The following is a 72,089-nucleotide window of genomic DNA, read 5'->3' on the forward strand; positions in this document are numbered from 1 at the left end:
CTCCAGTCCCCGTCTACTGGCAGGGGGTTGGTGCTGGACCTGTAGCTCCAGCCGCCCCTCTACTGGCAGGACTTTGGTGCTAGACCTGTAGCTTCAGCCCCACTATACTGGCAGGGAGTTGGTGCTGGACTTGTAGCTCCAGCCCTTCCTCTAATGGCAGGGGGATGATGCTGGGCCTGCAGCTCCAGCCCCCTTTTACTGGCAAGGGGTTGGTGCTGGACCTGTAGCTCCAGCCCTCCCCCCTCTACTGGCAGGGGGTTGGTGCTGGACCTGTAGCTTCAGCCCCACTCTACTGGCAGGGGTTTGGTGCTGGACCTGTAGCTCCAGACCCCCTCTACTGGCAAAAGGTTTGTGCTGGACTTGTACCTCCACCCTCCCTCCCCTCTACTGGCAGGGGGATGGGGCTGGATATGTAGCTCCAGCCCCCCTTCTACTGGCAAGGGGTTGGTGTGGGTCCTGTAGCTCTAGCCCCCTCTACTGGCACGAGGGTTGTGCTGGACCTGTAGTTGCAGCCCCCCCCCCTCTACTGGCAGGGGGTTGGTGCTGGACTTGTAGCTCCAGCCCACCTCTACTGGCAGGGGGTTGGTGCTGGACCTGTAGCTCCAGCCCCCTTTACTGGCAGGGGTGTTGGTGCTGGACCTGTAGCTCCAGCTCCCTCCTCTACTGGCAGGGGGTTGGTGTGGGTCCTGTAGCTCCAGCCCCCCCTCTACTGGGAGGGGTTTGTGCTGAACCTGTAGCTCCAGCCCCCCCCCCCCTCTACTGGCAGGGGGTTGGTGCTGGACGTGTAGCTCCAGCCCCCCCCCCCTCTACTGGCAGGGGGAGTTGGTGCTGGACCAGTAGGTTCAGCCCCGCTCTACTGGCAGGGGGTTGGTGATGGACCTGTAGCTCCATCACCAGGTTGGTGGAGTGTCACCGGCTCTCTGTGCCTCTGTGAGGGGGGCCAGGATCCTGGGTTCAATAGAGAATCTGGTTGATACCTGGTTGATGGGGTTCTGGGAGTTCTTCTACTCCACAAGCCCGGCCCGAGGCCAGGCTTGACTTGTGAGAGTTTGGTCCACTAGGCTGTTGCTTGGAGCGGCCCACAGGCCCACATACCCCACCACAGCCCGGTTGGTCCGGCACTCCTTGGAGGAATAAATCTAGTTTCCTCTTGAAGATGTCCACAGTTGTTCCGGCAATATTTCTTATGCTCGCTGGGAGGACGTTGAACAACCGCGGACCTCTGATGTTTATACAGTGTTCTCTGATTGTGTCTATGGTACCTCTGCTCTTCACTGGTTCTATTCTGCATTTTCTTCCATGTCATTCACTTCAGTACGTTGTTATTTTACTGTGTAGATTTGGTACTTGGCCCTCCAGTATCTTCCAGGTGTATATTATTTGAAATCTCTCTCGTCTTCTTTCTAGTGAGTACATTTAGAGGGCTTTGAGACGATCTCAATAATTTAGCTGCTTTATTGCGTCTATGCGTGCCATATATGTTCTCTGTATTCCCTCTATTTCAGCAATCTCTCCTGCTCTGAAGGGGGAAGTGAGTACTGAGCAGTACTCTAGACGGGGCAACACAAGTGACTTGAAGAGTACAACCATTGTGATGGGATCCCTGGATTTGAAAGTTCTCGTAATCCATCCTATCATTTTCCTGGCTGTCGCAATATTTGCTTGGTTATGCTCCTTAAACGTTAGGTCATCAGACATTATTATTCCCAAATCCTTTACATGCTGTTTTCCTACTATGGGTACATTTGATTGTGTTTTGTACTCTGTATTATGTTTAAGGTCCTCATTTTTACCGTACCTGAGTACCTGGAATTTATCACTGTTAAACATCATGTTATTTTCTGATGCCCAGTCGAAAACTTTATTAATATCAGCTTGAAGTTTTTCAATGTCTTCAGCCGAGGTAATTTTCATACTGATTTTTGTCATCTGCAAAGGATGATATGAAGCCGCGACTTGTATTTTTATCTATATCTGATATGAGAATAAGGAAAAGCAGCGGTGCAAGGACTGTACCCTGAGGTACAGAGCTTTTAACTGCACTTGGACTAGATTTTATATGGTTGACCGTCACTCGCTGAGTCCTGTTTGACAGAAAACTGAATATCCAGCGTCCTACTTTACCGGTTATTCCCATTGACTTCATTTTGTGTGCTATCACGCCATGGTCACATTTATCGAAAGCCTTTGCGAAGTCCGTGTATATCACATCAGAATTCTGCTTTTCTTCTAATGCCTCAGTGACTTTGTCGTAGTGCTCAAGTAGCTGTGAGAGGCACGATCTTCCCGCTCGAAATCCATGTTGGCCTGGGTTGTGAAGGTCATTGGTCTCCATGAAATTGGTGACCTGACTCCTAATCACTCTCTCAAATACTTTTATGATGTGCGATGTTAGTGCAACTGGTCTATAATTCTTTGCCAATGCTTTGCTCCCTCCCTTGTGTAGAGGGGCTATGTCTGCTACTTTAAGTGCATCTGGTATCGTGTCCAAGCTCTTCCTCCACCCACACTATACTGAGTGCCTGTGCTACCGGCACTTTGCATTTCTTTATAAATATTGAATTCCATGAGTTTGGACCTGGGGCCGAGTGCATGGGCATGTTTTCAATTTCTCTTTCAAAATTTAGTGCGCTCGTGTTGATATCAGTTATATTTACAGGGGTTTGAATATCCCGCATAAAGAAATTGTCTGGATCTTCCACTTTCATGTTGTTTATTGGAGTGCTATACATGTCCTCATACTGCTTTTTTAGGATTTCACAAATTTCTTTGTCATCCTCCGTGTATGAACCTTCACTTGTACGAATAGGTCCAATAATGGCAGTGGTTTTTGCTTTTGATTTCGCATATGAGAAGAAATATTTTGAATTTTTCTTTATTTCCTGAATTGCTTTCTATTCTAACTGCCTTTCTTCAGTTTCATATGAGTGTTTCAATTTCCGCTCGATTTCTTCAATCTCCCTATTTAAATTATTCCTTCTTTGACGGGAAATTCGTGTCTGCATAAGCAGTTCCGTTATTTTTTTCCTGCGTTTATAGTGTCGTCTGCGTTCTCTTTCTACGTTTGATCTCTTTCTGGCTTTCCTCAAAGGAACATGTTTCAGACAGACTTGATACGCTTCCGAAGTCAGTTTTTCTATTCCTTCTGTAGGACTTGTATTACTTAGAACAGTTTCCCAAGGAATGCTTGTAAGTTCCCTGTTTATTATCTCCCAGTCTATCCTTTTATTATTAAAATTGAATTTACTGAATAGCCCCTCTCGCTTCATCAACGTTTTAGGTCTATTCTGAGTAGTGATGGTCGTTTGCACTTTAATGAGCTTGTGATCTGAGTATGTGGTATCTGATATCGTAATGTCTCTGATAATGTCTTCTGTTATGGTGCCTTCTCCTATTAATTTCGTTTGCCTGCTTTAAGAGTCATATCAGCTCTCCCTACTGATTCTCTGAGGTTCAGGGAGTCTATTGATATATGTGGCGACCAGACCGGCTGCCAGTTAAGGGAGAAAGTTACATTATAAGTTGTAAGTAAGGGGAAATTGGCGCCCTGATATAAAATGGAAGAGTATCCCCTAATGCAGATATGACGTTTTGGAAGGGACACTAGCCGATTGCGGATTGGCCGACTTAGGTCGCAGGCGACCAATCAGGGCCCGCCATGACGTCACCGAGTGCCCCGGGCGGCACCAACGTCAGAGTTGACCTGACCTTGGAAGCGAGAGGACGCACCTTGGTCAGCTCTCAAGGATTTGAGGCTCTACAAGCCTTTCTTAGTGGATTAGAGCTGGCTATCGCAGCCCATCTCACGTATTGGAGACCCCGCGCTTCTGGGAAGCAAAAAGGAACCAAGTTTATTGAGCAAAAGAGTGCCAAACTTGGAAAATATTCGGCGACGACGTTGGACGTTGAGAGCCTGGAAAGGTGTGGCGGGCAAGCCTAGCTGTGACCGGGTCACATCCACTGAGGGTTTTGGAAGGACGACACCGTTCCTAGGACAAGGAGCAACGACTTGTAGAAGGGGCGAGTGTGGGAAAATAGTGGTCAGCTCAGTGCCCATCGATGAACCAGGATTGGGGTAGCTGAATCTCAGGGATTGGAACGGCGACGACTCCACGACACCTGGAACGCTCCTGGATCGTCAAGGATCGACTCAGGAAGCGTGGGAACCTCACAAAATCGAGGGACAGGCGTCGTGAGCCAGGAATGTAAGGTAGATCATTTTCCCTCCCATTACCCCTTGTGTGAGTAGGCTAGTTAGGCCACAATATTTACTTATGTATGTGGCAATAGGACATTAATACTTTAGTAGTAGAACAGGCTGCATGGCAGCTTGTGTCCAGGACTGTCAGAGGGGACAGTGTGTATGGATGGCAGGACAGTGAAGGAGAGGCGCCAACGTGGTGAAGAGGCCCTCCTGTGAGAGAGTGTGGGACTCCTGTCTTTCTGCCCAGTTGAAGGAGTGTTGGAGGTCGTGGAAGAAGAGGCTGACGATCTCCAGACTTATTATCCATATTTTCATATTCATGTATTACTTGTGATTGTATGTGTGTTCATGTAATTTGCATCAGTAAATTCACACTTTTATCATTGTGTTTAAGTGTGTGCCTACATTTATAATATTTCTCTATGAGCATACACGAAGGTTATCATAGTACCACCTAGGGAACACTACGTTCTCTATAGAAGTTCTTATTGCCTGGAGAGTGGTAAAGACAGCGCGGACCTATATAAAACTGTACCCTTAGCCATCCGATCAGTATTAGTGCCTGAATGGTGGCAACTAGTAACATGGTGGCTAGAGAGAGGTAAAGCCACACAGACTTTCCTGGGAGAGTACCCTGGGCCGACAGTCTAGTAGCAGATCTATGGGAGTAGCAATCTTCTGGCTACAAACAATATATAATACACCCACTGAACTGCATTGCTGGGGTGCAGATATAATAACCCAGCTGGCGACCTTGTTAAGAAGAAGATAGAGAAGACAGGCGGGAAAGGAGTTCCTGCCACCTTTTTGTCTGGCAGGCAAGACTCAGGAAGGTTATGGTTATAAGGTAAGCCTGAGTCTTCCTTCACTCGTCTACGGGTCTAGGCCGGAACTGTTAACAGCAGTTTCCCCGTGTTTGACTGAAGGGCTTCCAGGGTGAATCAGTGGCACCCCTTTTGTGGTGGAAGCAAAGATCTGCTGAGGTGGGCATTGTTGGTCCTCTCCTGTGTGACCAAGGAGACTCCAGTGAATCCCGAGAGTCGGAGGGGCTGAGTATTCGGCCTTTTGAGCCCCTAGCAGCTGAGTGCTAGCAGAGCCCCGACCCAACTCCACGTGACAAGAACTGGCGACCTTGCCAGGATTCGAACCCCGGTAGCCAAGAACTGGGAACTTCGCCAGGAAGCGTGGATCAAGCTACAGTGTGGCACAAATTTCAAGACAAGTGTTGGCAGGGTACAAATACGGTGTGGCCAGTGAATTCAGTGGTACTGCTACTCAACCAGCTAAGGGACTGAAACGGTGAAATTAGTGCCTACTAACTTATCTGTGCTGTCGTGTATGCTCAATGATATAGAGATGGAGGAGGACAAAGTAAAGAAATTTATTGACACAAGGGACGAGAGAATTTTGGAAGAGTGTACCAAGGCCCAGCTCCAACAAGTGGCAAACCACTTTCGGATCAGGTTGAGGACGACTAAGGTAGCGGAGCGAAGGATAGAGATCATGGCACAGCTCACAGCTCGAGAGGAGGCGACGGGAGAGGAGCCGTCTCAAGAGGAGCCGTCCCGAGGAGAGCCGTCGCAAGGTGAACCGTTCCAACTAAAGCCACCCCAAGCGCCTACCAGTGTGGAGAGAATTCACAGTGAACATGGGAGCAGTGGAAGGTCTAGCTGTAGTAAGAGGAGCCTGCAACTGGAAATAATGAAGATGCAACTGGAAGCCCAGCTGCGTCGAGAGGAAAGAGAAGCGCAAATGCAGCGAGAGGAACGTGAGCGAGAAGCACGGCTGCAGCTGCAGCGAGAGGAATGTGCAGCTGAGCTGCAGCGAGAGGAACGTGCAGCTGAGCTGCAGCGAGAGGAGCGTGAGTGAGAAGCTCGGCTGTACCGAGAAGAAGGAGAGAGACAACTGCGACTGGAGGAGATAAAGGCAAAGAAAGAAGTCGAATTGCGTCGCGTTGAGCGTGGTCTGCCCTCACTACCTGCACGGCGGGATGACCTCAAGGTAAGGGAACGTGACTTACCTACGTTCGAACCACAAGAAACTGAGGCGTTCTTCGAACACTTTGAATGGATAGCAACTCTGAAGGAGTGGCCGGAAGATGATTGGGCTGCTCTGGTCCAGGGCAGGTTGACTGGTGAGGCCCGGGAAGCCTACAACATGCTGGACCTAGAGGAGTGTACTAGTTACGACGCGATTAAGAATGCGGTGCTCCACTCATTCCAGCTGACTCCGGAGATGTACCGGAAGCGGTTCAGAGAGTGTACAAGAGCGTCGGGGAAGTCTTACGCCGAGACTGCCAGGGATATGGAACGGAAATTCCTACGATGGTTGAAGGCGGAGGATGATATCAAACGACTGATGAGCTGACATGCTGGAGGAGGCACTACATCTCAGGAGGGAGGGGCCACCCAGACACTCGCCTTACCCCAGGTCGGGAGGGAACTTTAGGAGTTCAGGAGGGGCGAGGACGGGTGGGGACTCTCCCAAGAGTAGTGTACCCAATGAGGTAACCCAGTTCAAGAGCTCAAGAGACGCGGGGAGGAAGCCCCAAGCTGTGAGCAGTGGACCTAGCTCGGGAGCAAGTGCTGCAGTCCCGGACACGACGACAGGGAGTCCAAGGAGGACCCAGGGAACGTCTGCAAGTGGTACCGCCAGGGGGACTGGCGAGTGGCTGCCCAGGGGAGGCAGCCGATGCTTCTACTGTGGTGTGAGAGGACATTATGCCCGCGAGTGTGAGGAGCACCAAAGGAATATGGGACTAATGTTGGAAGAGGAGAGAGTGTTTGTTCACACCCCATAATATAGTGGACCCAACATGAATGGTTGGGAAATGAAGTTGGGTGAACATCCCTTCGTTTTCAGGGCCAACATGAAGTTTGGAAAGTCAGACCCAGTGGAGGTTGCCGTTCTTCGAGATACGGGTGCTGACATCAGTATGGTAACCAGGAGTATTCTCCCCAAGGAATTTAATGATTCACCTGTGGGAGTGGTGAGGATACGCAGTGTGGGGGAGGAATATAGGTTGCCACTTCACGAAGTACAGCTGATTGCCGACTGCGGAGTCGAGAAAGCTATAGTAGCTGTAGCCCCTAAGTTACCCCTAGAGCATGTACAGATGGTGCTGGGTAATGACCTCGGAAGAGGCAGGATACAACCCGATTGGGCCAGGAGTGCCTATGTTGCAAGCAGCGGTACAACCCTGCCAGGTGAGGTATCGGTCGTTCCAGATGGTAGTGAGGAAGCCGACTTCGCCAGGGGAAACGTCGCCAGAGACGACGACAACGAGGGCGAGAGTGCAGAGAGGTCGTCGGAGGTCGTGGAAAACCCCGACGAGGACCTCCGACTAAGCCTGATGGTGAGTGTGGAGGAGTGGTGAGGAGCAGCTGTACAAACGCCTGGGGCGGTAAAGAGGCTGCAGACCGCACTCCCTTCACACAGAAACGTGAATGAAGTAAGCTCAGTGGATGGGCGAATGGCAGTGAGGGGCAGAGTGGAGGAGCCACGACGCAGTGCACCCTATGCCGGCCAGATGAATAGTGGTAGGTGCAAGATGAACCACCGTGGTGAGGTGAGCCAAGGGGAGGTGGATGAGCCCAACCACGAACCGAAGAAGACGTCTGCAGGGAAGAGGATCTCATGGAGGAGTGAAGATGTTCATCGGGAACGAAGGAGCGAGTGGTATAGGAAAGGCAATACGAAGAAAGCAGGGAATAGGTACACCCAGGGTAGGCGCCAGCCTAACCAGAGGGGCATTGGGCCATCGCAAAAGACTAGTGTGGAAGAGGGGAAGCTGCTGGATGGAGTACAGGTGTCAAGTGCCTCTGTGAGGAGACAACGCACCTATGGGAGAAGAGAGAAGATTGGCGAAGAGGAGATCATGAGAGGAAACATGGAGTACCTGTAGGACGCAGTGGAAGTGCAAGACTATCTCGGAGTGCACGACGCGGTGGAGGCGCTGCATGCACTGAATCTTACAGTGGTAACGAGCCGTTGGAGTACACTCGTAGCCACGGAGAGAGGATTTCTTGTAGGTGTTCAGGGAACACCCATCACACCCGGTCCTATGAGAGGTGGAGATATAATGAGGCAAGTGAATGGCAAGGTGGTACGAGCCACGTCACAAACTGGAGGAGTGACACTTCAGGAATGGAGGGAGCAAGAGTATAGGTTGCCCTCTTGAGTGCTGCTCTTCCGATATGACTCTTATTTTAAGGGGAGGGGTATGTTACGGTGCCTTCTCCTATTTCTTTCGTTTGCCTGCTTTAAGAGTCATATCAGCTCTCCCTACTGATTCTCTGAGGTTCAGGGAGTCTATTGATATATGTGGCGACCAGACCGGCTGCCAGTTAAGGGAGAAAGTTACATTATAAGTTGTAAGTAAGGGGAAATTGGCGCCCTGATATAAAATGAAAGAGTATCCCCTAATGCAGATATGACTTTTGGAAGGGACACTAGCCGATCGCGGATTGGCCGACTTAGGTCGCAGGCGACCAATCAGGGCCCGCCATGACGTCACTGAGTGCCCCGGGCGGCACCAACGTCAGAGTTGACCTGACCTTGGAAGCGAGAGGACGCACCTTGGTCAGCTCTCAAGGATTTGAGGCTCTACAAGCCTTTCTTAGTGGATTAGAGCTGGCTATCGCAGCCCATCTCACGTATTGGAGACCCCGCGCTTCTGGGAAGCAAAAAGGAACCAAGTTTATTGAGCAAAAGAGTGCAAAACTTGGAAAATATTCGGCGACGACGCTGGACGTTGAGGGCCTGGAAAGGTGTGGCGGGCAAGCCTAGCTGTGACCGGGTCACATTCACTGAGGGTTTTGGAAGGACGACACCGTTCCTAGGACAAGGAGCAACGACTTGTAGAAGGGGCAAGTGTGGGAAAATAGTGGTCAGCTCAGTGCCCATCGATGAACCAGGATTGGGGTAGCTGAATCTCAGGGATTGGAACGGCGACGACGCGAAGGCTCCACGACACCTGAGGACCTGTGGAACGTTCCTGGATTGTCAAGGATCGACTCAGGAAGAGTGGGAATCTCACAAAATCGAGGGACAGGCGTCGTGAGCCAGGAATGTAAGGTAGATCATTTTCCCTCCCATTACCCCTTGTGTGAGTAGGCTAGTTAGGCCACAATATTTACTTATGTATGTGGCAATAGGACATTAATACTTTAGTAGAACAGGTTGCAAGGCAGCTAGTGTCCAGGACTGTCAGAAAGGACAGTGTGTATTAATGGCAGGACAGTGAAGGAGAGGCGCCGACGTGGTGAAGAGGCCCTCCTGTGAGAGAGTGTGGGACTCCTGTCTTTCTGCCCAGTTGAAGGAGTGTTGGAGGTCGTGGAAGAAGAGGCTGACGATCTCCAGACTTATTATCCTTATTTTCATATCCATGTATTACTTGTGATTGTATGTGTGTTCATGTAATTTGCATCAGTAAATTCACACATTTTATCATTGTGTTTAAGCCCGAAACGCTTTGCGTAATAGTGGCTTTAGGCATTGTATGTACTAGCTCTACCTATAAGTCAACCAATCTTTGTAAAAATTTATTGTATGTATGTACCTTACCTAAATAAACATTTTATTTTTTTTATTTTTTTAAGTGTGCCTCCATTCATATTATTTCTCTGAGCATACACGAAGGTTACCATAGTACCACCTAGGGAACACTAAGTTCTCTATAGGAGTTCTTATTGCCTGGAGAGTGGTAAAGACAGCACGGACCTATATAAAAGTGTACCCTTAGCCTTCCGATCAGTATCAGTGCCTGAATGGTGGCAACTAGTAACGTGGTGGCTAGAGAGAGGTAAAGCCACACAGACTTTCCTGGGAGAGTGCCGTGGGCCGACAGTCTAGTAGCAGATCTATGGGAGTAGCAATCTTCTGGCTACAAACAATATATAATACACCCACTGAACTGCATTGCTGGGGTGCAGATATAATAACCCAGCTGGCGACCTTGTTAAGAAGAAGATAGAGATGACAGGCGGGAAAGGAGTTCCTGCCATCTTTTTGTCTGGCAGGCAAGACTCAGGGAGGTTATGGTTATAAGGTAAGCCTGAGTCTTCCTTCACTCCTCTACGGGTCTAGGCCGGAACTGTTAACAGCAGTTTCCCCGTGTTTGACTGAAGGGCTTCCAGGGTGAATCAGTGGCACCCCTTTTGTGGTGGAAGCAAAGACCTGCGGAGGTGGGCATTGTTGGTCCTCTCCTGTGTGACGAAGGAGACTCCGGTGAATCCCGGGAGTCGGAGGGGCTGAGTATTCGGCCTTTTGAGCCCCTAGCAGCTGAGTGCTAGCAGAGCCCCGGCCCAACTCCACCTGTGACTAGGCAAGTTGAAGTCACCTAGGAAGATAATATCAGGTATCGGGTTCTCCAAATTATCAAGGCTATTCTCTATTTTGTTTATCTGTTCTGTGAATTCCTCAGCCGTTGCATCTGGCGGTTTGTATATTAGAATAATCACTAAATTTATTTTCTAAATTTTTAATCCCAGTACCTCTACCACCTCATTTGTAACGTTTAGGAGCTCCAAGCATACAAGGTCTTCCCTAATATACAGACCCACTCCTCCATGTGACCTAATTTTCCTATCACACCTGTATAGGTTATATCCTGGAATCCAGATCTCACTGTCCAACAATTCCCCTGCATGGGTTTCTGTGAAAGCTCCAAATACTGCATTTGACTCCGTGAGGAGGCAATTTATGAACTGTACTTTGTTGTTTGTTCTTGTTTTCAGTCCTTGTACGTTGGCAAAGATGAATGAGGTTACTCTATTAGTGATAGTTTGAATGGGAGACTTTTTCGGCAAGCCCATTATGCGTGGACATAATGAGTTTGTTCTGACCAGTACTGATTGTTGTAGGGCAGTTGCCTGTCGTAGTTGTAGTTCCCTTTCGGTTTGTAATTGTATCTGTAATTCTGGAATGCAAGTGGATCTGGCATCCAGTTCCATACACTCTCCATGCTGCTCCTTTTGAATTCTCTGTCGGTCTGGTATAAAAAATTTATAGTTTCCTCCAAATTCATTATCCTACTTGCCACTCTTTATGTAGCGTTCCGTGCCTTTCACGTGAAAGTGTGGGCAGCTGAGGTCATAGCATTTTCTGTCCTCCAGTGAGGTTTGGCACATGTCAGGATGGAAAAACCTACATACTGATCCAAATCGACACTCACCTTTCCTAAGCATATTTAAACATTTTTTGGGATGTTGGTAACTGCATTCTAATCCTTTCTTATTACCAGCATATCTATGTCTGCATATGCCCTTTGCATAAAATTTGCATAAGTCTGTCCTTCTGTTCTGAATTGCTCTATCGGGAACCGTCGTAGTGTCTGTACCTATCGAGCTGTCAGTGCTGTCTGGTACACTTTCTAGTTTACTGTCATCTACATCCTGGCCTACTGAGTCAGAGTTTACAACTTCCCGAGTTTCAGCCTCAGTTTCATCCCTGACTATAGCCTCCGCCCCTGGTATATTAGAATTGTTGTTGTTCCTTTCCCACTCCTTCTGGATGGCTGGTAGGCTTCCAATGAATGATGTTTTCCGATCATACGTCATGTTATCTAGAAGATTTTTAGGATATTCCAAGCTGGCAGGTCATTTTTACACACCCAGAGCAAGTGGCCAGCTCTCAGTGCCGTAGTGTTACTCACTCCTGTGCAAGCCGAATGGAATCTAGTCTTACAGATATAACATTCAATTCCCGTTACCTTCGTCTTTAAGGAGTAGTTACAGCAAGTTCAATCATCGCGCAGGACAGAAATTATTCCCATGTTTCCTTTCACCAGATTCCACTGTTCACCTAGCAGTAAATGTTTTTCCAGGAGTATGGCAACTATTGTGTATTGTATATTAAGTCAGTAGTTGTCCTTGGGGAACCTCGATAAGCCTAAGAACAGCTTCCTCTCCTCAAAATACAACTCAATATCTTGTGATATAAGAAAAAAACTTACTGTTAATTGCTTCTGGGGGATCTCTCCTGTGATTTCCTGAACTTTATTCATGATGCTGGAGGCTGAGTCTCCCAGGTGTACGGGGTCAGCTGTGGCACCTGTCTCTGTGGTCATCATCTCCAGGGCCTCCCTGATGGTCTCCTGCACCTGTCATTACCAACACAAACATTAATGGTGAAACCTGGACTATAATGAGGCATCAGGCTACGAGGAAAGTTACAGGAAAAATATCAAATAGTCAAAGCACTGGCTAAATATCTCCAGTCGACCAACAAATTGGACCACATTTATACCTGGAAGAAGAGTAATGTAACTGGACTATAATGAAGCATCAGGCACTGAGTAATGTAACTGGACTATAATGAAGCATCAGGCACTGAGTAAAGTAACTGGACTATAATGAAGCATCAGGCTCTGAGTAAAGTAACTGGACTATAATGAAGCATCAGGCACTGAGTAAAGTAACTGGACTATAATGAAGCATCAGGCTCTGAGTAAAGTAACTGGACTATAATGAAGCATCAGGCTCCTAGTAATGCAACTGGACTATAATGAAGAATCAGGCTCTGAGTAATGTAACTGGACTATAATGAAGCATCAGGCTCTGACTAATGTAACTGGACTATAATGAAGCATCAGGCACTGAGTAATGTAACTGGACTATAATGAAGCATCAGGCACTGAGTAAAGTAACTGGACTATAATGAAGCATCAGGCACTGAGTAAAGTAACTGGACTATAATATAAAGTAACATAAGCGACATCAACCTAGCAGTGCAATTTTTTCTTCAAAAAAACTCTTAGCCTTTATAACACCCACTGTCCTATGCTTACGAAACAAGTCACAACCAAAAGGCTTAACAATCCCTGGCTTACAAAGGGAATACTTAAATCCATTAATAAAAAACATGACCTTGAGAAGAAGTATAGGTTAGGAATTGTCTCCAAAGAATTCTCAAAGAATTACTCATTATTGCTATTTAAGATAATTAGACGAGCCAAAACTAAATACTACCAAGATAAATTTACCCAAATAAAGAGCAACATTAAAAAAACTTGGAGCACAATTTCACAAATATTGGGATCAAAGACTTTAAATAACAAACCAACACTCCTGTCCAATAACGATGGTCAGCTTTCAGCCTCTGATTCTGCTATTGAGTTCAATAGGTTCTTCTCTTCCATTGGGTCATCCCTTGCAAATGATATTCCATCTTCCACTACTGACGTTAAGGACTATCTTACAGGTAACTATCCACAGTCTCTGTACCTAAAGCATATTAATTCCACTGACGTCAATGAGATAATCATTTCCCTTAAAACCAAGTCTAGTGCCCTTGAGGAGATACCAACTTTAATTTACAAAAAAGCCTCCAGATCTTTAGCCCCTGCTATTGCATTGCTCTTCAACAAGTCACTTGTACTCCAAACCTTTCCAGATATTCTAAAAAAAGCGAGAGTAACGCCTGTCCACAAATGTGATGATCTCACAAATGTTAACAACTACAGACCTATATCAATCCTGCCAAACTTGTCAAAAATTTAAAAAAACTAATCTATAAGCAGCTTTACTCTTATCTAGCCAAACACAATATACTTAGCCCTTGCCAATATGGCTTCAGACCCAAAAAAAGCACTAACGATGCACTTATTAGTATGCTTAACTCGATTCATACAGCTCTTGATAAAAATGAGTTCCCTGCTGGGTTATTTCTGGACCTGCGTAAAGCTTTTAACACTGTCAACCACCAAAACCTTCTTCTTAAATTACATCATTATGGAGTCAGAGGACACTCCCTGCAATACCTCAAATCCTACCATACTGACAGGCTCCAGTATGTTTCTGTGAATAATTCAATTTCTCCCACCCTACCCATCAACATTGGTGTTCCTCAGGGCAGCATACTTGGCCCTCTCCTCTTTCTCATCTACATTAATGACCTTCCAAATGCCTCCCAACACCTCAAACCAATTCTATTTGCTGATGACACAACCTTCATTTACTCCAGTCTTGACCCCCTTGCTCTAAATGCCGCAGTAAATACTGAGCTAAATAAAGTCCATCTTTGGCTAACTGCCAACAAACTCACCCTTAACATTGACAAAACTTTCTATATTCTGTTTGGCAATAAATCCTCTAATCAAATAAATCTCAAAATAAACAATACCCAAATTTGTAACAAATTAGATGGCAAATTCCTTGGCATTCTCATTGACCACAAGCTGAATTTCCAGGGACACATTCTAAATATATCAAAAAAAGTTTCAAAAACTGTTGGCATTCTTTCTAAGATCAGATATTATGTACCCCGCCCTGCCCTGGTGACTCTCTATTACTCCCTTATCTATCCATATCTTAACTATGGTATTTGTGCTTGGGGCTCTACTACCCAAAATCATTTACATCCTCTAATTACTCAACACAAAGCTGCTATTAGGAAAATATCCAACTCTGGCCCCAGACATCACTCGGTACCCCTACTCAAATCTCTGAATATGTTAGACATTAAGTCACTGCACATTCTCTCATGTGTATTATACATATATAAAATGCTAAACTGGAATGCCAATCCTGACCTCAAAAGCTTCATAGAAGGTTGTAACAGAACCCATGAGCACCACACCAGAAATAAATACAGTTTTGATATTCCAAGAGTACGTCTTAATCAAACTAGAAATGCTCTACAAATCAAGGGACCCAGATTGTGGAATGACCTTCCCAACCATGTTAAAGACTGTACCTCTCTCAACCAGTTTAAGAAAAACAAAGCTATACCTCATAAATTCCCTGTAACCTACCTTACCCCTCTATTGTCAACCAATGTCTGTTTTTTTAAAGAGCGCTGTTTATCTACAGAATTGTATTTGTGCTGCTTTTTCAGCTATGTTTTCATTCCATGTTTTCATTTTACTCTTTATGCTCAATTAGTATTAAGCTTTAGTCATTTAAGTTTTTCATGCCCGAAACGCTTTGCGTAATAGTGGCTTTAGGCATTGTATGTACTAGCTCTATCTATAAATCCATCACTCATTGTAAAATCTCTTGTATGTATGTACCTTACCTAAATACACACTTGATTTGATTGATTTCATTTGATAATGAAGCATCAGGCTCTGAGTAAAGTAACTGGACTATAATGAAGCATCAGGCACTGAGTAAAGTAACTGGACTATAATGAAGCATCAGGCTCTGAGTAAAGTAACTGGACTATAATGAAGCATCAGGAAACTGAAACTACACCTGTAGTCAGTCTGTCACTATTATGACAGTTGACATGAGTGAAGTGAACAAAGTGCTGACCACAGTGTAGAGAAACACCAAGATGACAGTTGACTTTATTAACACTTTCGCGCTATCTGGACGCGCCGGCGCGTTCGGTTTCGTCTAACGTAAACGCATAGTGGACATAAAGTTATGTCAACTTTTAAAATATTTGTATAAAATTCAATTTTAATCCGATTTCATTGGGGTTTGTTTCAAACGACGCGCCATGAAGTTCTTTTTCTCACCACTAGGCCGCCTGGCGCGTCGGCCTACCCGGTCACGTGACGGGCCCATTGTTTTTGTGTCACGTGTCGTGAGTCGATCACGCTCCCCTCACGCGTCAAACTCGAGCATTTTTACCCGTTTCCGTGTGGATTATACCCAATTACTTCATCAAAAATGGATCAAGGTCAAGGCCCAAGCACTTCTACGCCCAAGGAAGCCTCCAGGTCATCGAGAGTGGACAAAATAACCCAAATTTTTAAGAAGTGGAGCGGAGTGAAGCTCACACCAACGAAAATTCCAGGCCTTGTGGAGGATTTATCAGAAGCTGAAGGTGATGTAGAGGTATTGGAGGAAGATTTTGGAATCCACAACGATTATAGTGTACCTAGAGCTAGAGGGAATGATACGGCAACGAGTGATGAGGAGACTGAGGCCCTCACCGAGGAAGAGGAGGCACCGCGACCCCCTCCTCCTCCTCCATCTCGGCGCACACGTGGTGCATCTAGGCTATCTAGAAAAGTTGGTACCAGACATGTTACTCGTCGTAGGAACACACAACAAATTGCGCCAAGTGATTCTGAAAGTATAAGTGATGAGGATTCATTCGAGCCTGCTGAAAGGCGTACACGTACAGTACGTACTCGGCAGGCTGGGGCTGGTGAGGGCTGGAGTCGTAGCAATACTTCTCCAGTTGTTGATGATTTTACTGGAAATCCTGGACTGAAAATTCCCAAGCCTACTAGTGCACTGGCTTATATTCAATTGTTCATCACGCGTGCCCTCCTTGAGTTCTTTACCGTTGAAACAAATTTGTACGCCTCACAGTTATTCCGGATGGCCAATGAAAATGTATCAGATATTTGGACCCCAGTGAAGGTGAGTGAAATGGCGCGATTCCTAGTTCTGTTCATACTGATGGGCATAATTAGGCTCCCAACTATGAGGATGTATTGGCAAACAGCAAAGCCATGGCATGCTCGTTTCTTCAGCTTGTTCATGACGTCCAGACGATTCCAGCATATAAACCAGTTTTTCCACACATTCAATACCAATGCAGTGCCCGTGAACAATCGTGATAAGTTGATAAAAGTGAGACCAGTGATGGATTACTTGAAAGAGAGGTTTGCTCAAGTTTACATCCCCAAGAAAGAGTTGTGTTTGGATGAGGGTACAATGGCATGGCGAGGCCGACTATCCTTCAAAGTGTACAATCCAAACAAACCAGACAAGTATGGTGTGAAACTTTATATGCTTGCTGAATCTGTCTCTGGGTACATATGTGACTTTGACGTATACTCAGGTATTGGTAAGACGATAGTGGATACAGTAACGGGGTTGATGCAGCCTTTAGTGAACCAGGGTTACCATTTGTACATGGATAATTACTACAACTCGGTTACCCTGACAGAAACATTGAGAGAACTTGGGGTGTACACATGTGGCACAATTAGAATGCTACGTGGCGCCCCAAAGGTATTGCAAGCTCTAGCCAAGGGTAAACTTCCACTGGATACCACAGTATACCGCCGCAAAGATAATACCTTCATTCTCCTGTGGAAAGACAAGCGAGTGGTTTCAATCATTACCAACATCCACAATGCAGATACTCAGCGAGTTCAGCGAAGGACGCGAATTCGCAACCGAGACAGAACAAGTGGAATACAACAGGTAACAGTGAACAAACCGACTACAATTTGCGAGTACAATAAGTTCATGAAAGGTGTGGACCACTTCGATCAAATGGTTAAATATTACCATTTTACCAGGAAAACTCACAAGTGGACCAAAAAGATTACCTTTTATTTCCTGCAAATGGCATTGCATAATGCCTATGTTTTGTACAAATACAACACAACTGATCGAAAAAAGCTAACATTGCTACAGTTCCACGAAGTGGCAATCTGGGCCCTATTGCACTGGAACACAGAGGAGTGGCCTAAAACATCATCATCATCTCAACACTTGCGGCACGCTCCAGACATAAATGATGACACAGCTCCTGCCAATGCTGACGCCATGCCAACTCCCGGACCATCTGGTGTGAGGCGGCCTTTGTTCACTACACCACCTCAAGATGAAGCAGACAACGAATGTGAACCCGACATGTCTGCCACACTGCCAGTTGACGAAACTGTTTTGTCAGATGAATCTGACTCTCCTGCAACTCCTGTTACACCTCCAGCGAGAGGACCTGGCCGCCCTATTGTTGATTCAGAAAATCACATGAACTACAAACTGAAACATGAAATTTACAGACTGCCCAAACGTCTCAAGTGTCATGCATGCGCACGGTCCGGTAAAAGGAAGGACACGAACTATGGATGCAAGACCTGTGGTGTTGCACTCTGTGTTGTTCCCTGCTACACCAATTACCACCGGAAACAGGTGGATTGGGTGGTGAAGAAGTAACCACCCGCAACAGCTTCACTCCACCTACAAACCATCTGTTGAGCAACTTCAGGAATGAAGAACCTGAAGAAGGTGGAGTGAAGAACAAATGCTCAACTTACTGTTCCACAACCAGCCTTCCCTTGGTAAGTACACCTATTTGGTCCAAGTTTGTGTAGTATAATTTAGCTCATAGAACATTCTATTGCGAAAACATTGCCACAAAAATGAATGACATACATATAATAATAATATCAGAACAGTGAAATAAGTATAAACTTTCAAAGCAACGTTACGCGCGTGTCTCGTCCGGTCACCGTTACAGGGTAACAGTGCACCCACTTCCCACACTCTTGCGGGTGGGCCGGGACCATTATTCTACGATTATATTCATATCACCGTGTTGGGAATTTTATTGGGAGTCCATTGATACCAAAATTAAGGCTGTAGGACAATTGTAGAGGTGATAATAATCCAAAGAGTAAAAACATTTTGTTGCTGTTGAGCACTCACGGCGACTCATCTTCGTAGTTATTTATTTCATGCTGGTATCTCTATAGCTTTCGTGACTTTTTTTACTGATATTCTTCTAGAGAATTTTATTGCGAACACGTTGACACCAAAATGAAATACGTAGCATGAAAACTAAGGTCAGAAACGTAAAAAGAGTATACACATTTTTGTTTTTACGCTTAAGCTATAAAAACGCTGCGCGCACATACGGTTGGCTGAGTGACCTTCGCCGAGAGCGCGAAAGTGTTAATAACAATGTTTCAGGTATTAGAGCAAAAAAACAGCGCTGAACGTAATGAAACGTCATTTTCTGGCCCTGGCCCAGAACCTGGCCCCCCTCGAAGAGGCGTGAGGAGCAATGGCCTATAGAAACCCCCGTGTGGTTGGGAGCATTCTATGTCTGCCATCGACCGGGTCTGGCACCCAGAAAGGTAGGCACCCTAAAACAAACCCTTATTCTGGTGAAAATATTGCTACCAAAAGCTGAACGAGTGGACAGAACTCAAACAAAAATTAGCAAACGAGCATGACGTCATTACGTTGCAGCGCCACTGTCTATGCAACCCTCCCCCCTCCCCGGGAGGGGGAAGGGAGAGCCCCAGACCCTCACGCCTGGGGCTCTAAACTCACTTGGATGTCAAAACTCACGAAAAACACCGCCGACTGGAGGGAGGGATGCCGGGGAGCCTTTGGGACTCTCCCAGAAAATAGCGATACCTGCTTGATGGGGTTCTGGGAGTTCTTCTACTCCCCAAGCCCGGCCTGAGGCCGGGCTTAGGGAGTAGAAGCTGCTGCTCACAAGTAGCAGCTTGTGAGAGTTTGGTCCACCAGGCTGTTGCTTGGAGCAGCCCACAGGCCCACATACCCAACACAGCCCGGTTGGTCCGGCACTCCTTGAAGAAAACAATCTAGTTTTCTCTTGAAGATGCCCACGGGTGTTCCGGCAATATTTCTGATGCTCACTGGTAGGACGTTGAACAACCCCGGACCTCTGATGTTTATTCAGTTTTCTCTGATTGTGCCTATGGCACCTCTGTTCTTCACTGGTTCTATTCTGTATTTTCTTCCATATCATTCACTCCAGTATTCATTACATTCGCAATGTAATACAGCGATTCATTACATTCAACGCTGGTTTTCTGGGGGGCACCCTGTCAGCTCCCAGGAGCTAACTACCCAAAGACAAGGAAAAACAGGGACTTACCCAGGCGGCGGTCAGTCCTCACTCCTCAACGCGAAGCTGAGACAACTGGCTGCATCTGCCGACCAATGCAGTACAGGCCCTACTAGGTCCAAGGACTTTGACCAGGTAGCGAGGGGCCAGAACCCTGGTTGATACCTGGTTGATGGGGTTCTGGGAGCTCTTCTACTCCCCAAGCCCGGCCCGAGGCCAGGCTCGACTTGTGTCCGACCACCAACAACCCAGTGTCCGAATATAAACCCAAGACATGTTACCAAAGACGGCAGCCAGTGCAACAAACTTACGAACGTCATGGGCACGAGGATAGAACGCAGGCTGGCTAGACTTAACCCAGCAGACGACCTGGGAGACCAGAGCCTGGGAACAGGAAAGAAGGGAAACTGGGTCCACCCTAAGCACATCCCCAGCCACCACAGCCTTGGCGCGCAAATAACGATGGAGAGCCACAACCGGACACAACACATGATGCAGCCCCGGCCTGACCATCCAAGCATCAATAACCCAAGGACCTCTTCGGAAAGCAGCAGACTCATTCTTCGCCAGAAAAAGACGGCTGCAACAGAACAAACCTACTACCAGGACCAAAGGAGCAGAAACCCCTGCGCTGGAGGAGAGCATGAAGCTCCCCAACCCGACCCCCCCAGAGGCCAATGCCTACAGGATAAGAGCCTTAGAAAAACAGCCCTGAACTGAAGGGGCCACAACAAATAGAGGAGAAGAGAGAAAAGAGAGCACCCGGTCCAAAGACCAGGACGGCTCAAGTGGCGCATGAGCAGGCCGGTGGTGAAACAACGTACGAGACAGCTTGCGAAACGGAGCAGACGTAACATCAACACCGAACGCAAGTTGGAACGACTCCGTCAGCGCAGCACAATATGAGGCGACAGTATTTGGCACAAGATGACGATCTTGAAACAACCACGAAAGGATGGACAAAAACAACCCTATTAGAGATCGAAATACACCTACGTAGTGAGAGGAAAAACCGGAAGGATCGCCAGGAAACTTCATACTGGTGCCTAGTCAAAGCACGCAGGTGGGAGACCAACAACAAAGCCACCTGCACACCATACAAGTTGTGATAGACTTGAGTCAGAAAATCCAGACGCAAAGACTCGAGAAGAACGAACTAACTTTATATCGGGCTGGACCAATCTGCTGAAAGAGGCAGAGCTGCAAAAGACCCTCGGGTTCAAACACTGAGCAAGCAGCACCTGAAATGTAAATCTGTGTATCTATGTATTTACGTATGTAGGTTGGCTTAGCATTTTAAAACCACCGAATCACCTTCTGTGGTTGAGTGTTCAATAAACCCTTGAACTCTATGTTTAACATTTCTCTAACCATGTCCATGGAGGACAGAAGAAAATGTATATATGCTGGTTAGCATTGTAAATGTGTGGCCACGTCTGTTGTAGAAAATAATAATAAAAAAAAAAAGCACCTCAAACCAAGGCTGGGCAGGCCACCAAGGAGTCAGGACAACTCAACCCAGGTAAGACTCCCAGCGAGCTAGGACCTGGAGCAACATCTGAATCGGGGGGAAGAGGTACAGGTAACCCCCACCTCGCCCAGTCCTGCTGAAAAGCATGAACGCCGACGGCTCACAGTCAAGGAAGGGCGCCACGCCGACGCGAAGAGGTCCACCACCGGAGGCTCGAATGTCCGGCAGAGCTAACTGAACGACTCTGTGTCGACTGTCCACTCCGTTGCAAGGGGAAGGAAGTGGGACAGGCCCGTCTGTCAGGACATTGGACTCCCCAAACGTGAACTGCCAGGAGAGCCAAACCCTAAGAACTCAGCAGATGAGTCACCCGAAGTGACCAGCCCCAAAGAGCCAAGGACCGCATCGAACTCCCGTGGTTCAGGCAATGAACCACTGGGAAACAGTCCAAATGGAGCCGGATCGTTGACTCGCCAGCGACCCGAATCCTCCAGAGTGACATCCACACAGCCGCAAACTCCCGCACTGTGCTTTGAGCCCGATGGAAGGACTGACCCCATCATCCTTGGCCAGCTTGGTCAGCACAGGTCACAAAACCCCTGCCAGGAGACGACGAGTCTGTGAACACATCGAGTGAGGGCTCGGGAAAAGCCAAGGCACTGAACCCCGAAAAACCCTTAGAGGAAGCTGGCAACACAGCAACTGAGGCAAAGCCTCAGGAGGCCGAACTCAGCGGTCGCAAGAGAGGTACAAGAGACGCCCCTGAAGAAACCAGAACAGCCGACGAAGCCAAACCCGACCCGGTGGGTAGACCATCATGGCAAAGTTCAGGCTACACCACACAAACCCTCGAGCAACCGCCGTGTGACCCTAGAGCCCCTCAGGAACAGACGAAGGCTGGAATGCAGACAAAGCAGATCCACCGGAGGAAGAGACAAGGAAGTGGTCACAACGTCCCACACAAGACCCAGCCAAGACCGAACCTTAGAGGGAACCAGATGGGACTTCCTCCAGTTCACCCAGAACCAGAACCCGGCAAGCTCGGATAGAAATAAATCCCTGGCGAGCTGACACGTGAACTGACATGCAGCCCAAACCAGCCAGTCATCAAGGTAGGCCAAAACCTGAACACCTAACAGATGCAGACGGGCCACCATGACCCGGGTAAGGCGTGCAAACACGTGAGGTGCCAGGTCAACCCGAACGATAGACAATGAAAGCAGTAACTCTTGCACCCCACAACAAAACTGAGCCAGTCCCAGAACCCCAGATAAATTGGGATGTGCAAATACATGTCCTTGAGGTCCAGGAACACCATCCAAGTGCCTGGCTCCAACAGAAGCCGGACCTGGGACAGAGTGATCATCTGAAATGAGGGGCAAGAAACCCAGGGGTTGAGAAGGGACAAATCCAGAATGAACCACAGGTTCGTACAGTCCCGTTTCTGAACTGGAAACAGTCGGGAAACCCACCTGAGAGACGTGGTCGTTTCGACCACGACCAAGTGCACCCACTCCAAGACAACCTAACAGAGCGCAAAAGAAGAGGCCTGCCCTGCCAGCCCCCGAACCCCCTGAAGAAGGAGGGGCGACCCAACGCTACCACACGCCGCAAGAAACAACCTGAAAATCCCACGAATCATGAGAAATCCCACGAATCATGAGACCAGGCATAAGCAAACAGAGCAAGCCTCCCCCCCCCCCATCGCCCCATCAATAGGGTGAACCGCGAAAGGGCTGATGCCCCTTACGAGAACTTGACCTGCCTGCAGAGCGAGCACCACGCCTACCAGGTGCAGCCGAGACCAAAGGCGGCACCAGCTCCGAAACCGGCAACTGTGGCCCACCCCAACGTGCAGAACCGCGAGCCCTGGCATGACCCCTCTGGGAAGAACTAACATGAGAACCCTGGAGAACCAACAAATCAGACATCGGGCGGCAACTGGAAGAAGCCACCAGCCTATACTGCTCCACTGCAAAGGCCGCAAACAACAAAGGACACAAGTGTGAAAACAATCTAAGAGCCAGGGCCCAAGCGGATTCCAAGGAGGAAGCGAGCACCACCTGTCGACAGGCGAGATGCGCAGCGAAAAACCGCGAAAGCGCATACCGCAGGATTGGCGCAAACAGCTTCAAAAGTGCAGACGATGCACGAGCAGCCGAGACCAAGGCACCAGACCCAGGAATGGCCCCAAGCGCCTCTACATCCTCCACAAAGCCAATCCGAAGACAGCTCCAGGAGGGGGAAAAGAAATGAAGGACCAAAGCCAGCAAGCTACACACGTGCAAGTCCTCAGCCACAAGCGCAGCCAACATGGAAGGGAGCGGCAAATGAAGCTGAACCGCGCCAACATCCTGCAGAAGGGCAGGAGCAAAAAGGCACTCATTAAGGTGCTCAAAATCGCTCCCCCCCCCCTTAGGTAAACCTGGACCACAGTCAACGCCTCGCGCCACTCAAGCCTGCGGGTACGACAGAAGGAGTCCCAAGCATCCAATGAGAACAAAGGGCAGTCCGCAAGCCAAGACGAGCCCGGAACCTCATAACGAACCCAGAATGGAGATGAAGAACCAGACCTGAAGAAAGATGGATCCTTTATGGAGGCATATTCTGGGTCGCGCAGGAGGTAAGCCGAAATGGCTGTCCACAGTAGGCGAGGCGCGGGAAGCCAAAAACCTCCGAAAGGACAGAACCGAAGGATCTGCGGTGGCGTTGTCTGCACGACTTATCATGTTGTTTACTGGTGACCACGATGGTCTGTCGGCACCATACCAGTTTACTTGTACAAGTATGGTGAATAAAACAGGTAGATATTTATATATAATGTGTGTGTATATAGCGTAATAACACCACAAACAGTATTGTTGTAGGAGAAATATTAGTGCGTCTGGCCTTGAGGGCGGCAGCCACCAGCTGACTGTGTGAGGTCCTACGTCTTTGTACTTTTACTCACCATACAAGCTTAGATGTACAGTTATGGTGAACAAAACATGTAAATACTTATATATAATGTCTGTATATAAAAGCAAAAACAGTATGGTGGGAGGAGAATGGTGGCAAGTCAGGTGAGGTGAGGGAGGGAGTGGCAGCCAGTGGCGGGCTGCCACTGCCACTGCCACTCAGCATATGAACTTAGTGGTTCGTTATGGTGAACACGAATGTAGATACTTATATATAGACGCTATATATAGTGAATAAAAGCAAAAACAGTATGGTGGGAGGAGAATGTGGGCGAGTGAGGTGTTGAGAGAGGGAGTGAGTGGCAGCAAGTGGCTGGCTGGAATGTGGCGGTCACTCCTCGTTACTTTTTGACTCATAATAGCAACTTAGTGGTTCGTTATGGTGAACAAAACATGCAGATACTTATATATAACCTGTGTATATAGTGTAATAACCGACAAAGTATTTGTTCACTGTTTGATGAACATAATTGAATCAACAATATGGACACCATATTTTTTAGTACAGCGATGATTCACTCATTTTATTATATAAATATATCACACTACACACTATTGAATAATATTACTGCAAAAAACTAAGAAAAATCAATTAGAGACATTGAAATAATTAGGTAATTATCTCTTTGTGGCAACTCTGGCCTGACAGCTGGCGAGCAACAGACCGCCTGGGACGCACGCTGAGTCAGCGCCTGTTTTTTGCCAGGCTTCCCCGCCCTATAGCGGGCAATATATGCCACTTACGATTTTTTTTAGTATTTTTCCCATTATCAGTGAACACAAATTAACAGGTTAGGAAGAAATTTTTTTTTTTTTTTTTGTATGCGCCTGTGGGTGTCAAATGGTATATAGCCATGCGCCATTTTAGGGTTATCCTATCCTGTAACGAGCGAGCCGCGTGAATCCGAATAATGTCATCATTAGATTGAGTGAATTGAGTCACAAGCATGCAACAAAGCTCGCAGGAGTCAGGGTCAAATGTGTCACCGACCCAACAGGCAACACGACGGAGGCAAAAACAATGAGCATCACCTTAAGACAAAGGGACAGAGCAAGCCTCAAACTTACACAAAGTGAGTGCGAACTCAAGGGTCTCATCCATTGGATCCCGAGTGCCCCAGCGGGGTTTCCCAGGGCCCCTAGACTGGGTCTGCTAAGGGTAATCCCAGGCAGGGTACTGCTAACCAGCGCCCAAGCTACCAGTCAGCACAACTAATGCTGAACCCCCGGGACGTGTCCACTCACGAGGGTGAACCCGGGGGTAACACCAAACAAAAACAACCCTAATATAAAGGAGGAGGCACACCAAGGCAGACCCCCCCCCACCAGGCTAAAAGAAAAAGAAAAACCTCGCAAGAGGACATCATACCAAGATAAAAAAGCGCCGGCCACTGTTATAGGTGAAAACTGGGAAGGACAAGGAGGGGCAGATGGAACCAAAGTCGAAGTGACTCCCACCCACAAGTCCGGGCCACTAAAACCAAAACGTTGCATCTGGGGAAGCAACTAACCTCACATTGCAGCAACCTAAACATAGCATGCAATGCAGCTGCTGCCTGCACCCTCATATCATGATCAGTAGCATGGGTGACCTTGAGAATGTACAAACAACAAACGTCACATGACTCTGGGTCAAAATAATCACTGACCCTACACGCAGCATGGTGGAGGCACAACTGGTGATTGTCACCCTTGTACAAGGAGACAGAGCAACTATCAACCTCACACAAAGCGAGAGGGAACTCAAGGGTCGCATCCATCGGACCTCGGAGCCCCAGCGTGGTTTCCCAGGGCCCTTAACCTTGGTAACAAGCTAAGGGAAGCCAGGCAGGGATCCTGCAAACCGGCACCCAAAACTACCAAGCAAACTTCTAAAAGCTGAACCCCCAGGACGTGTCCACTCACAGAGGGCCCAGCAGGGGATACCATAAAGAACACAGATATGTGTATATAGATACCCTGAATATATATAGGGGCAACCGATCAAAGGCAGACCCACCCACCAGGCAGGAAAACAAAAACAAAAGAAAAACCCTACAAAAGGACAACTTATCCAGGTGGAACAGAGCCGGCCGCTATAATAGGTGATAACTAGCCGTGCCGTACCCCACGCTACCAGTGGGGTACGTCATACAAGTGACGAAAACTACCTCCTACCCTGAGGCAAGCAAGGGCAACAAAAGCGCCAGTTGACTCCAAGGGTAGCCAAGTACCGAGCAGTAAAAGACAGCAGAGGTAGATCCGAAGGTGATTTTTGGAAGGTGGCCATAAGCCCCAAGGGCAGTACTTACAAAGCACCGAGGGAAGGCGACCCTAGGTGCATGCAGCCCAAATACTGAAGAATATTACTCCTGGCTTGCACACCACCCTTAGACACAGACCATGCCACAAGGCACAGAAACTGAGACAAATTCAGTAGCCAGAGGCATAAGATCTCGCCATTATCACATCAGCCAAGAACTGAAGGGTGGATTGCTGGTGTGAGGGTCTGGGACTCCCCCTTCCCCCTCCCAGGGAGGGGGGTGGTAAGGTAGCACAGACAGCAGTGCAGCAACATGATGACGTCATGCTCATTTCCTAATTTTCGTTTGGGGAGTTCTGTCCACTCGTTCAGATTTCGGTAGCAATATTTTCACCAGAATAGGGGTTTGTTTTGGGGCACCTACCTTTCTGGGTGCCTGTCCTGGTCGATGGCAGACATAGAATGCTCCCAACCACATGGGAGTTTCTATAGGCCATTGCTCCTTGTGCCTCTCTGAGGGAGCCAAGTTCTGGCATGTGGTCCCCGGTAGGCAAGAACTCTATGCACATCGACTGATTCCAAAAAGCTAATATAGTATATTCATATCAGCCTGGATAGCTTCAGGAAACCAACGGGGCTCCCCCAGAAAGTTTCCTATATATAAAGTCTACTCTCATCATGATGTGTCTCCATGTCAAAAGTGTTTATATAGAGGCAATACTACACTCAGTTGGGTGAGAACAATGTGACCTTCAGCAGCGTACCTTCACTGAGGTGTGGACAGTCTTGACATTAGGGAAGAGTTCCTGGCACTTCTGGAGCCAATCTTCTATCTTCATGCTGCACCCATCAGCTGTGTCTATGGTTGTGTCAAACTCCTGTGGAGTGTTGACTGCGTCGAGGCTCCCCAACATGGCCTGCAGCTGAGTCTTCCCTTCCTCTCGTTGTGTTGTCATATCCACCACACTGGTATCCTCCAGTTCCAAGAGCTTCATTGCTGACTTGTTCTGCTCTACCAGAGCATAGAGTCTGTCCTGGAGCTGGAGGTGGTGAGTCTTCCAGTCCCCCAGCTGGCCCCGATACTCCCCCAGCTGGGACAGTACCTCTTCACAGCTAGTAATGAGGATGCTGATGATGCTCTTCTGCTCCTGCACCAGGGAACGTAACTTCTTACTGATGCCTCTGGTGGGACCTTCATAAGGTTTTGCTGGCACTACTTCCTCAGTTGATGGCTGGATATTTTTGAGTTTCCTAACAAAAGCCTCCACAGCATAGTTAATTGGGAACTGAGTAGCGGCTGTGGCAGCGTGCTCGGCACGGCAGCTGGGGCAGGTCAGCTGACCATTCTTGATAGCATCGTCAACACACTGGGAGCAGAATGTGTGACCACACAGCAGTGTACGAGGTCGTAGTTGATTGTCGTCATAATCGTTAAAACACACTGAACATTCCTCTGGCTTGTTATCCTGTGGAAAAGAATATTTAGTTATGCTAGATGTATTTACAACAAAAACTAATATTACAGTACTTTATTTACTAATACAAATTACATAATATTTTTATACATTCTTTGCATTAGCTATTTCAGAGCAGGGTTAATATTACTGACAGATTAACACATTCACAGCAAGGCCAATATTTTTTATAAACATATCTCGGAGTATGGGATAATATATTTTGGTAACATATTGCAGCAGCAGGGCTGTTTGTAAGCCATACCTGAGAGTACAGACTAACAAAACCCGTCCTTACTTTATTATGAATAATGGAAGGAACTGTATGTATCGTATGGAGTAATGGGGGAAGGATCAAGTATTCTTAGTCTAAGTTGGACAATAAGTACACTGTGGGTTACATCTTAACACATGGGTTTTATTGAACAACTCTGGATTATTTTACACTTACTATGGGGACACACAATTACATTACAGGATTGTTGAGATTGAGTGATACTCTTCACCAAACATAACCATGATGGATAAATTGACTATTGGTCTCACACAAATCTGGGCTTAGTTGATTTGATGGTGATAAGACCACCAAATCTTATCTATTTGATTTATAAACTAAGTACAGTATATATATATATAAAATGTCGTACCAAAGAGCCAGAACACACTTTTCGGCTTACTATGCAAGTCCCGATTTGCCTAATAAGCCAAGTTTTCATGAATTTCAATTTTTTTATATTTTTTCTTATGAAACAATACAGCTATTCATTTAATTATGTATGAGCTAATTTTTTTAAATTTGAGTTAAAACTACCGTAGATATATGACCGAAGCTAACGAACCCTAACTAACCTAACCTAACCTATCTTAACCTAACCTATATTAACCTAACCTAAACTAACATAACTAAATCAATAATTTATGTTCTGAATATAATATAAAAATAATATTTAAAATAAACTAATAGGAAACAATTTATTGAGAATAAAGAAAATCACTTGGCCTATTAGGCAAATCGGTCCTTGCATAGTAAGCCGAGAAGTGCATTCTGGCTACTAGGTACGACATTATATATATATATATATATATATATATATATATATATATATATATATATATATATATATATATATATATATATATTATATATATATATATATATATATATATATATATATATTATATATATATATATATATATATATATATATATATATATATGTCGTACCTAGTAGCCAGAACGCACTTTTCAGCCTACTATGCAAGGCCCGATTTGCCTAATAAGCCAAGTTTTCATGAATTAATGTTTTCTCGAGTACCTAACCTACCAAACCTAACCTAACCTAACTTTTTCGGCTACCTAACCTAACCTAACCTATAAAGATAGGTTAGGTTAGGTTAGGTAGGGTTGGTTAGGTTCGGTCATATATCTACGTTAATTTTAACTCCAATAAAAAAAATTGACCTCATACATAATGAAATGGGTAGCTTTATCATTTCATAAGAAAAAAATTAGAGAAAATATATTAATTCAGGAAAACTTGCCTTATTAGGCAAATCGGGCCTTGAATAGTAGGCCGAGAAGTGCGTTCTGGCTACTAGGTACGACATATATATATATATATATATATATATATATATATATATATATATATATACAGTGGAACCTCTATTAACGAGTTTAATCCGTTCTGGCACCGAGCTCGTTACCTGGAAAACTCGTCTTTGGAAACAAATTTCCCCATTTAAAATAAAGGAAATAAATTTAATCCGTTCCACTCCCAAAAACATCCATACTTGTATGACTTTTTTTATGTAAATATAATATTGCACATGTAAATATAAATGTTTTGTTGTAGTGTTTTAATATTTACTTTACCTTATGAAGAGTAGTTGCTGGCTTGAGGGAGACGATGGGGAGGTGGGAAGGATGAGAGGGGTTATGGTGTGGAAGGGGAATCCACCTCTGAGTCAGGCAGACTCTCTCTTCTTGGGAATTTCACCCAAATTTCATTTCAAATGTCACACAAGGATGCGTTAGACCAGCACCAAATAAAAAACTACGTTGATTACACTCGTTGTGTCAACAATATAATAGTCTTACCACGAAGATACAATACAATGCCGTTTTCTCAAATAGGCAATGTGGTTATTAAAGAAAACGGAAATTTCATGGCAAACATGTATACAATCCCCAAGTCGATCGGATAAGAATTGGATTTTATTGAAATATTTGCTCAAATGACGCTTGAGCGCGGTGTTTGGGTGCATTCAAGAGAAAAAAAGTGTGTCACGTTCAAGTGACATATACCTGCGAAAGTGATAACACTTTCATAAAGTGTTATCACAAAGTGATAAATTAATTAAACATTTTCACACACCTGGTTGTCACTGCTTTATCAGGGCAGCTTTTCCACGAATGAGTTCACCTTTTCAAACATTCCAAACACTTCCCTGATCTCAGTGGAAGAGGCAGCATCCTCCCTTACCTCCTCATTCCCTTACTAATGGTGTAAATTGTTAATGAGGACCTGCCATACTCCCTTGTGAGATCAATCACACAGACACCACACTCATGCTTTGCTATAATTTCCTTCTTTAAATCCACAGTAATTGTGTCTTTCTTCCTCTTGACAACACTATCTTTAGCAAGCAGCTTCTTTGGAGACATCGTGTGTTACAAATTGTAGTCGCAAAGCCACTAAAAACCCAAAGAAAAGCTCAAATAAATCCAGAGGGATGCTTGTCGTGTGAGATACAACAACAACACTGGCGTCGGAGGCGTCCGAGAATTTGCGAGAACCCACGAGACGCTAGGAAGCGCCATGTGGTTTCACTCGTTAATAGAGGCGAGCTCGTCAATAGAGACAAATTTGCTGCGAGTGGCTTGCTCGTTACTGGAAAAACTCGTTAATAGAGCCACTCGTTAATAGAGGTTCCACTGTATATATATATATATATATTAGTATATTTTGGTAGCAGTCTTTCCTGTAGACATATATTATTAAATATGACCGAAAAAGTAAGATTAATAATTCTAACACGAGTTTTCTCGATCTTTCTTATGTTTCTTTTCACTGTTATGGTAATTGAAAAATCAATTCTCCAAAATTCATTTTTATTTCTAGTCTGACGCAACACTTGAACGCGTTTCGTAATAACTTATTACATTTTCAAAGACTTTTAGTTTACACACACACAACTATTACCTGCAAACACTAAACAGAGTTCTTACTTATGCTATGATTTAAACAGCTTTCATTTTTCATTTTATACCCGCATTTTGGGTGAGGTGATATGTTACAACAGTTTTGGATGAGGTGAACAAAACTTTCAATACAGGATAGAACACGAAACAATGGGTATTGAAGGTGAGAATGGAAGTAATTGCAGAGGGCCTATTGGCCCATATTTCTTGATGCTTCTATATTGGAGCGGAGTCTTGAAGTGAGTAGAATATAGTTGTTCATTAATTGGCTGTTGATTGCTGGTGTTGACTTCTTGATGTGTAGTGACTCGCAGATGTCAAGCCGCCTGCTATCGCTGTATCTATCGATGATTTCTGTGTTGTTTGCTAAGATTTCTCTGGTGATGGTTTGGTTGTGGGAAGAGATTATATGTTCCTTAGTGGAGCCCTGTTGCTTATGCATCGTTAATCGCCTGGAAAGAGATGTTGTTGTCTTGCCTATATACTGATTTTTTTGAGGCTTACAGTCCCCAAGAGGGCATTTAAAGGCATAGACGACGTTGGTCTCTTTTTAAAGCATTCTGCTTTGTGTCTAGAGAGTTTCTCATGAGTAGGCTGGCCGTTTTTTTGGTTTTATAGGCAACTACAATTTTATCGAGGCAACTACAGAAGCACCATACTGTCCCCTGAGCTCAAAGCGGCAGCTAAGAGCCTTCGTGAGAACAAGGAAATAGTTGTCAGGAGAGGTGACAAGTCGCCAATATACGTCATTCTTAAAAAAGACGAATATCTGGCGAAAATGAACCTCATACTCTCTGACCAAACTAAATTCCAAAGGGTAACGAAGGACACTACAGCCGAATTGAAAGCAAAGGTCAACAAATTGATCGAAACTGTGAACGCCAAGAAATCCGGACTCCACCTGCCAAAGATTATTGGGGAATATAAACCTGGATACGCGTATGGAAATGTCAAGACACATAAGCCTGGAAACCCACTTCGGCCAATCATCAGCCAGATACCCACACCCACGTACAGACTGGCGAAACGACTCAACGGTTTGCTGACTCCTAATGTCCCTTGCGCCTTCAGCCTGAAGTCTCTAAAGGAATTTGTTGACTTACTGCGGGGAACACGGGCCACAGGGATAAGAGCCTCGTTGGACGTAGAATCACTGTTTACCAACGTACTTGTGGATGAAACAATCGGGATGATAGCGGACAGAGTGTATCGTGATCCGGCCTGTACTCCTCTTGACATACCTGAAAACAATCTAAGGAAACTAATCCAAGCTTGTACTAAAGAGGCACCCTTCTTGAGCCCGGATGGGCACATGTATAAGCAAGTAGATGGGGTTGCCATGGGTTCTCCCCTAGGTGTCCTTTTTGCGAACTTCTACATGGGTACCATCGAGCAAAAAGTCTTAGTCGACATGAACTTGAAACCGGCCATATACCGCAGGTATGTTGACGACATTTTTACACAGGTACCTGATGTCAGACATCTGCAGGAGCTGAAAGAGGCATTTGAGCAGAATTCTGTGTTGCGTTTCACTTACGAGATGGAGAAGGATGGGAAGCTGCCCTTTCTAGATGTAACAGTCATGGAAAGGAGCGGAGGTTTCCACACTGCAGTCTACACTAAGGAAACAAACATAGGAATGTGCCTGAATGCCAACAGTGACTGCCCAGAAAGGTACAAAAGGAGTGTTGTTAACGCTTATGTCGACCGTGCTCTCAGCCACAGCTCAGGATGGAAGCAAGTCGACGAAGAACTCTGTAGGGTAAGGCAGGTCCTAGTCAACAACGCCTTCTCCAATGGTTTCGTTGAAGACATCACAAGAAGGAAAGTGAAACGCCATGCAACCTCTGAAGAGACAACTAACACAACACCTATACCCCCTATTAGACTATTTTACAGGAACTTCTTTTCCACAGCTCATAAAATGGAGGAAAGGGTCCTGAAAGATATTGTTAATAGAAACGTTATCCCTACAGACAAAAATCAGAAGATACAACTGACGATTTACTATAAAACCAAAAAAAACGGCCAGCCTACTCATGAGAAACTCTCCAGACACAAAGCAGAACGCTTTAAAAGAGACCAACGTCGTCTATGCCTTCAAATGCCCTCTTGGGGACTGTAAGCCTCAAAAAACTCAGTATATAAGCAAGACAACAACATCTGTTTCCAGGCGATTAACGATGCATAAGCAACAGGGCTCCATTAAGGAACATATAATCTCTTCCCACAACCAAACCATCACCAGAAAAATCTTAGCAAACAACACAGAAATCATCGATAGATACAGCGATAGCAGGCGGCTTGACATTTGCGAGGCACTACACATCAAGATGTCAACACCAGCAATCAACAGCCAATTAATGCACAACTATATTCTACCCACTTCAAGACTCCACTCCAATATAGAAGCATCAAGAAATATGGGCCAATAGGCCCTCTGCAATTACTTCCATTCTTACCTTCAATACCCATTGTTTCGTGTTCTATCCTGTGTTGAAAGTTTTGTTCACCTCATTCAAAACTGTTGTAACATATCACCTCACCCAAAATGCGGGTATAAAATGAAAAATGAAAGATGTTTAAATCATAGCATAATTAAGAACTCTGTTTAGTGTTTGCAGGTAATAGTTGTGTGTGTGTAAACTAAAAGTCTTTGAAAATGTAATAAGTTATTACGAAACGCGTTCAAGTGTCGCGTCAGACTAGAAATAAAAACGAATTTTGGAGAATTGATTTTTCAATTACCATCAACAGTGAAAAGAAACATAATATCGAGAAAATTTGTGTTAGAATTATTAATATCACTTTTTCGGTCATATATATATATATATATATATATATATATATATATATATATATATATATATATATATATATATATGCAATTCACGATCACAAAACACTGATCGTTTTTATGCGGAAAATCCACAGAGAAATATGAAATGAGGTGAACGTTTCGGCTTTGTTAAAGCCTTTGTCAACACCAGACTGACTAAGGAGAAGGGAGAAGGGGGAGGATATATAGGCCGACACCTGACCAACCCATCCCTAGGGTTGGTCAGGTATAATTAACCAAAAACAGGTATAGCTTAGCTTAGAATGGTCAAAGAGGATTAAGCGGTCAGAGAATAAGGATGAAAGATTAAAAAAAAGCCTCATGAACACACAATATATGAATATACAATTATAATGAGACATTGTAAGCCTCTCTATCAGAGTTGTTTCTTAAACTGTTGTGCAATATTATAACTTAAAAATGGATCAAGTTTGTACATTCCAGTACTAACATTAAGAAGATTTGGACACTGACTGATTAGAGCAGACTCAATCAAATTCCGTTCCACGAAATCCCCACAATTGGTAATGCTTTTTGCCCCATTCCAGTTAATATTGTGATCGCATAAACTCGTATGTAGATACAATGCATTAGACGTTTGGGCAGTTCTAATACTATAAGCATGTTGTGACAACCGCAATTGTAAGGACTTTCCTGTTTGTCCAAGGTACACAGAATTACAATCATTGCAGGGAATCGAATACACACAACCTGCTGTATCAGGGGAGTTTTTTATTAAATTGGATTTGATCGTACTATTAGTGAACACCAAATTTATATTAAGTTTCTTAAAAATCAGAGACAATTTTTCAAGTCCACTCGCATAAGGTACCACCAATGAGTTAATAATTTTTGGTTTCGCCTTAGGGACGTGATTATAAAACGTATGCTTGGCTTGTACAAACGAGAAATCCAAAAACCTCTTAGGATATTGTAAACTCTTCCCAATTTCATATATTTTAGCAATCTCTTCATAAAAAAACTCAGGGCTGCAAATCCTCAAAGCTCGTAGAAACATTCCTGAAAATACTGCCTGTTTAACTTTACTATGATGATTCGAATAAAAATGAACATACGACCCCACGTTGGTAGGTTTCCTATACACATTAAATTTGAACTTTCTAGTGACTCTATGAATCATAATGTTCAAAAACGGAAGAGTACCATTCTCCTCAGTCTCACAAGTGAATTTTATTGAAGGTACCAAAGAATTGAGTTCATTAACCAATTGAACTAATAATCGGCCTTGCCGGATTATATGGCTTATGAGTTTTTATAAGACCATACATGTAAGGAAGAGAGGGGGATCGACTTGTTAGCCTAGATATCAACTCTTTATCGCCTTTACACACAGTTTTAAGAGTTTTGTTAAAATGTGCTTATGGCCGTGCAACAAAGACCAGATAGTTTTTCTTAATGAACTCAATTCTTTGGTACCTTCAATAAAATTCACTTGTGAGACTGAGGAGAATGGTACTCTTCCGTTTTTGGACATTATGATTCATAGAGTCACTAGAAAGTTCAAATTTAATGTGTATAGGAAGCCTACCAACGTGGGGTCGTATGTTCATTTTTATTCGAATCATCATAGTAAAGTTAAACAGGCAGTATTTTCAGGAATGTTTCTATGAGCTTTGAGGATTTGCAGCCCTGAGTTTTTTTATGAAGAGATTGCTAAAATATATGAAATTGGGAAGAGTTTACAATATCCTAAGAGGTTTTTGGATTTCTCGTTTGTACAAGCCAAGCATACGTTTTATAATCACGTCCCTAAGGCGAAACCAAAAATTATTAACTCATTGGTGGTACCTTATGCGAGTGGACTTGAAAAATTGTCTCTGATTTTTAAGAAACTTAATATAAATTTGGTGTTCACTAATAGTACGATCAAATCCAATTTAATAAAAAACTCCCCTGATACAGCAGGTTGTGTGTATTCGATTCCCTGCAATGATTGTAATTCTGTGTACCTTGGACAAACAGGAAAGTCCTTACAATTGCGGTTGTCACAACATGCTTATAGTATTAGAACTGCCCAAACGTCTAATGCATTGTATCTACATACGAGTTTATGCGATCACAATATTAACTGGAATGGGGCAAAAAGCATTACCAATTGTGGGGATTTCGTGGAACGGAATTTGATTGAGTCTGCTCTAATCAGTCAGTGTCCAAATCTTCTTAATGTTAGTACTGGAATGTACAAACTTGATCCATTTTTAAGTTATAATATTGCACAACAGTTTAAGAAACAACTCTGATAGAGTGGCTTACAATGTCTCATTATAATTGTATATTCATATATTGTGTGTTCATAAGGCTTTTCTTTAATCTTTCATCCTTATTCTCTGACCGCTTAATCCTCTTTGACCATTCTAAGCTAAGCTATACCTGTTTTTGGTTAATTACACCTGACCAACCCTAGGGATGGGTTGGTCAGGTGTCGGCCTATATATCCTCCCCCTTCTCCCTTCTCCTTAGTCAGTCTGGTGTTGACAAAGGCTTTAACAAAGCCGAAACGTTCACCTCATTTCATATTTCTCTGTGGATTTTCCGCATATATATATATATATATATATATATATATATATATATATATATATATATATATATATATATATATATATATATATATATATATATATGTCGTACCTAGTAGCCAGAACGCACTTCTAGGCCTACTATGCAAGGCCTGATTTGCTTAATAAGCACCTAACCTAACCTAACTTTTTCGGCTACCTAACCTAACCTAACCTATAAAGATAGGATAGGTTATGTTAGGTAGGGTTGGTTAGGTTCGGTCATATATCTACGTTAATTTTAACTCCAATAAAAAAAAATTGATCTCATACATAATGAAATGGGTAGCTTCATCATTTCGTAAGAAAAAAAATAGAGAAAATATATTAATTCAGGAAAACTTGGCTTATTAGGCAAATCAGGCCTTGCATAGGAGGCTGAGAAGTGCGTTCTGGCCACTAGGTACGACATATATATATATATATATATATATATATATATATATATATATATATATATATATATATATATATATATATATATATATATATATATGTCGTACCTAGTAGCCAGAACTCACTTCTCAGCCTACTATGCAAGACCCAATTTGCCTAATAAGCCAAGTTTTCATGAATTAATTGTTTTTCGACTACCTAACCTACCTAACCTAACTTTTTCGGCTACTTAACCCAACCTAACCTATAGAGATAGGTTAGGTTAGGTTAGGTAGGGTTGGTTAGGTTCGGTCATATATCTACGTTAATTTTAACTCAATGAACAAAAATTGACCTCATACATTATGAAATGGGTAACTTTATCATTTCATAAGAAAAAATTTAGAGAAAATATATTAATTCAGGAAAACTTGGCTTGTTAGGCAAATCGGGCCATGCATAGTAGGCTGAGAAGTGAGTTCTGGCTACTAGGTACGACATATATATATATATATATATATATATATATATATATATATATATATATATATATATATATATATATATATATATATATATTATATATATATATATATTATATATATATATATATATATATATATATATATTATATATATATATATATTATATATATATATATATATATATATATATATATATATATATTATATATATATATATATATATATATATATATATTATATATATTATATATATATTATATATATATATATATATATATATATATATATATATATTATATATATATTATATATATATATATATATATATATATATATATATATATATATATATATTATATATATATATATATATATATATATTATATATATATTATATATATATATATATATATATATATATATATATATATATATATATATATATATATATATATATATATATATATATATATATATGCAGAAAATCCACAAAGAAATTGGAAAGGAAGATGAACGTTTCGGCCGTTTTACAGCTGTTATCAACACTAGACTGACTAAGAGAAACAAAGAGAGGGTACAGGTCAACAGCTGAATATGACCACATATTCCCAGGTAAAGAATTACCCAGAAGCAGTATAGATTTAGCTTAGAATAATATGATTAAGCGGTCAGAGAATAAGGATGAAAGATTAAAGCCTCAATGAACACACAATATATGAATATAATATTGAAATGAGACATAGTAGCCCTTTCAGAGTTTTTTCTTAAACTGTTGTGCAATATTGTATCTTAAAAATGGATCAAGTTTGTACATACCAGTACTAAAATTGATAAGATTTAGACACTGATTAAGACAGACTCGATCAAATTCCGTTCCACGAAACCACGACAATTAGTAATGCTTTTTGCTCCATCTCACTTAATTGTGTGATCACACAAACTCATGTGTAGATACAATGCACTAGACGTTTGGGCAGTTCTAATACTATAAGCATGTTGGGACAACCGCAATTGTAAGGACTTTCCTGTTTGTCCAAGATACACAGAATCACAATCATTGCAGGGAATCGAATATACACAACCTGCTGTACCAGGAGAATTTTTTATTAAATTGGACTTGGTCGTACTATTAGTGTAATAATGATGAACGTACTAATAATGAACAGGGTAGCACTTGTTCACTGAGGCATTCTCGTAGAAACCGAAGACGAAGTTTCAAGGAATGAAATTGAAATTGAAATTGAAATAAGTTTATTGAGGTAAAATACACACAAAGGGATGAGGCAACTCAAGCTATTCTCACCCCGTTCAGTACATCGTGTTAATACATACATAGACACGCATCACAAACAATAAACATATTACCAAACATTCTGAGAGATAAACATATACATTTCCTCCTTTACACAAGTAGTATGGTATCAGACATACACATAAATACTTTTATGACCTTGGTATACTGTATACACAATTTGCAAGAGACATGCAGATAATTCAACAAAAAATTACAGTCTTGGTGTAAAATTCTTATATCTCTCAAGAATATCATCAACCTTTCCGTTGTGACACATCCAGGCTATTTGTTCAGGAACAGTCCTCAGTGTTTCTATATACATTAATCATCGGACAATCAAGAACATAATGGGCTAGGGTGTGAGACCTTAACATACCACATAGTTTACACTTCGTGTCATTATCATGAACACCTATCCCATATTCCCAGTAATATTTGTAACCAAGCCTGAGCCGCATGTACACAGAGTCACTCCAAGCATTTCTCCTTTTACCATAAGTGAAATGGGTGTTTTGACTAGCATACATGTAGTGTTGCATGGTTTGACTTCTCTCATGCATTATACTTCTCCTCTCCACTTCTGCCTGTGCCTGAATATTTCTGATCTTGCTTCTTATTTGTCTCATTGTGAATTCACATTCAATGTCAACTTGTGGTTTTGATGTAGCACGTTTGGCTAAGTCATCCGCCACCTCGTTGAGCACTATTCCAACATGAGATGGAATCCACATGAATTTCACACTATGACCTTTCAGCTGTATCTCAGTTATTCTTTTCTTACAATCCTCAACTATGGACATGAAGACTGGGTTTCGACTGTTTAAGGAATCAAGTGCTCCTTGGCTATCGACAAATACAAAAACATTTTTGTCGTGATGACGTGCTTCCTCCAAACACGCCAGAATGGCCTGCAGTTCAGCTTGTGTGGATGATACATAATTACTTAGTCGGAGTTCAATTATCCTGTCCATAGTCCCAAACTCAGTATATTCCCTTATTAGGACACCACACCCTGCCCTGCCATCCTCCGCCACTGACCCGTCACAATATACACGTAAACTGTTGCCTCTTGGTAACCGAGATATCATGCTTCCATACAAACACCGTAATTGTCCCGGTTCATGATGAATCTTTTTCACCTTGAGGGGTACAATTTCAACGTCTATTTTCTGTACTTTCCAGGAGCAGACCTATTACACTGTTGAGAGGGTTTACAGCAGTCAAGTACATCGTATTCCCTGAGGTCATGAGCTAATCCCCTCGTGTAGCGTGTCTCCCTCAGTTTCCTGGAAGTGTGTACGTCACTCAAGCAGGTCTGAACACTCTGAAACAGCTTATCTCCTCCTTTTCTCCGGATGAAACAAATAGATACTCTAGTGTTAATGTCACAGACTCTATTATACACACTCTGTAAATTTAATTCCATTCTCAGTATTTCAATCATTGCATTTCTTTGACATCCAAGAATAATCCTCATAGCCTCGTTCTGTATCAGCTCTATTTTTTTAATTCTGCCTTGGCCTGTTTAAGACAAAACAGGTGCTGCGTAGTCTATCAGGGACCGAACAATGCTTATGTATAACATCTGCAAGATAGGTACCCCAACACCTTTACCAGAAAAAGCCAGTGCTTTTAGAGGATGCAGACGGGCTTTACATAAGGTGCTGATATGATTTATTTCAGCATTTTTACTCTCACATGTGTATCCAACATACATGCCCAGATACTTGTACTTCTGAACACGGCTCAGTTCCACATTCAAGGAATGAGATTTCACTAAAGCAGAACGAAGTTTAGTAACAAAAGGTTTAAGGGAAGGGTAGAGAGAGAAGCCTTAAACCTTTTGTTACTAAACTTCCGTTATACTTTAGTGAAATCTCATTCCTTGAAACTTCGTCTCCGGTTTCTTCGAAACTGCCTCAGTAAACAGGTGCTACCCCTGATCATTATTACCAAACAGCGTTCTTAAATTGTCTGATCGTTCGTTTGATGAGATACCCCACATTGTGCTTATGAAAAACATTGATTTACTTAAATTAGAAGTTCATGAATGCTTTAAAGTAGTGGATAACTGTAAATATGCTTTCCTCCAAGATATTCCGCCTGAATGGAGCCAGTGTTTGATGGATTACTGTTATACTAGTTAGAGATCTGACTACAGAAAGGTGAGTACTAAACTTGATTTCAAATTGAAGAGACTTGTTCAACAAAGTAACTGGAATAAACACTCCAACCGGGATTTTGTTATCAACTCTCGGATAGACAACTTGATAACAACACGATTGCTGCATTAGGATATGGCCTAAGCTTTGCCACATCTAACGGAACAGTAAATTTTGTAGATATTGCCAAATGTTTCAGCAATCTCGAAAAGTATAGTGATGTCTCAGTTGAAAATATTAATGTGTGTGCAAGGGTATGATGTATGGTGTTTTACTTAACAATTCTGTTCCTAATTGTCCAAGTCGATTTATTCATGCGTTCAAAAATCTAAAAAATGATAACTCATTATCCCTGCACTGAGAGACATTGCACAGGGCCTCCTGGTGGAACTAGCTAGATTCTCCAACATATGTTTAGCTGGCAACATACCAGAGACCATACGGCCTATCTTTTTTGGTGCTTCGCTCTGTGCCCTCAGGAAAAAAGATGAAGGAATCAGACCGATAGCTGTGGGCAATTCACTCTGGCGCCTCGTCGCTAAGGCTGCTGCCAGAACAGTTAATCAGTCAGCAGCAGACATGCTGAAGCCAAAACAGCTTGGGTTTGGCATTTCCCAAGGGTGTGAGGCAGCGGCTCATGCAGCTAGAGCCTACATTGCCAACATTACCGATGAAAAAGCCCTGATAAAACTGGACTTCAAAAATGCTTTCAATCTGGTTAGAAGGGATGCAGTACTCAGTGCGGTTCATCGCCTTTTTCCTTCCCTCTACCCGTTTGTAAACTCATGTTACAGCAAGAATCTCTCTTTGCTTTTCGGGGAACACGAAATTGAGTCACAAGAAGGTGTCCAACAGGGTGACCCCCTTGCTTCTTTTCTTTTCTGCCTAGTCATTAAGGAAGTCACCGATAACCTTTCCAGTGAGCTCAACATTTGGTTTTTGGATGATGGTACTCTAGCCGGCTCCCCAGCCTCACTCTTGGACGACATAAGAATAATTCAGGAGCAAGGAGCAAGTCTAGGCCTCACCCTGAACTCTTCCAAGTGCAAAATAACCTCCACCAACCAGAACATAATAGAGCAAATAAAGGTTGTTTTGCCTGATATTCACATAACCAACCCTGAGGACAGCACACTTCTAGGTGCTCCTCTTGGAGGGAATGCCATCAACGAGGTCCTTGGTAAGATCACTGACCTGAAGAGGATGAATGAGAGGATTGAAGACATCGATGCTCATGATGCACTTTACCTCATCACCAGATGCTTGTCCCTCCCCAGGCTGACCTACCTACTTAGATGTTCGCCATCTTTCAATAATATTAAAATAGAGGAGTACGACAGTTTACTGAAATCAATGCTAGAAAAAGCCCTCAACCTTTCTCTCAGCAATTCACAGTGGAAACAGGCCTCCCTTCCTGTCAGACTCGGGGGCCTCGGGGTGTGCACAGCAACACAAATTGCGGTACCAGCGTTTCTGTCCTCTTCAGTGGCATCTGACAACTTGGTGAAGGAAATCCTTCCTAAGCACCTAGCTCAATGGGCAGGGATACATGATCCCAGCTTTGCAGACTGCACCACCAAATGGGTCTCTCTCGCAGGACCAGCACCCCAACCACTGCTTTCTGAAGCCCATAAGCAATCCAGCTGAGATCGCCCCATTGCCGACCAAGAAGCTGCGATAACACCACACAATACTGCCCGACTTAAAGCTGTAGCAGCTCCCCATGCAGGGGGACTTCCTATTAGCAACCCCAATGTCAGCAACTGGCACTCGTCTCACATCGCAGGCCCTTCGAATTGCTGTGGCTCTCTGCCTCACTGCCTCAATTCACACTAAATACAGGTGTATTTGCGGCGAGGCAGTGGCCGACAGGTACAGACGGCATGGCCTTCTCTGCCTAAGGACAGGAGGATGGCATGCAAGATACGGCGAGGTTAACGACATTATCAAGAGAAGCCTTACCACAGCCAGTTGTCCAGCAGAGAGAGAGCCCCTTTACCTAAAGCCCCGCAACTCTGATGAGCCTGTCGGTCGCCCAGACAGGATCACGGTGAACACCTGGAAGAATGGTAGACAGTTGGTGTGGGACTACACTTGCGTTTCAACCTTAGCCAACACCTATGTTGACTTCACTGCTACACAAGCAGGAGGAGCTGCCAATTACCAGGAAGCAGCCACGTAAATACAGAGACCTTGAGCACCACAACAATTTTGTCCCCATTGCCTCAGAGACACTTGGTGCCTGGTGTAAAAGTGCTGCAAGTTTTTTGAAGGAACTGGGGTCCAAGCTAATTGAAACAACTAGAGACCCTATAGCCGCCAGTTTTCTCTTTCAGCGCCTTAGTGTGGTGATCCAGAAAGGAAATGCTCACTGCATCCATGGTTCCTGCCCGCCATCTGAGGAGGTGGAGGAGCTGTACAACTTGTGACAAGTAGTCTTGTACATTGCATGTAACAAATGTTGTAACCCTTTTTGTGTAATGAAATTTTAAAATAAAGTTAGATATATATACACACACACACACACACACACACTAAAAGAATAGGGGTGGTAGGGGAAGAAAATATCAAGGTGTTCAGTGAGGATCCACAAGGTCTTCTCTGAGTATTCATTATTTTCTTCTCCGAGGCTATGGGTCCCTACACTTGCACCAGAGGTGGTACCCCTTTATATTATATATATATATATATATATATATATATATATATATATATATATATATATATATATATATATATATATATATATATATATATATATATATATATATATATACTGTATATATATATAGTGGCACCTCGACATCCGATTGCCCCTAATTACGATAAATTCGAGTTACGATATAAATTTCATAAAAAAATGCGACTCAACATCTGATGGTGTCGTCGACATCCGATATTTGTTGGTACACGTTCGGGTCGGCCGAGCGCGTGGTTCCCGGTCACGCAGTCCGACCTGCCTCAGTTTACTACAGCTGCCCGCTTAGTGACGATCGCGCCTATAAGAAATTCCGCTTTTGTGGTGATTTTTTTCATTTTGAACATTAAAGTAATTATTATCTATCGCGCCATGAGTCCCAGGAAAGTCAGTGGTAAGGCTCAACATATGAGATCCCATGTAAGAATGACCATAGAGCAGAAACAAGAGATCATTCGTAAATATGAAGACGGTGTGCGGCTAGGTGAACTGGCTAGGCAGTACAACAAATCTCAGTCAACGATATCCACCATACTGGCTAAGAAAAAGGATATTATGAGTGCTAAAGTGGCAAAAGGCATATCAATAATCACGAAACATAGAACACAAACACATGAGGATGTTGAAAAGTTATTATTAACACTTTCGCGCACCCCCCCGCGCCACCCCTCGACAGGGCGATATGGGCCCCAGCGTGTCACGGAAGCGCGCGTCAATTCCGAAAAGTGTATACTCTCTTCAACTTTGTCACCTCAATTTTCGTTCTACGAGATTAAATTTGGTATCATTGTGTTCGCAATAAAATTCTCTACAGCACTAAATGCATATAAACTCCAAAAGCCCGGCTAATTACCCGCAGCAAGCAGAGAAAGTGCGAACGAGTTACCCGGGAGCGCGCAAACGCGATAAAATGTTTTCACTATTTTCACTCTGGTCACCTCAATTTTCGTCCTAGGTCTTTCATTTTGGTCTCAATGGGTTCGTAATTGAATTATCTAGAGGAATATTAGCATATAAAATAAAAAACCTGGTCACGCTCCAACCGCCGACGAGTTGAAGACGGGCCACGCGTTAGCCGTGAGTGAGCTCCCAGACGCCTTCCCGCTACACTCCCAATTCCCGCCCACATATGTTTAGTATTATTTCCTGGTGGTAATCTCAATTTTCATGTTACAGCTCTCATTTAGGTATGAAAATGTTCCTAATAGAATTCTTCAGATGGATATGTGCATATAAGGGCCAATTGAAGAACAACATTGCCTGTACAATACGGGAAACGGGCAAATACCCATCAAGATCGTCAGTCCCATATATCTAGCAATTTCCTTCACTGTCACTGGTTGCCATCTGTGCTTTGTACTTTGCCCAGTACCTGCCTTATTTTGGGAAGCATATAAATTTGTTTCATAGGCAATATATTTCAGCAATTTTTGTGTCAGAAAGAGTTGAATGAATCCAAGAACAGTGGTAGGTACAGGAACAGTCAAGCCTGGTGTACCTGTAAAATTGTCCACAAAGGGTGCAGTATTGTCACTACACCATCCATCATCAGAATCTGTTGGTGCTGGGGTACGTGTGGTACGTGTGGTACGTCTGGCTCTAGCACGAGCTCCAGTACCACGCCGTGCACGAGTGGCAATCTCGACCTCAGACTCCTCACTGCCCTCACTTTCATCACTATCAAAATCCTCATCGGCCGTCTCTGTTTCTAAATGTTCACTACTTGCATCAGTATCAATACCAACATCAGTTTCATCACTAGATGACCCAGACAAATCGTCAAATACAGCCTGAAACTTAGAGGGAGTTAGTCTCACATGCTTGTACTTCTCCTGTACACTACTCAGCTTCTGCTTTTCACGCCTTTCTTTCGCAATTTTCTTCCTGGAAGGGCCTTGTTCATAATCACTATCCATCGTGGAGTAATCGTAGATAGTTTCTGAAGCCGCAGCAAGAAATATAGCCACGGAAAATAGCCGAAATGTTCACACGTTTGAGACGCGAGGGGAGGCAACACCGGTCACAACAGTGGAGCAAAAACAATGGGCCGACGGCGTGTGCCGCGCCGCCTGCGGGCCACTAGGCACAACAAAGAAAATGGGAAGACATCGGCGCGCATTTTAAAATTAGTCCCAAAAAAATCGGATAAAAACCCGATTTTTGGCGAATTTTTAAAGTGGATGACGCAATGCTGCGTCATCCCCGGCATTACCGCCAGTAAACGGATGACGCAATGCTGCGTCATCCCCGAGCGAAAGTGTTAATTTGGATACACAACAAGGAGTTAGTGGGTGATAGCGTTTCGGAGGCCATCATTTGTGAAAAGGCAAGAAAATTGCATGAAGACCTTTTAAAGAAAACCCCTGGAACGAGTGATGCAGAAGTAAAAGAGTTTAAGGCGAGCAGGGGATGGTTTTGAGAAATTTGGAAAAAGAAGTGGAATTCATAGAGTTGTGAGGCATGGGGAGGCTGCCAGCGCAGACAAACCAGCGGCTGAAAGATTCATTGGCGAATTTAAAGATTTTGTGCAGAGTGAGGCATACCTACCACAACAAGTGTTTAATTGTGATGAGACAGGGCTATTCTGGAAAAGATTGCCAAAGAAAACATACATTACCAAGGAGGAGAAGACATTGCCTGGACACAAGCCTATGAAAAATCGGTTTACTCGTGTTGTGTGGTACTGCGAGTGGCGATTTGAAAATTAAACCCTTGCTTGTGTATCATTCCAAAAATCCAAGGGTTTTCAAAAAATATAATGTGCAGAAACACAAAATGTGTGTGATGTGGAAGGCTAAGGCATGGGTGACTAGGCAATTTTTTACGGAGTGGGTGAATATGGTGGTGTGCCCTGCCATCAAAAAATATTTGCAGGAGAACAGTTTGCCACTCAAGGCCCTGCTTCTCCTCAATAATGCTCCTGCCCATCCTCCAGGCTTGGAGGATTCATTGGATGAGAAATTTAAGTTTCTTACAATAAGTTCCTTCCTCCCAACACCACTCCTCTACTTCAGCCTATGGACCAGAAAATCATTGCCAATTTTAAGAAACTCTATGAAAGGGCACTTTTCCGGAGATGTGTCGAAGTGACGGATGCCACAAACCTCACCCTCAAAGAGTTCTGGAAAAACCATTTTAACATTTATAGTGCTTTAACCCTTAACATGCTCGGGGTTTAATATCCTGCCATCCCCACAGGCGCATGTCATTTTGAAAAAAAAAAAATTATTTTTTCTTTCTAACCTGTTAATTTGTGTTCACTGATCACGGGAAAAATAATAAAAAAATCGTAAGTGGCATATATTGCCCGCTATAGGGCGGGGAAGTCTGGCAAATTATAGGCGCTGACTCAGCGTGCATCCCAGGCGGTCTGTTGCTCGCAAGCTGTCAGGCCAGAGTTGCCACAAAGAGATAATTACCGAATTATTTCAATGTCTCTGATTGATTTTTCATACTTTTTTTGCTGTAATATTATTCAATAGTGTGTAGTTTGATATATTTATATAATAAAATGAGTGAATCATTGCTGTACTCAAAAATATGGTGTGCATATTGTTGATTCAATTATGTTCATCAATCAGTTAACAAATACTTTGTCGGTTATTACACTATATACACAGGTTATATATAAGTATCTGCATGTTTTGTTCACTATAACGAACCACTAAGTAGCTATTATGAGTCAAAAAGTAATGAGGAGTGACCGCCGTGTACCAGCCAGCCACTCCCGCCCTCCCTCCAGTCATCTGACTCACCCTCATTCTCCTCTCACAATAATGTTTTTGCTATAATTCACTATATACAGACGTTATATATAAGTATCTACATGTTTTGTTCACCATAACTGTACATCTAAGCTTGTATGGTGAGTAAAGGCACAGAGATGTGGCTACTCACACAGTCAGCTGATCGGCGGCCGCCCTCAAGGCCAGACGCACTAATATTTCTCCTCCAACAATACTGTGTGGTGTTATTACGCTATATACACACATTATATATCAATATCTACCTATTTTATTCATCATACTTGTACAAATAAACTGGTATGGTGCCCAAAGACCATCGTGGTAACCAGTAAACAACACCGTCGTCTGCACGGTGGCGTCGTGCAGACGACGCCACCGCCCTCACCAATATGGCGTCTCCAAACCTTCTCTTGCTGTTTATACCCTCTATACGCACGTTATATATAAGAATCTACATTTGTGTTCACCATAGCGAACCACTAAGCTTGTATGGTGAGTGCAGTCAATAAAAGGTGGCCACACACAGTCAAAAGACATCGCCACCACCCTCCCTCTCACAGCATTACACCTCCTTCCATGGCGCACAGCGCTAAATATCACCACAATCCTGCTATTATCAGAACCCTGGTCAGTTTTATCACAGTCAGGGGTCTTCTGTAATAATATCATCGCTACATAATAGCATGAACAAGTATAATTTGGCATTTTTAGGCGATGCTGTGGTCACAAGCTGAACAGCAGTGCTGTTAGCTCATGCTGCGTGCGTCAGGCTTGGTTGCTCACTCAATACTGAGGCCAATAACACCCGGGAGATTGGCCCACGATTTTTTTTTTAAATGGCGTCTGTTTACAAGAGCCCTGATGAAGGTGTGGTGAACCCCGTGTATCCGCGGGCTGTTTAAATCTTGCGTAGTACTCCAACACATCATATGACGTGATGCGCAGTTTACTGGAACAACGTCCAGCACATCATATGACGTGATGCACACTTTAAGGGTTAAAACTTGTTGACAAAGCCTGGCAAGAAGTGACTGTAAGAACCATGATCTCTGGCTGGAGAAAACTGTGGCCTGAATGTGTTGCAGAACGAGACTTTGAGGGGTTTGAGTCTGAACCTGAAGTGCCTCTCGTTGAGGAAATTGTTTCTCTGGGTCGGCAATTGGGTTTGGAGTTGGATGGTGCTGATGTGGAGGAGTTGGTGGAAGAACTGACCACCGAAGAACTCCAAGCCCTTCAAAAGGAGCAGCAAAAAGAGGTAGCTGAGGAAATTTCTTCAGGGGAGGATGTGCCAGTAGAGGATGTTTCTTCCTCAAAAATTAAGAAAATGTGTGCAATATGGGAAGAATTGCAAACCATTGCTGAAACGACTCACCCAAATCAAGCTGCAGTTTGTCGTTGCCTTAACCTATTCAATGACACTGATGCATCATTACCGACTAACGTTAAAAAGAAGGGAAAAACAAATGTCTCTTGACAAATTTGTAGTGAGACAAACAAGCACTGAACCACAACCAGGTCCTAGTGGTATTCAGGCAAAACGTAGGAGAGAGAGTACCCCAGAGAAAACAGAACGGATTAATTCAAATCCCTTTATTTCTTATGGGAAAATTCGCTTCGACTTCCGATATTTCGACTTCCGATTCGTCTCTGGAAACGGATTAGCATCGGAAGTCGAGGCCCCAGTGTGTGTGTGTAATTACCTAAGTGTAATTACCTAAGTGTAGTTACAGGATGAGAGCTACGCTCGTGGTGTCCCGTCTTCCCAGCACTCTTTGTCATATAACGCTTTGAAACTACTGACGGTCTTGGCCTCCACCACCTTCTCACTTAACTTGTTCCAACCGTCTACCACTCTATTTGCGAAGGTGAATTTTCTTATATTTCTTCGGCATCTGTGTTTAGCTAGTTTAAATCTATGACCTCTTGTTCTTGAAGTTCCAGGTCTCAGGAAGTCTTCCCTGTCGATTTTATCAATTCCTGTTACTATTTTGTACGTAGTGATCATATCACCTCTTTTTCTTCTGTCTTCTAGTTTTGGCATATTTAATGCTTCTAACCACTCCTCGTAGCTCTTGCCCTTCAGTTCTGGGAGCCACTTAGTAGCATGCCTTTGCACCTTTTCCAGTTTGTTGATGTGCTTCTTAAGATATGGGCACCACACAACAGCTGCATATTCTAGCTTTGGCCTAACAAAAGTCATGAACAATTTCTTTAGTATATCACCATCCATGTATTTAAATGCAATTCTGAAGTTAGAAAGCATAGCATAGGCTCCTTGCACAATATTCTTTATGTGGTCCTCAGGAGATAGTTTTCTATCTAGAACCACTCCTAGATCTCTTTCTTTATCAGAATTCTTTAAAGATTTCTCACATAATATATAGGTTGTGTGGGGTCTATGTTCTCCTATTCCACATTCCATAACATGACATTTATTTACATTAAATTCCATTTGCCAAGTGGTGCTCCATATACTTATTTTGTCCAGGTCTTCTTGAAGGGCATGACAGTCATCTAAATTTCTTATCCTTCCTATTATCTTAGCATCATCAGCAAACATGTTCATATAATTCTGTATACCAACTGGCAGATCATTTATGTAGACAATAAACATCACTGGTGCAAGAACTGAACCCTGTGGTACTCCACTTGTGACATTTCTCCATTCCGATACATTGCCTCTGATTACTGCCCTCATTTTTCTATCAGTCAGAAAATTTATCATCCATGATAGAAGCTTACCTGTCACCCCTCCAATATTTTCCAGTTTCCAGAACAACCTCTTATGTGGAACTCTGTCGAAAGCCTTTTTTAGGTCCAGATAGATGCAGTCAACCCAACCATCTCTTTCCTGTAATATCTCTGTGGCTCGATCATAGAAACTGAGTAAATTCGATACACAGGATCTTCCAGATCGAAAACCATACTGTCTGTCTGATATTATATCATTTCTCTCCAGGTGTTCTAACCATTTAGTTTTGATTAGCTTTTCCAATACTTTCACTATTACACTTGTCAATGATACAGGTCTATAATTGAGGGGGTCTTCCCTGCTGCCACTTTTGTAGATTGGAACTATGTTAGCCTGTTTCCACACGTCTGCTACGATTCCTGTGTGTGTGTGTGTGTGTGTGTGTGTGTGTGTGTGTGTGTGTGTGTGTGTGTGTGTGTGTGTGTGATATATATATATATATATATATATATATATATATATATATATATATATATATATATATATATATATATATATATATATATATATATATATATATATGTCGTACCTAATAGCCAGAACACACTTCTCAGCCTACTATGCAAGGCCCGATTTGCCTAATAAGCCAAGTTTTCATGAATTAATATATTTTCTCTATTTTTTTGCTTATGAAATGATAGATTGGAACTATATACTTAAAACTATATACTAAACTATATACTATATATACTAAATACTATATACTAAAAACTTAGTTAGCAATGGACGTGTATAGTAATTGTCTGTGTATAAGATGTGGCCCTTGTTCATCCATGGTGCCATCAGTGACTTCACCACACTACCAGAGAAACCATGTTCGTCATTACCGGGAATGTCTACATCGCTAGCTGAATACAGAATCATGTGTAACACGTATCCTGTTTCACAGTCACACAGTACAAAGAATTTCAATCCAAATCTGTTTCATTTGGAGGGAATATACTGCTTGAATAAAACATATCCTTTGAAAAGCACAAGGGATTCGTCAATCACCAGCTTCTGTGCTGGTACGTAAAAATCTCTGAACTTATCAATCACTTCATTCATATAGTGCATCACTCGCCAAAGTCTATCATCCTCTGTCCGGTCCTCATTACTTGCAAAATGCAGACACCTGAGGAGTATCTGAAACCTATCTCGGGATATATATTTCCCTAAGAAAGGTGTTGAAATAGTCAGATCTTTGCTCCAGTAATCTGTGATAGCGTGGTTGACACAGTGCTTCATCAACATACATATTGCTAAAACACATACATTTCACCTACATTGGTGGTTTTCCAATGTTGCAATCGTGAAAATTCTGTTATCTCTCTTCTAATGAGATGAGCCGCATGAAGGTTCGTTTGGTGTACAATATATTCCATGAGCGGCTCATCATAGAATGCTGTAAAATAAAATAGGATATGAGTGTAAAATTCACTCATATCCTCTCCATTATCAGGAAAAAGCTCGGTAATCCCATCTTTATTGTCAAAGGCAGGAATTCGAGGAATAAAACCAGCACCATCACTCCACACTAGTACACCTGGTCTCCTGCGAGACGCAACAGGGGCACGACAGCGAGGAAGTGATGTACACAGTGGACCAGGAGCTGAAGCCCGTCTATGCACAGTACGGCCGCTATGTGCACATAAGGTGGAAGCACGTGAACTTCACCACACTACACAGTACCCCATAAAAGGTTGATGCATAAGCTGGAGAAACAGGCAGGAGTAACTGGTAGGGCGCTCCAGTGGATAAGGGAGTACCTAAACAATAGGAAGCAGAGAGTTACAGTGAGGGGTGAGACCTCAGACTGGCGTGAAGTCACCAGTGGAGTCCCACAGGGCTCTGTACTTGGACCTATCCTGTTTCTGATATACGTAAATGATCTCCCAGAGGGTATAGACTCATTCCTCTCAATGTTTGCTGACGACGCCAAAATTATGAGAAGGATTAAGACAGAGGACAGTTTGAGGCTTCAAGAAGACCTGGACAAGCTGCAGGAATGGTCGAACAAATGGCTGTTAGAGTTTAACCCAAGCAAATGTAATGTAATGAAGATAGGGGTAGGAAGCAGGAAACCAGATACAAGGTACCATTTGGGAGATGAAATACTTCAAGAGTCAGAGAGAAAGACCTGGGGGTTGATATCACGCCAGACCTGTCCCCTGAAGCTCATATCAAGAGGATAACATCAGCAGCATATGCCAGGTTGGCTAACATAAGAACGGCCTTTAGAAACTTGTGTAAGGAATCTTTCAGAACATTATATACCGCATATGTCAGACCAATCCTGGAGTATGCGGCTCCAGCATGGAGTCCATATCTAGTCAAGCATAAGACTAAAATGGAAAAGGTTCAAAGGTTTGTCACTAGACTAGTACCCGAGCTGAGAGGTATTAGCTACGAGGAGAGACTACGGGAATTAAACCTCACTTCGTTGGAAGACAGAAGAGTTAGGGGGGACATGGTCACCACATTCAAGATTCTCAAGGGAATCGACAGGGTTGATAAAGACAGGCTGTTTAACACAAAGGGCACACGCACTAGGGGACACAGGTGGAAACTGAGTGCCCAAATGAGCCACAGATATATTAGAAAGAACTTTTTTAGTGTCAGAGTGGTTGACAAATGGAATGCATTAGGAAGTGATATGGTGGAGGCTGACTCCATACACAGTTTCAAGTGTAGATATGATAAGAGCCCAATAGGCTCAGGAACCTGTACACCTGTTGATTGACAGTTGAGAGGCGGGACCAAAGAGCCAGAGCTCAACCCCCGCAAGCACAACTAGGTGAGTACACTACCCAAGAACGTCACCATCACTACACTACTCTTGGTGCCTCATGTTGTTCCATGCGGTGGCGCTTGGCTGGGCGAGACGCTGCTGACGTAACAAATTCTCGCCCAGTAACACCACTGGTACTGGCACCAGGCTCGGTAACACTATGTTCTGATTCCACTTCACTAAAACCAGAAAAAGAGTCACCTTCCTCTGACTTGTCACCGAAAATATCCTCAGACTCTAAATAAACACAAGAACTGTGTGGTCGTGGGTGAATTGGAGTAGACACTGGGCGAGGTGGTATGGGTGAGCGTATAGGCCTCGCCATGGGAGGCGGCTGTATCTCATTTTTACTGTCAGTGCTACTATCATCGGTCAATTGTGTGTAGTCTTTATCAATATCAGTTATCAAAATCACTTTCCTCACCATCAGAAAATAATTCACTGGTTATTTGCTCTTGGGCGAGTGATTGCGTGGTGCGCGCCCGATAAGTGTTCGGCCGTGCGCTCGACATGGTGGCTGCTGGGTAACTGATGCCTCCCACGCGATGGTAGCGTGAGCTGGATTTTTTTTTACAAAATGGTGTCTGTTTACTATAACCCCTAAGCAGCGTATGGGAGTCCCCTCTACCCGTGGGCCTTTCAAATCTTGCGCGGTACTCCAATGCATCATATGATGTGGAGCGCAAGTTACTGCAAGTCACTTAACCCATCATATGATGTGTTGCGCACTTAAAGGGTTAATACACTCAGCATCACTAGTTAATGACAACATAATAAATATACTTACCATCACTAGTTAATAACAATATGATACACACACACACACTGGTAGTACAGTAAGAATAAAATTGTCCTTACCATCATTAATGGGCAGAAGTTGTGTCTGCTATCATCCTTGGGAGCCGAGCAGAGATGGAAGCAGTATTACCTATTAGGCAAAATAAAACAAATTTAAGGTTTCTATTACAAAATTTTTCCCACCAAAACATAGTACATTTTTAGAAAAATTTAATAATATTTTTTAGGTATTGTACTTTGAGCAAAAGTAAGGAGGGTGGGCAGGAGTAAGGAGGGTGGGCAGGAGTATGGAGGGTGGGCAGGAGTATGGAGGGTGGGCAGGAGTATGGAGGGTGGGCAGGAGTAAGGAGGGTGGGCAGGAGTAAGGAGGGTGGGCAGGAGTAAAGAGGGTGGGCAGGAGTAAGGAGGGTGGGCAGGAGTAAAGAGGGTGGGCAGGAGTATGGAGGGTGGGCAGGAGTAAGGAGGGTGGGCAGGAGTAAGGAGGGTGGGCAGGAGTATGGAGGGTGGACAGGAGTATGGAGGGTGGGCAGGAGTAAGAAAGGTGGGCAGGAATAAGGAGGGTGGGCAGGAGTAAGGAGGGTGGGCAGGAGTATGGAGGGTGGGTAGGAGTAAGGAGGGTGGACAGGAGTATGGAGGGTGGGCAGGAGTAAGGAGGGTGGGCAGGAGTAAGGAGGGTGGGCAGGAGTATGGAGGGTGGGCAGGAGTATGGAGGGTTGGCAGGAGTAAGGAAGGTGGGCAGGAGTAAGGAGGGTGGACAGGAGTATGGAGGGTGGGCAGGAGTAAGGAGGGTGGGCAGGAGTAAGGAGGGTGGACAGGAGTATGAAGGAGGGGCAGGAGTAAGAAAGGTGGGCAGGAATAAGGAGGGTGGGCAGGAGTAAGGAGGGTGGGCCGGAGTAAGGAGGGTGGACAGGAGTATGGAGGGTGGGCCGGAGTATGGAGGGTGGGCAGGAGTAAGGAGGGGTGGGCAGGAGTATGGAGGGTGGGCCGGAGTAAGGAGGGTGGGCAGGAGTAAGGAGGGTGGGGCAGGAAAGGGGAAGGGGGTATGGGCGGGTTCTCGGTTGCCTCCCCTCCCCTCTCTGACAGCCTACGTAATACAAACCACGTGCATTAACCCTAAAGCTGCTACAGCCTGGGCTGTAAAAGCTGGGGCTGGGCAAAAAATATTTGAATTATGTGAAAATTAATATTAAATGTTAGACAAATCTCCAACTTATTGGCATAAGCGTCATGCAAGTTTCATCCTAATATTTTCAGAAATGTATTTTAGACAATTTTTTTTAAAAAGGAGAACATTTTGTTGATAAGGAGAACAGCTCCTATTAACTGGAACTGAGGGAAAATGCAGTAATAAAGAGATGCAAGCACTTGTCCAATGTACAATGAAGAAGAATAGTAGCAAGAAGTGTCCACAAAGTGGATATGCAGCTGGTGTCTGTATAGCATTGATGAGTGATGCATCATAATACCAATAATAATGAGTATGTTATCATGCTCTATTTTGTTAAATATCATAAAAATGTATTGCCTAATGTTAATATCTGTTACTGTCACCAATATCCAAAAAATATATATATTTTTTATCTCCTTTGTTTATTATCTCATTTTGATGTAACCTCTACATCCTGGAGAGTGCATACCCATCCCTAACTATGTCAAGATAGAATGAAATTGGTCACTCAATAAATCAGTCACAACTGGCAGAACTTGGGACTTTGAATTTTTTTTGACTGAGTTTTTCACAGATTTCAAATTCTATTTTCTTTGTCTCTTTAGGCGGTTTTTGATGATCAGGGCTTTATCACTTTTATAAAGTACAGTAGCACCTCGATTAACGAGCGGCTGTATCTAAGATCATTTCGAGTAACGAGTGAGCCACTCACAGCAAATTTGTCTCTATTGACGAGCTTCACCTCTATTAACGAGCAAAACCACATGGTGCTTCCTAGCGTCTCGCGGGTTCTCACAAATTCTCGGACACCTCCGACGCCAGTGTTGTTGTTGTATCGCGCACGACAAGCATCCCTCTGCATTTATTTGTGCTTTTCTTTCGGTATTTTGTGGTTTTGTGACAACAATTTGTAACGCAAGATGTCGCCAAAGAAGCTACTTGTTAAAGATAGTCTTGTCAAGAGGAAGAAACACACAATTACTATGGATTTGAAGAAGGAAATTATAGCAAAGCATGAGCGTGGTGTCTGTGTGACTGATCTCACAATGGAGTATGGCAGATCCTCATCAACAATTTGCACCATTAGTAAGGGGATGAGGAGGTAAGGGAGGATGCTGCCTCTTTCAGTGAGATCAGGGAAGTGTTGGGAATGTTTGGAAAGGTGACCGCATTCTTGGAAAAACTGCCCTGATAAAGCAGTGACAACCTTGTGTGTGAACATGTTTAATGACAATTTGCTGACTCGCTTTAGGAACATCCTAAAACAAAGACAAAAGCAATTGTCAATAGATACGTTCTTTGGAAAAGTAGAGAAAAGAAGAGCCAGTGATAGTGAACCACAATCCAGTCTCAGTGGGGAGAAATTTCCGAGAGAGCCCCCCTGATTCAGAGGTGGATTCTCCTTCCACACCATAACCCCTCTCCTCCTTCCCACCTCCCCATCGTCTCATTCAAGCAAGCAACGACTCTTCATAAGGTAAACATGAAAATAGTACAACAAAACATTCATAAATACATGTGCAGTATTATATTTACATTATAAAATGTCATACAAGTATGGATATTTTTGTGAGTGGAACGGATTAAATTTATTTCCTTTATTTTATATGGGGAAATTTGTTTCTAAAGACGAGTTTTCCACATAACGAGCTCGGTGCCAGAAAGGATTAAACTCGTTAATCGAGGTGCATTTTTATCCCCTAAATCATTATAATTTTTCCTATACAGTATTTAGTTTTTTTTTTGGGGGGGGGGTATTTTTTCTTGACATCATTCCAACACATATTGACCTACAACTTTCACATATTTGAGTACGAATGCCAAACAACGTTTATTAAAACATATAAGTAAATTAATGAATTAGAACTACCTTATTCATTGTCGATAAATTTAACTTCAATTATCTCTAAAACTTTGAGTCAGCTTCAAAAAATTCAGTTTCTGACCGATTCTCACGATTTTTACAAATAATGTGCACAGTTGTCTGTTCTACAATCCTATTAGAATGGATTTTTCACAAACCCTAAACATTTGTAGTTATCAATTTTTTTTCTAAATTTGGCACATAATTCAAATGCCACATTGATGATATTTTTTACAGTAAACTAAACTGAAAACATATATTCTAAATCTATGAAAATGAAGATCATATACTATTCTGAGAGCATAATAACACCAAATGAACAATTAGTGATAGTTTATATTTTTGCAGCTGATTTCAATATCTGAAGTTTTCAATATTCAATTTTATAATTATTTTTTATTTTCTTAATTTTCAAGTTACGTTTGTGATCATTTAGACAAAGTTGCGGGATTTGCTAGTATGCACAAAAAATTGGAAAGCATTAGAGCAAATTTGAGAAATTGAACTTTGCCATCAGGTCCTGTCATATATGTATTCCATGCACAGTTTAAGGGTTAATACAGAACTGTACTGTATAAAATGCATAAAACTTCAAAACTAACAATATTTTTTTTTTTTTTTTTTTTTTTTTTTTGAGATATATACAAGAGTTGTTACATTCTTGTACAGCCACTAGTACGCGTAGCGATTCGGGTAAGTCCTAAATCCTACGGTCCCTGGAATACGATCCCCTGCCGCGAAGAATCGTTTTTTCATCCAAGTACACATTTTACTGTTGCGTTAAACAGAGGCTACAGTTAAGGAATTGCGCCCAGTAAATCCTCCCCGGCCAGGATGCGAACCCATGACATAGCGCTCGCGGAACGCCAGGCGAGTGTCTTACCACTACACCACGGAGACTGCTTTTCTCTAATTATAATTTCTCTCTAATTTCTCAGATTTCTCTAATTATAACAATAATAATATTTTAAATAAAACAATTTGTAACAGTCAATATGTACATTAAATTTTTAGTATGCCTATAAAATAAGCACAGGTCATGTCAACACGTTGGGCCTGGAAGAGATGGCTGGTACCATGTGCTTCTCCTCTTCCTGGGGTAAAAACATCGGGTTCACGTGCGAAGGATTTTTGTGATAAATTTTAACAATTTTTACTGTTTGAAATCATTTAATCTGTCAAGATGTCTCAGAGCAGCATTCATGGTATTGAAGGTATAAAACAAAAGAGAAAACTTTTGTTAATTGATCAGACAGTTGACTTCACAGAGAAAGTAGAGCATGGATACTCTGTCATTTGACTCGCCCAAGAATTCAACATCGGTAAAACTACAATTTGTGATATAAAAAAGCAGAGGATAATATTAAGAAATTCTTTGCTCAAACTGATGCAATAGGCAACAGGAAAAATTGAGGCCTGCAAAGTATACGGGTTTGGACTCGTCTGTATTTAAATGGTTTACATAGCATGGTGCGAAAGGAATTGCTGTTTCAGTTGATTCTATTAGAAATGCAGCTGAAAGACTTGCTGTAAAGTTAAACATAGACAATTTCAAGGCTAGCATTGAATGGGAATGTCGATTTAAAGAGAGGCATGGCATCATTAACAAGATTGTGCTCTAACGCAGATGGCAGTCACCGAACAAAGTACAGGCATACCTCAGTTTAAGAGTTTAATTGGTTCCTGGAGACGCCTCGTATTCCGAAAAATCGCATTCCGAAGCTAATTTCCCCATAAGAAATAAAGGGAAATGAATTAATCCGTTCCTGACTACCCCAAAAAACCCACATCAAACTAAATTTTTATACCTAATTCATCTAAATAAACCTGCAAAACTATGTTCAAGTTATTACTTACCTTGCTGTTGAATGCTGTAGGCGTATGGAAGATGGTGAGGAGGTGGGAGGAAGAGAGGAGTTACTGTTTGGAAGGGGAGTCCCCTTCCATTATCACATCAGGCAGTGAGGACTTCACTGGTATGCACACACTGGCACATTTTGCCTGCATACCACTAGGACTTGCTTGTTTTACTAAGAATTTGTCTAATGACACTTGTTTTTCCCTACATTTTAACACTTGTCTGTAGTAAGACATCACATTATCATTTAAAAGGTCAATGCAACGGCCTGCTACAGCTTTATCTGGGTGAGTTTTTTCAACAAAACTTTGCAGTTCTTCCCATACTTCACACATTTTCTTAATCAAGAAGGGACATCCTCTACTGCCTCTACTCACAGCTATTTTCTTAGGTTGAACTTTACCAATGGCTTTCTTGAGACCCATGGCAAGATATATAATGACAACTTTTATGCTCAAATGGCCAAAAAAACGATAAAAAACTGTAAATCCTTGTGAAGAATTCAGGTGGGATAGTCACTGGACACGAGACACTGGTAAACTGAGGCGCGATCGCCATGCCACCACGCGCCAGTCGGCCTGTACACGTATCAACAAACTCGCGTCCCGAGGTAACCCTCGCCTTCCGAGACATATTTTTGGAGTAAATCCTGCTCATCTTCCGAAAAACTCGCATACAGGGAAACTCTGTACCCTACAGAGTTCTGCCTTACCCTACAGAGTTCTGAAGAACTCTGTAGGGTAAGGCAGGTCCTAGTCAACAACGGCTTCTCCAATGGTTTCGTCGAAGACATCATAAGAAGGAAAGTGAAACGCCATGCAACCTCTGAAGAGACAACTAACACAACACCTATACCCCCTATTAGACTATTTTACAGGAACTTCTTTTCCACAGCCCATAAAACAGAGGAAAGGGTCCTGAAAGATATTGTTAATAGAAACGTTATCCCTACAGACAAAAATCAGAGGATACAACTGACGATTTACTATAAAACCAGAAAAATGGCCAGCCTACTCATGAGAAACTCTCCAGACACAAAGCAGAACGCTTTAAAAGAGACCAACGTCGTCTATGCCTTCAAATGCCCACTTGGGGACTGTAAGCTCCAAAAAACCCAGTATATAGGCAAGACAACAACATCTCTTTCTAGGCGTTTAACGATGCATAAACAACAGGGCTCCATTAAGGAACATATAATCTCTTCCCACAACCAAACCATCGCCAGAGAAATCCTAGTAAACAACACAGAAATCATCGATAGATACAGCGATAGCAGGCGGCTTGACGTTTGCGAGGCACTACACATTAAGAAGTCAACACCAGATATCAACAGCCAATTAATGCACAACTACATTCTACCCACCTCAAGACTCCGCTCCAATATAGAAGCATCAAGAAATATGGACCAATAGGCTTTCTACAATCACTTCCATTTCAATACCCATTGTTTTGTGTTCTGTCTTGTGTTGATGAAATTAATACCCTATTAATGCCACCTCTTGTTCTGTCTTGTGTTGATGAAATTAATACCCTATTAATGCCACCTCACCCCATCCACCTCACTCAAATGTAGATATAAACGAAACCAGGAGATGTGTAAGTTCTATTCAGTTGTGTATTTGTAAACTAAAAGTCTTTGAAAATGTAATAAGTTTTACGAAACGCGCTCGTGTCGCATCAGACTAGAAATAAAAATGAATTTTGGAGAATTGATTTTTGATTTACCTCCAACAGTGAAAAGAAATGTACGAAAGATTGAGAAAATTTGTGTTAGAATTATTAATCTTACTTTTTCGGTCATATTTAATAATATATATATATATATATATATATATATATATATATATATATATATATATATATATATATATAATACAACAAAACAAAACACCTTTACGGTGTTACAATGGAATCCGAGGCCATGCCCTGGACTATATCCAATCCTATCATAGTGATAGACACCAATGTGTAGCCATTAATGATATAACCTCTCCCACTCTACCAATAAAAGTGCGGAGTGCCACAGGGCAGCATCTTGGGACCTCTCCTATTTCTTATATACATCAATGATCTGCCTAATGTCTCTAACATTCTGAAACCTATATTGTTTGCTGATGATACTACCCTCATCTACTCTAACCCCAACCTACATACACTAAATAATGTTGTTAATAATGAGCTAAAAAAAAGTCCTCTATGGATGTCAATCAACAAACTATCACTTAACATAGAAAAGACCTACTACATCTTATTTGGTAGCAAATCAACAAATGCAATTCAGTTTCAGATAGACAATGTTAACATTAGTAATAAAAATGATGGAAAGTTTCTTGGCCTATTCCTAGACAAGAGACTCAACTTCAGCACCCACATACAACACATAACTAAGAAAGTCTCTAAAGCAGTTGGTATACTCTCCAAAATCAGATATTATGTACCTAACTCTGCTCTCATCTCACTATATTATGCACTTATCTATCCCTATTTTAATTATGGTATCTGTGCATGGGGTTCAACCACTGCAAACCACCTCAAGTCCATCATTACCCAGCAAAAATCTGCTATCAGAACAATAACCAATTCTGCTTTCAGACAACACTCAGCCCCCTTGTTTAACTCCCTAAACATGTTAAATATAATCTCACTCCACACATTCTCTTGTGTCAATTACATTTACAAATCCCTGTTCTTAAATGCAAATCCTGCACTGAAACTCTCCCTGGACAGATGTAATAGGACCCATTATCAACACACCAGAAATAAATATCTCTGTGATATCCCCTGAGTCAAACTTAATCTGAGTAAACTATACAAATAAAGGGACCCAGTCTATGGAACTCACTCCCTAATGAATTGAAAAGCTGTCCAACTTTGGCGTCATTCAAAAACAAAACTAAAAAGTACCTAATTTCATCTTCATAGTTTTCTACCTTGTTGCTTTAAAATTGCACTGTATCTAGTGCTACCCAATCTCCCAATCTTGATGTACCCAATCCAAACAACTTTACCATTGTGATCATTGCTGTCTTCTTATATGTGCTATCAATTTGCTGTATCGTCCCTATAGTTTTACTATAAAACCAGAAAAACGGCCAGCCTACACATGAGAAACTCTCCAGACACAAAACAGAACGCTTTAAAAGAGACTAACGTCGTCTATGCCTTCAAATGCCCACTTGGGGACTGTAAGCTCCAAAAAACCCAGTATATAGGCAAGACAACAACATCTCTTTCTAGGCGTTTAACGATGCATAAGCAACAGGGCTCCATTAAGGAACATATAATCTCTTCCCACAACCAAACCATCGCCAGAGAAATCCTAGTAAACAACACAGAAATCATCGATAGATACAGCGATAGCAGGCGGCTTGACGTTTGCGAGGCACTACACATCAAGAAGTCAACACCAGCAATCAACAGCCAATTATTGCACAACTATATTCTACCCACCTCAAGACTCCGCTCCAATATAGAAGCATCAAGAAATATGGACCAATAGGCTTTCTACAAACACTTCTATTCAATACCCACTGTTTGTGTTCTGTCTTGTGTTGATACTTTTAATACCCTATTAATATCCCCTCTTGTTCTGTCTTGTGTTAATGCCACATCACCCCTCCCACCTCACTCAAATGTAGATATAAAATCGGAGATACGTAAGTTCTAATCAGTTGTGTATTTGTGAACTAAAGTCTTTGAAAATGTAATAAGTTTTACGAAACGCGCCCGTGTCGCGTCAGACTAGAAATAAAAATGAATTTTGGAGAATTGATTTTTGATTTACCTCCAACAGTGAAGCGTAATGTACGAAAGATTGAGAAAATTCGTGTTAGAATTATTAATCTTACTTTTTCGGTCATATTTAATAATATATGTCTACAGGAAAGACTGCTACCAAAATATACTAATATATATATATATATATATATATATATATATATATATATATATTATTAAATATGACCGAAAAAGTAAGATTAATAATTCAAACACGAATTTTCTCAATCTTTCGTACATTACGCTTCACAGTTGGAGGTAAATCAAAAATCACTTCTCCAAAATTCATTTTTATTTCTAGTCTGACGCGACACGGGCGCGTTTCGTAAAACTTATTACATTTTCAAAGACTTCACAAATACACAACTGATTAGAACTTGCGTTTCCCTGATTTTATATCTACATTTGAGTGAGGTGGGAAGGGTGATGTGGCATTACATTTGAGTGAGGTGGGAAGGGTGATGTGGCATTAACACAAGACAGAACACTAGGGGATATTAATAGGGTATTAAAAGTATCAACACAAGACAGAACAGAAACAATGGGTATTGAATAGAAGTGTTTGTAGAAAGCCTATTGGTCCATATTTCTTGATGCTTCTATATTGGAGCGGAGTCTTGAGGTGGGTAGAATATAGTTGTGCAATAATTGGCTGTTGATTGCTGGTGTTGACTTCTTGATGTGTAGTGCCTCGCAAACGTCAAGCCGCCTGCTATCGCTGTATCTATCGATGATTTCTGTGTTGTTTACTAGGATTTCTCTGGCGATGGTTTGGTTATGGGAAGAGATTATATGTTCCTTAATGGAGCCCTGTTGTTTATGCATCGTTAAACGCCTAGAAAGAGATGTTGTTGTCTTACCTATATACTGGGTTTTTTGGAACTTACAGTCCCCAAGTGGGCATTTGAAGGCATAGACGACGTTAGTCTCTTTTAAAGCGTTCTGTTTTGTGTCTGGAGAGTTTCTCATGAGTAGGCTGGCCGTTTTTCTGGTTTTATAGTAAATCGTCAGTTGTATCCTCTGATTTTTGTCTGTAGGGATAACGTTTCTATTAACAATATCTTTCAGGACCCTTTCCTCTGTTTTATGAGCTGTGGAAAAGAAGTTCCTGTAAAATAGTCTAATAGGGGGTATAGGTGTTGTGTTAGTTGTCTCTTCGGAGGACCCGAAGAGACAACTAACACAACACCTATACCCCCTATTAGACTATTTTACAGGAACTTCTTTTCCACAGCTCATAAAACAGAGGAAAGGGTCCTGAAAGATATTGTTAATAGAAACGTTATCCCTACAGACAAAAATCAGAGGATACAACTGACGATTTACTATAAAACCAGAAAAACGGCCAGCCTACTCATGAGAAACTCTCCAGACACAAAACAGAACGCTTTAAAAGAGACTAACGTCGCCTATGCCTTCAAATGCCCACTTGGGGACTGTAAGCTCCAAAAAACCCAGTATATAGGTAAGACAACAACATCTCTTTCTAGGCGTTTAACGATGCATAAACAACAGGGCTCCATTAAGGAACATATAATCTCTTCCCATAACCAAACCATCGCCAGAGAAATCCTAGTAAACAACACAGAAATCATCGATAGATACAGCGATAGCAGGCGGCTTGACGTTTGCGAGGCACTACACATCAAGAAGTCAACACCAGCAATCAACAGCCAATTATTGCACAACTATATTCTACCCACCTCAAGACTCCGCTCCAATATAGAAGCATCAAGAAATATGGACCAATAGGCTTTCTACAAACACTTCTATTCAATACCCATTGTTTCTGTTCTGTCTTGTGTTGATACTTTTAATACCCTATTAATATCCCCTAGTGTTCTGTCTTGTGTTAATGCCACATCACCCTTCCCACCTCACTCAAATGTAATGCCACATCACCCTTCCCACCTCACTCAAATGTAGATATAAAATCAGGGAAACGCAAGTTCTAATCAGTTGTGTATTTGTGAAGTCTTTGAAAATGTAATAAGTTTTACGAAACGCGCCCGTGTCGCGTCAGACTAGAAATAAAAATGAATTTTGGAGAAGTGATTTTTGATTTACCTCCAACTGTGAAGCGTAATGTACGAAAGATTGAGAAAATTCGTGTTAGAATTATTAATCTTACTTTTTCGGTCATATTTAATAATATATGTCTACAGGAAAGACTGCTACCAATATATATATATATATATATATATATATATATATATATATATATATATATATATATATATATATGTCGTACCTAGTAGCCAGAACTCACTTCTCAGCCTACTATTCAAGGCCCGATTTGCCTAGTAAGCCAAGTTTTCCTGAATTAATATATTTACTATAATTTTTTTCTTATGAAATGATAAAGCAACCCTTTTCTCTATGTATGAGGTCAATTTTATTTTATTGGAGTTAAAATTAACGTAGATATATGACCGAACCTAACCAACCTTACCTAACCTAACCTAACCTATATTTATAGGTAAGGTTAGGTTAGGTAGCCAAAAAAAGCTAGGTTAGGTTAGGTTAGGTAGGTTAGGTAGACGAAAAAACATTAATTCATGAAAACTTGGCTTATTAGGCAAATCGGGCCTTGAATACTAGGCTGAGAAGTGCGTTCTGGCTATTAGGTACGACATATATATATATATATATATATATATATATATATATATACAGTGGTACCTCGGAATGCGATTGTCCCTGTATGCGAGGTTTTCAGAAGGCGAGCAGTATTTACTCCAAAAATTTGTCTCGGAAGGCGAGGGTTACTTCGGGACGCGAGTTTGTTGATACGCGTACAGGCCGACCTAGCGCGTGGTGGTTCGGCGATCGTCGCCCCTCTTCCCCGCCGCCCGTCAGTTTACCATTGTCTCGCGCTCAGTGACTACCCCCACATCAATTCTTCTCGCGGATTTTCAGTGTTTTGTTGGATTTTTGGTGATTTGTCTATACAATTTGTTATTATATATCTCACCATGGGTCCCAAGAAAGCCAGTGGTAAGGATAAAGGCCAGAAAGCTCATGTGAGGATGACAATAGAGGAGAAACAAGAGATCATTCGGAAGCATGAGAACGGTACACGTGTTGTTGAACTTTGTAGGCAGTACAACAAAGCCACATCAACAATATGCACTATACTTAAGAAGAAAAATAAGATTATGGGTGCTAAAGTGGCAAAAGGAGTAAGAACATTAACGGCACAAAGACCACAAATACTTGAAGAAGTGGAAAAGTTGTTATTAATTTGGATACACGACAAGGAGTTGAGGGGTGATAGTGTTTCGGAGGCCATTATTTGTGAGAAAGCCAGGGTGTTGCATGAAGACCTTCTAAAGAATACCCCTGCAACGAGTGATGCAGATAAGAAAGAGTTTAAGGCAAGCAGGGGCTGGTTTGAAAAATTTAGAAAGAGAAGTGGTATCCATAGTGTTACAAGGCATGGGGTTATGTGATGTGATTATGGAAGGGGACTCCCCTTCCAAACAGTAACTCCTCTCCTCCTCCCCCCTCCTCACCATCTTCCATACGCCTACAGCACTCGACAGCAAGGTAAGTAATAACTGGAACATAGTTTTGTAGGTTTATTTAGATGAATTAGGTATAAAAATTTAGTTTGATGTGGGGTTTTTGGGGTAGTCAGGAACGGATTAATTCATTTCCCTTTATTTCTTATGGGGAAATTAACTTCGGAATGCGAGTTTTCGGAATGCGAGGCGTCTCCAGGAACGGAGTAAACTCGTATTCTGAGGTATGCCTGTATATATAATATATATATGTGTGTCACATATATAAGCCCCATAATTTTGAGCATAGTGATGAACCCCAAGCGCTCCATCGCCCAGTGCCCAAAATTTGCTCAACTTCCCAGCTCCATCACGGCTAAAGTATGTCACGTACAATATTTATTTTTTAGTTTCCCGGGATCAGAGACTTTATTTTAACATTAGAAGAAAAAAAAAATTTGCCAAGAATTTATTTCCTGCACACAGAGGGGGGGTGCCATATTTGGAGCCCGAGCAACACAGTGACTAATAAGGATACAAAGTATGCTCTCGGACACAAGTTCGAATCCTCGTCACGGCCCCTTGTGGATTTGTTCATACAAAGGCTAGTAGAACACTAGAAAACTTCAAGAAATATTCAATTAAAGATGCAATTTACAACTAGGTCAAAGAATGGAGCGAGTTAAAGGTCACCTCATTAAAGAATGCATGGAATAAAATTCTGAGTCCGGTACCTGGTTAGAATGAAGATGAAGATTACTATGATTTTGAGGGCTATGATAATGCGATTTTTGAGACATTCAGAGATGCATGTGAGGAAGATTTGCAACTTTCTGATGTGAATGAGTGGTTAGATAATGATGCTGATGATCCAGGTTATGGTGAATTAACTGATGACGAGATTATCTAATCTGTTACTGGTAATAATGATGAAGATGTGGAAGAGGAAGATGATAGTGTGTTACCTATTCCATATGCTGCATCATTGCAAAAGGTTAATGATCTGCTTAATTTGGTTGCTGTAACTGATAATGAAGAGCTGACAGATTATTACCTGCACCTAAAGGACATGAAAGATATTATAATGAAGCTCACAACAAAGAAACAATCTAAGATTCCAAAGCTTTTGGTACGATTTCACAGTAGGCCTACAGGACCAGCACCCAGCACAAGCAGGGACACACCTGTGGATGCCTAGGCAACCGGACCAGCACCCAGCACTAGCAAGGACTCACCTTCCAAGAATGCCCAGGCAACTGGACCAGCACCCAGCACTAGCAAGGACTCACCTTCCAAGGATGCTCAGGCAACTGGACCAGCACCCAGCACAAGCAGGGACACACCTGTGGATGCCCAGGCAACTGGACTAGCACCCAGCACTAACAAGGACTCACCTTCCGAGGATGCCCAGGCCACTAGACTAGCACCCAGCACTAGCAAGGACTCACCTTCCAAGGATGTCCAGGCAACTGGACCAGCACCCAGCACTAGCAAGGACACACCTTCCGAAGATGCCCAGGCAACTGGACCAGCACCCAGCACTAGCAAGGACTCACCTTCCAAGAATGCCCAGGCAACTGGACCAGCACCCAGCACTAGCAAGGACTCACCTTCCAAGGATGCTCAGGCAACTGGACCAGCACCCAGCACTAGCAAGGACACACCTTCCAAGGATGCCCAGGCAACTGGACCAGCACCCAGCACTAGCAAGGACTCACCTTCCGAGGATGTCCAGGCAACTGGACCAGCACCCAGCACTAGCAAGGACTCACCTTCCAAGGATGCCCAGGCAACTGGACTAGCACCCAGCACTAGCAAGGACACACCTTCCAAGGATGCTCAGGCCACTAGACCAGCACCCAGCACTAGCAAGGACTCACCTTCCAAGGATGCTCAGGCAACTGGACCAGCACCCAGCACTAGCAAGGACACACCTTCCAAGGATGCTCAGGCCACTAGACCAGCACCCAGCACTAGCAAGGACTCACCTTCCGAGGATGCCCAGGCAACTGGACCAGCACCCAGCACTAGCCATAACTTACCTGGGAGTACCAATTGAGCTGTACAGCACAGTTCTAATGACATTAAATGTACAAAGTGTAGTTTATATGATATAAGTGTACTGCAGTAGTGTGATTCTAGTGGTCTGTACTTTATGTACAGACTGTAGAGTATAATGTACATTTGTTAGAAGAGTTACTGTTCTTTAAACAATTTATATTCATATGTGTGGCACTCTCAGGATATTAAGGCTAACAAAGTTTGCACTACACAACTCAACTGGTAGGGTAAGTACAGTACTGTAACGTGCAATATCAATTTATTTCATTGCAATACAAATTCTTTATTATTTAAATTTTTCATAAGGCAAATGTGGACTGGCATATGCATTAATGTGATTGTATTTTTTTTTTTGGGGGGGGGGGAAGGGGGTTGCTGGGGCCGAACAGATGGAATGAATTCCACACTGGAATGAATCGGCTATGCCCCATATAGTTCATTCAAGCGAGTACACATTTAATTTCTACATTTACTGTCTACATTTAATGTCATCTAATTTCATGCATTTCTTTGATAAAGTGTTTACTCGTGTCCTTTATGGTCTTGGTTATTTGAAACTGTTGGCCAAATTAACCTTAAATTATAGTATGTTACTGTATGTTCTGATATGTTCAAAGAAAATGTTATGAGGAATAGTTCACTTGCTTTTCTAAATTACACCTTGTATTTCCATTCTATAATTAATGTAAATAAACTACTGTACTGATGCTAGAACTACTGACTCCATAATGTAATAGTCTATGCTTGTCATCCTTAAGTATCACCTTCTTTGTATTAATTTTTTATTTTCCTTGAACATTCTCAATTTGTTAGCTTACTTCTCTAATAGTACTAAGAGTTTTACCCTGTCACAACATAAATTAAAAAAATTCTATATTATTATTAATTTTGCCCGAAACGCTTTGCGTAATAGTGGCTTCATTAGTATGTGTAACTTCTGTCCCTTCAATTGAACAATATTCTTATGTTCTTTGTACACACAATCTTTTGAATAAATAATAATATTATTATTATTATTTACACAAAAAATCACACTAAAGTGATATACATCAATGAGAAAATTCCCTCGGGCTGGGAGATGCATTACCTCACAGCCTCAGTGGATTGTTCAGTGATGTATATCACCTTAGTGTGATTTTCTGTGTATCTGAAGTTGTGCATACAGTGTTGAACTACAGTACTTTATCCTTCACCTGAGTGCTTGGGGTCTTACATAAAACTTGGACTGGCATCAGGACTGTGATATCAGGATATCACAGACTTCCTGTGATATCAGTAGAAATCCGATTGTAAGAAAGTCAGTGGTGGTACAGTAGTAGAGTATGCAGCTGGCAATGCCTTGGTCATGGGTTTGCAACACCACACAGTCCCAGTGGAATTTCTCATAATTATTATTATTATAAAAGTTATCATTATTCGATAGGCCAATGTCCACACCCCAACAATGCCATTGGCATATAATTTACCCCAACAATTCTACTGGCCTACATTACACCTCCAACAATTCCATAGTCCTATTTCCATACCCCAACATTTTTGTTGAAGAAAAAAAAAATGGTGTTTGTTGACCAACTTGTATATTAGCTATTTTCTACCATGTTCCCCCCCTTTTTTCATCTTTTATTATTTTTATTTTTTTCTTTCAACGCAATTTATACTTTAAGCTCAATTACTATTAAGTTTTAGTCTAAGTATTTTTTTTCCCCACCTCACCTTGCCCGAAACGCTATGCGTACTAGTGGCTTTAGGTATTGTATGTATTACCTCTATCTTTAAATCAAACAGAATGTTTGTACTGTAACTCTGCAACTATGTATATACTTTTCCTAAATAAATTTTTATTATTTTTATTATTAACAATTGTATGTTGGGGTGTAAGACAATGTTGGAGCAGACAATGGTGGAGCAGAAAGCTCAGTACTCACTTCCCCCCTTCAGAGCAGGAGAGATTGCTGAAATAGAAGGAATACAGAGAACATATACGGCACGCATCGTTGAGATAAAACACCTAAATTATTGGGATCGTCTCAAAGCTCTCCGAATGTACTCTCTAGAATGGAGACGAGAGAGATACCAAATAATATACACATGGAAAATACTGGAGGGCCACGTCCCAAATCTACACAGTAAAATAACAACGTACTGGAGTGAATGATATGGAAGAAAATGCAGGATTGAACCAGTGAAGAGCAGAGGTGCCATAGGCACAATCAGAGAACATAAGAACATAAGAGCAAAGGCAACTGCAGACGGCCTATTGGTCCATACGAGGCAGCTCCTATCTATAACCACCCAATCCCACTCATTTACATGTCCAACCCACGCTTGAAACAATCGTGGGACCCCACCTCCACCACGTTACGCGGTAATTGGTTCCACAAATCAACAATCAACAACCCTGTTACCGAACCAGTATTTACCCAAGTCTTTCCTAAATCTAAATTTATCTAATTTATACCCATTGTTTCGTGTTCTGTCTTGTGCTGATACTTTTAATACCCTATTAATATCCCCTTTGTTGTGTCCATTCATCCACTTGTAAACCTCTATCGTGTCACCCCTAACTCTTCGCTGTATAAACATCAGAGGTCCACGGTTGTTCAACGTTCTCCCAGTGACTATAAGAAATATTGCCGGAACAACCGTGGACATCTTCAAGAGAAAACTGAACTGTTTTCTAAGAGAAGTTCCGGATCAGCCAGGCTGTGGTGGGTATGTGGGCCTGCGGGCCGCTCCAAGCAACAGCCTGGTGGACCAAACTCTCACAAGTCGAGCCTGGCCTCGGGCCGGGCTTGGGGAGTAGAAGAACTCCCAGAACCCCATCAACCAGGTAAAACAGGTATCAAGCAGGTAATGCACTCCAGTACTTACGGAGGATGATGAGAGTGCGAGGAACAAGGTGGTCAGGTGGAGCCAGTGACTCCTTCCTTCAACAGTTTTGTCTCTCCCTCGTGGTATATCCTCAATGTCTTCAGTGATGTGGCCTCACCACACACTTACACTGCCATAAGTGTCCTGAGAGTACTGTGGGAGGGACAATTTGGCGGGTATTGTGGACACAGGTCTTTAAGACAGGCGAACTTCACGAGTCATAGACACGTCTATAGCAACCTTTGTTGTGATGACGTCACTCGCTCGCTCGCTTACCCGCCACGTCGCTCTTCCCATTTTCTTTGGTTACTGATTTTTGCCGACCTTTAATTTATTTATTTATTTATTTATTTATTTGTGCATACACAAGAATGTACATAAGGAATGTGAGGATACAAATATGGTAATTACAGTCTTGTAAAGCCACTAGCACGCGCAGCGTTTCGGGCAAGTCCTTAATCTAAGAAAATTTTAAGGAGGTAAATACTTGCAAAATTTATAGACAAAAAAATGATAACAGTTACATGAAATGAAAAAAAGAAGACGAGAGAAAATTGTAGGTACAGTATATTAAAGCACATAGGTAGCTAAGATTGATTGCAATGACAGCTTGAATGGTAGTTGACAAAAATTGGTAGGCACAATACAGCAGAAACAATATAAGATTGATTGCAATGACAGCTTGAATGGTAGTTGACAAAAATTGGTAGTCACAATACAGCATATGGCTAGCACATAAAAGAAGACAGCAATGAACACAATGATAAGGTTGTTTGATATTACATAAAAATTAGGAGATTGGGTAACACTAGGTACAGAGCAAATTTAAAGCTCAGTGTAGGAAACTAAGAAGATGAAATTAGGTATTTTTGGTTTGGCTTTTAAAAAGGCAAAAGTTTTACAGTTTTTCAATTCACTAGGGAGTGAGTTCCATAGACTAGGTCCCTTAATTTGCATAGAGTGTTTACACAGATTAAGTTTGACCCTGGGGATATCAAAGAGATATTTATTTCTGGTGTGGTGATAATGGGTCCTATTACATCTGTCCAGGGAGAGTTTCAGAGCATGGTTTGCATTTAAGAACAAGGTTTTGTAAATGTAGTTGACACAAGAGAATGTGTGGAGGGAGTTAATATTTAGCAAGTTTAGGGATTTAAACAAGGGAGCTGAGTGTTGTCTGAAAGCAGAGTTAGTTATTATTCTGATAGCAGATTTTTGCTGGGTGATGATGGGCTTAAGGTGGTTTGCAGTGGTAGACCCCCATGCACAGATACCATAATTAAGATAGGGGTAGATTAGTGCATCTGCATTCGTGCATTACATCTCCCAGGATGAACAGGACCAGCAAAAGCTGCTTGACTATGTTATTGTGTCGTCCCAAAATATTCCTGTGGAACGTGAAGGTGAAAAGTGTATTGAAATAGTTCAGGATCTCTT

At 42.6% G+C, this 72,089-nt stretch overlaps 1 protein-coding gene across 1 annotated transcript; it reads right to left on the reverse strand.

Annotated features, from left to right (window-relative positions):
* Positions 1–12,062: 12,062 nt before the first annotated feature.
* LOC138350208 (uncharacterized) lies at positions 12,063–45,400 on the reverse strand. Its single transcript, XM_069300556.1, has 4 exons — positions 44,857–45,400; positions 39,203–39,327; positions 27,158–27,859; positions 12,063–12,305 (listed from the first exon to the last, which is right to left on the reverse strand). Exons 1-4 carry the CDS (start codon positions 45,398–45,400, stop codon positions 12,063–12,065), a joined length of 1,614 nt encoding a protein of 537 aa, XP_069156657.1.
* Between the last annotated feature and the right edge of the window lie 26,689 nt (positions 45,401–72,089).

The sequence above is a fragment of the Procambarus clarkii genome, chromosome 44 (genome assembly GCF_040958095.1).
Source record: "Procambarus clarkii isolate CNS0578487 chromosome 44, FALCON_Pclarkii_2.0, whole genome shotgun sequence".
Lineage (NCBI taxonomy): Eukaryota > Metazoa > Arthropoda > Malacostraca > Decapoda > Cambaridae > Procambarus > Procambarus clarkii.

Excerpts from the sequence above, each read along its gene's own strand:
- LOC138350208 (XM_069300556.1), bottom strand. The coding sequence starts at position 45,400 with ATGGATAGTGATTATGAACAAGGCCCTTCCAGGAAGAAAATTGCGAAA. Across the intron at positions 27,860-39,202 it reads ATATTCAGGCACAGGCAGAA|GATAACAAGCCAGAGGAATG; the intron begins GTGGAGAGGAGA and ends TCTTTTCCACAG. Across the intron at positions 12,306-27,157 it reads CTGTCCACACCTCAGTGAAG|GTGCAGGAGACCATCAGGGA; the intron begins GTACGCTGCTGA and ends TGGTAATGACAG.